The sequence below is a fragment of the Rhinolophus sinicus genome, linkage group LG05 (genome assembly GCF_036562045.2).
Source record: "Rhinolophus sinicus isolate RSC01 linkage group LG05, ASM3656204v1, whole genome shotgun sequence".
NCBI lineage: Eukaryota > Metazoa > Chordata > Mammalia > Chiroptera > Rhinolophidae > Rhinolophus > Rhinolophus sinicus.
Window position 1 is genome coordinate 84097742 of NC_133755.1, and position 69849 is coordinate 84167590.

Below are 69849 nucleotides of genomic sequence, written 5' to 3' on the forward strand. Positions count from 1 at the left end.
AGTGGGGCTGTGGAGGCCCAAACCCCTTTTTCCTAGTTTTTGAGTGGGCTCTGCCTGCCTCCTGCAAAGCACGCCCATGACCAGCTCTCAGGAAAATTGTCACATGGGACTACCTATCCAAGACTAGAAGCAGGGAACTCTTTGGAAGCTTATTTTAGGGGAAATAACATGGTGTCCCATAGTTAGGCCAGGCTGTGACAAACGGGAAAGGAGGGTGTGTGTCAGCACAAGCCCATGAGGATGAGGGAATGTTCAAAGGCAAGAGGGCAGCACTCTGAGGCGGCGAGGACCGGGGTGGGGAGCGGTTGGCTCCAGCATCATGCTGCATGGATTCTGGGGATCTGCGGACTGGCACAGCAACAAGGCCCACAGTAGGTACCCCGCACAGGTTGCCACTGCCCCCTCAGGCTTCATCACAGGGGTCCTGGAAGGCCTGGCACAGGCTTGCCCAGTTTTGTCCATCAGAATTCAGTATCCCAGGAGAGCAGGAAGGTGACTGCCTCACACGGTCCCACTTCTGTCACCCTCCTTTCACTGACAGCTCAGCTTCCCTCCTGCCCCAATCCAACCCGATCTCCTCTCAGATATGGACCTCGTCATGCCAGTTTCCAGGACTGAAAGGGAACATGTCAGGAGCTCAGAGGAAGGTGAGGCCTTAGCCCTCAAAGGCTGAGGGGACCATGGAACAAAGGGAGCATTTAATGTACACAATACATGCATCTGAAGAATATTGAACGGAAAACTTGCTTTAGAAGTTATGGGTAAAACTTTGTTATTTTTTTAGTAGGGACAAAACCTGGGCTCTGCTCCACTAAAAATTTAGATGGTCTCAAAAGTGACTTTCTAGCCATTTCTGGGCGTAGAAGACAGCCTGGGAAATGTAGTTGAGACCCTGACATTCAGAAATCCCAGGGTGTTACCTGGGAACAGCACTGGCCCTCAAGGATACTAGCCAAGCCCACCCACGACCTGCTCTGCCCTCCAGGCGGCCTCTCCAAATGTCTGGGAGGAGACGGCTGTCAGGGCCAACTCAGCACTGGCTTGAGATGCAAGTGCCTCCACATCTGGGGGACCATGAGAAGGAATCAATGTAAAACTAGGATTTGAGGGTGGAGCCACAGGAAGAAAAGTTATCCCACACAGCGGTCAGTGCTGTGGGAAACCACATTGGGCGGGAGAACGGCAACCTGCCACGAGGCAGGCATGCCTCTGAAAGGCCTTCCTTGTCTAAAATGATGGCAGCAAGATCTGGCCTGCTTACCTGCCATGTGCTCTCCTTCCCCGCCACTTTAGGTATCTGAAGCGAGAAGCCCTTAGTGGCCCAGCCAGTGTACAATTAACAGACTCCCATTCAGGCTCCCTCGTGTTCTTAGGGAACAAGGATCCACAAATTGCCCTCCAGTCAACTGTTAGCATGCCCCTGGGGAACACCAGTTCTGCAAAAGCTTCCAGAGGCCTTCCCTGCATGTAATCTGGCCCATACCTGTAAGGAAGCATGACCAAAGTCACCAGAACCCAACTCTACAGCAGAGACAGAGAAACACTCGGAGCAACCCAGCTGACCTACACTGGTATTCAAACCACATCAAATGGAAGCCCACGTCTCCAGGGCCAGCTCATTCCATTTGTACGTTTTGCCTGTTTACAGACCCTGGTATTGGGCAGAAGCAAACTGAGGGGAGCGCTTTTTCCAGAAAAGGCAGGCTCGGTGCTTCAACTGGCTCCATGTCTGCCCCTTCTGCTCTAACCGCATGAACAATACACCAAATGACGCCATAAATGACGCCGTAAACCTGCGAATGTCATCCGGTTAATGACGGGTTTGGGAGGAATATTTTCTGAAGCTGAGAGGCTTTTGAAGGGACGGTCTCCCTGGTAACAGGTCTATGGCCTAGCTGATACCCTGTGAACTGTAATCTCGGCCTGGCCTAATTCAGAAAATCACCCAACACCCCGCCCTGGGACTGAGCTACACCAGGCCCTGGCACCTCTTACCCACAGGCGGGGCTGCCCCCAGCCGTCGAGCGATGGCCCTCTCATACAAACACGAAGGACTGAGAGAGACTCTGCAGTAGTTTGTAAGCTCAGAAAAATAAGAGACTCCCCACAAAACTCCAAATCACCACCAATACATTTATTTGAGGGAGACAGGGTCAAATCTTCTCGGGCATTTTTAAACCGGGTAGGACTAGAGACACTGATCTGCCTAACCCTGGGTGTTCACAGCGGCACAGGGAACCAGGTCCTACACGCTGCGGCGTCGCCATTAAACCACTGAGCACGTGATGAGGGGAAGACATTCTGAGCAGTCACATGATTTCCCATTCAGAAGGTGCTGCCTTCGTATCAGAAAAGTAGTGTTGAGAAAAACAAAGGCAGAACCTAGCAACAGTTTCCCAGCACAGACGGGGACATGACGTGACGCGGCCTCGTGAAAGGGGATCACGCCCTATTTACAAGCAGGAGAGCGAGGCTCCCATGAGCTGCAGGATGAGAGCTGGGGCTGACTTGGGTGTGAGTGGAGGTGGGATCTGACACCATGAGCCTTTTCCCATCCAACCTGGGCCTCCACAAGCCATTCTCTGGCCCCCTGCACAAGGCAGATGCAGCAAACATGCGAAGTGAGGGGACTGTGCCCCAGGCCCGCCCACCTTCCCCAGGTCTGACAGGTGAGCCTCACCCCCACCCAACCCCCACTCTGGACACACATGGCAAACATGGGACACCGGAGCCCAGCTGTGCTGGGGCACGTCTAGGTGTTGCTGGGTTGGCGCTGTCTTACAAGTGCCCAAGATGACCAGGCCTCACCCACAGCGGCCAGGCTGAGAACACCGCGTGTTTTCCAGTGATCCCGGTTACTCCAGGGCGAAGCACGAGCCTGATGACACCCGGCGGAAAAGCAGGCTGGAGCCGCGGAAGAGCTGGCCCTGGGTTGGAAGGACCAGTCAGGTCAGCAAGAGGGGAGGCCATGCTGCCTATCCCGCCCCAGAGCCCGGCCGGCCTCGGGCGGCAGAGGACCCAGCAGCGCAGAGAAGCCGGGTCGGGGTGGCGGGCCGAGGCTCGCATGCCTGAAGGGCGAGGTCAGACTGCCTTGTGCTGAGTGGCTCACTTCACACCACAGGGCGTCCAATGCTGGGGGACTACTCGGAAGGCAACCCCCCAAGAGGAGGGCACTGCGGTCCAGGACTCCTCCAATGCCCACGGGACGTGATGCACTAGAACCGACCGGAGTCGCTGGGGAGAACCCCACACATCTCTCTATCTCCCCACATCCCTCCTACGTGTCCTATGAGCAACCTGAGGCCAGTCAGTGCACTGGCTCCTCCTCAGGCTTCTGTCCTGTTTTCCTTGAAGGCAAACCAAGGCCAAGAAAAGGCAAGGATCCGCCCTGGGCCAGATACCCGGATTCTTGGCCTCTGGGCCCAGGAGTTCCAGCTGGCAAGAGGGTGCCTGGGCACAGAAGACCGGTCCCTCGCCAGGCTCACCATGTGGCCCAGCTCACCCGCTGGCTGTCCTGGGGACTGGGACGTCCCACAGGAGGAGGGGTCGGCCTCCAGCACGCCAGCTGCCTGGCAGAAATCGGTCCCAACCCAATGACTGCATTTCCAGCCATGTTACTCCAGGTGTAAGTTCTTGGGCTTTGCCACCTCCCCATGGCTCCCTCACACGTGTTCTAAGAGTCTTTCAGAGTTGAAGAAAGAGACCCGTCTCATGGACATTTCGAAATCAACTCAGATCTAATTTATCTCAAATCCTTTCTAAAATGTTAATTTATATGCCTTAAATCAAGACATTCTCTTTATCCTCTCTAGCCACAGCACTGTATCCCATGACGACCCCTTATCTTCCCAAGCAATGAAGAATCCACAAAACCATTTCATCTGCTCTATATGGAGGGAGTAGGAAAACCCTCCTCCCTTGGGAGCTTGCTTACCTGCACACTCAGGTACTTCCAGCAGTGGATCCAGGATTTGAACACTGGAGAGTAAGGGGGGAGCCCGGCCTGTAGCCTGCACGGGAAGGAGTGCATGTTAGATCCAGAGAACATGGGAGACGATCAGCCAAGGAAAAGGATACCGCAAGAAGCGGTCACCACCCACATCCTGAACCTGTCATCCCAAAAGGGTGTGGTGAATCCCAGAGGAAACCAGGGTGCCTGGCAGGCTGAACCCACACACAGACTGCGGGGGGGTGGGGGGGGCAGAGCACTGGATGGGCTCAGCCGGGTCCCCGGAGCCTGGGCAGTGCCTGGTGGATGTGTGCACACTTACCCGCAGTTGTTCACAGCCATGAGATCACCGACCAGCAGAAAGGGGTAGGTCAGCATGCTCACTGCAATCTGAAAGCCAGGGAGACCTGAGTGTCAGGGACCCACCACCAGCCCTGACCTGGGCTCGGGGAGCAGGGACACACTGTGCCAACACCCTGTACTGAGGCCGGTAGGCCGGCCTCCGGCCACGACCAGAGCCGGCCTCCGAGGCCCCACCCAGGCCCACTGGGCAGTGGGAAGAGCAGCTGGCTTGACTTACCCCCATCACGAATTTGGTGTAGCTCCGGATGGCCAGGGCCTGGCTGAACTGCAGAGACAGAAATGAAGACGGGTTTGCCACAGGCACCTCAGGATGCAGACGTCAGATACGCAGGTGCTGGCTCTGTGCTGCCTGGTCTGTGATCCCCTCACCTGCCCTCCACACTGGCCTCACACACCCTCCACGCACACCACATGCCCTCTCAGGGCCTGCCAGCAGCTTCCATGGCCTTGTAGTCAGAACCAAGAGAAGAGCTGGGAGGCGCAAGTGGATAACCTCACTGAAGGGATTTCAGTGACCCAGCCAGGATGGGGAGAAGTGAAGACCACTGGCTGCGGCCTGTGTAACCCCATCGAGCTGGGAGCTCCAAGGGTTTGGCCTGAGCCTGCCTTAATCAGTGTCCAGGGCTTGGCACAGTCAGTGCTCAGTAAATGCTTACTGAATGAAAAGACAGACACCCACCCCAACTACCCAGGCACAGGATCCTAGTCCTGTAGCAAAAGGGGAGGGGAAACTCTGGGCTTACTGCTACCCTGTACCTCACCAAGCTCTCTCTCCCCCTTCAGACTCTAACTTCTGAAGTCTGCTTTGCCCAGGAAACAGCCCCTAAGTAGGAAGGGGGACTACCCATCCCTTAGTTTCCTGTGGCGTGGCCATCCCACCAGACGGGTGCCATGCAACCCTGAGTGGAGGTCTGCTCAGCCCTCTGAGTGGCAGCCTTTAAGCCACACACAGAAAAGCAGTTGGAAAACACTTTGAATGAAGCTGCTGACTGCTGCTGGTGCGACCTAAGTGCCGTAGCCCCTGGTCACACACCTGCCCACCTAGACTAGAGGAAACCCATCAGTTGTGGGACACCCCCCGCCCCAAGACACCCCAGCTGTCTCAGCCTTCCGGCAGCAGCTCTCCCATCCACGAGACCCCTGAGACAGGGCAGGGCCATGGCCACTGTAACTGCAGCTGGGAGCTGTCTCTACAGAGCCACTTGAATTTATTGACACTGGAAGGCCAGAGGACTCACCTACCCAAGTCAAATGGCCCAATAGCTTCCCTCTGAGCAGAGGCTCTCGGGGTACTCCTTGCCACAGACACATGCCCCCCCCACAGACACAGACACGTGTAGACGACGACCCCCAGGTGATTAGGCAGACAGGTCCCTAGCCCCTCACCTATCCTCATGGGGTGGGCAATTCCTGCTGTGAGAATATCTGGCTACCAGGAATTCCTTGCCCATCACTGCTCTCCAACTCTCATCTTGCTTCAGGTAGAACCAGTTAACTTATCGGGTCCCCAGACGTCCTTCAATAAGCGCCTTTTAGAAGGACCCATGCCTGACCCACTCTGCTGGGGTCTGTGTACCCCAGGCTGTGTAGGCCACCGCTGACAAAATAGTGGGGTGCTCCTGGACAGTACACGTCCTCCCTGATTTGAGAAACTTCAAGGGGGGCAGCAGCCCCAGCCTGGCACAGGCAAGGACCCAGTCCCAGCCCTGTCAATTCCTAGCTGAGTGCCTCTGGCGGGCCCTTCGATCTCTGGGTCTCGAGTTCTCTATCTGTAAAACAGGCTGATACGTATATCTGCCCTGCTCCCTGCACTGGGGTTCTGTCAGGATCGAATGTCATAATGTTCACAGAAGGGCTTTGAAAAGCAGAAAAACTCGGCAAAAGTTAAAGGGAGGTTGTTAGCTGGTCGGTCTATCTTCTGATGTCCTGCCCCCCAACTGGGTCACTAACTTAAACCATCCTCGGATAAGCAGGGGCCGATCTTATTTCTAAAGCTGCCCAGAGCCACTCATTCTATAAACTCCTCCAGGTTACCCATCTTGAATCTCATCTCTTGAGGCCATTGTTGCCAGAGGCAAAGCTTGGCCTGGGGACAATCAGATGCCCTCTCTAGCTCTCAGGGCCTGGTGCTCAGAATCCCAGATGCCTCCAGTCTGCCCCAGACCCTGGGCATCAGCAGTACACGGAAAGATGGACAAGTCCTTGTTCGAACCAACCTGGGAACCTGGATTCTGGTCGTTCCCCAGCCCCCCTGGGGTGTCACTCACGCTGTCATCCACCAGGTAGGCATTGATGAAATGGGCCAGCAGGTTACAGCCCCACAAGAAAACCACATCTCCCAGGAGGTGAGGGATTAAGCCGCTAAAAAACAAGGTGAGCAAAGATGAGCAGAGGAGGGAGGGGGGCATTTCCTGGGCGCTGCACACCCAGGAAGCAGGCAGGGATGTTCCAAGCTCCAAACATCAGCATGTCCACCACCACGGCAGGAAGGCAGCCTGCAGGGCCTGTGAGCCCACACCAGGAAGGCAGCTTCCTTTCTCCAGCGGGTGGATGGATGTTAGATGCCACACCTGCCGCCACAAATTAGTTTACGGTTTCACAAGTGGTTTTCAAACCCCAGAAGCTAGGCCTCAAGCTGTAAACGTTGTTAACTCTGGCATTTTCACTGTGCATTATGAAAGAGTGTCTACATGTTGGTAGGTTTCTCATGACCTCTTAATCAACTCTCAGAAAACACTTGGCTCAATGCATCTGTTGTCTTCAGCCCTGGAATGCTTCAATGCAGACATTCCATGCAAGGTTTTACAAGAGGGCTGTCTTTTAAAGTGATTACCTTTGCGATAAGCAGCTCTACAAATAGATAAGGAAGCTTCCCCTAGCGTACAGTGCTGAGGACAAGCCACGCTGAGATCAGTGAGTTCTTTGTGCTACTTGTGTTTTTTAAATGAGCTTATTGACTTGCTGCAATATGGAATGACTTAAAAAGATCTCCAGCAGAATGATTATCTCTTGGGGAGGGGGAGCAGAATTATGATTTTTGAATTTTTAAAAATCCTTTTTCAAAAAATTTGAGTTCAAGAGTATATGCAACCCGTCTATGTAACGAGGGATGTTAGTAAAATGAACCTTCATGAATGCAGTTTCTAATCCTGTTGCTTCCACCTCTGCTCAGATTGACTTTCCACACATACCCTAGATACCAATGTGACAACCAAAATGTCTCCAGATGCTACCAATGTCCGTAGGGGCAAAATCACCTCCTGGTGGGTGAGACACACACGCCTACATGTAGTCATTTCAGGGTTAAAACGAGGGCTCAGAAATGAAAACACCTAGCCAACTATGAAACCACACTGAGTTACTAGAGACTACAATGAGTTAATACTTAGTATATACTTTGTACATAACAGCATGTACGTCACTGCCGAGACCTTAAAAAGGCAAATGACACTTGTCAGGCCCAGCTTTGGGGTTCCATTTGCGGCTTTTTCTGTCTGGACACAGTCTTTCGGATATGAGTTTTCTTTGTAAGTAAAGTAAGGTGGATGTGAGACACCGAGGAGGGCGGAGGGTCTGTGGCCCTCGGGAGACCATGTGCCCCGCTGACGGCTGCCAGCAGGGCTAGGCTTTCTGACTTTTCAAGAGAAGGCAGAAATACGGATTGCTATGTGAAATTCCCTAAACGTTAAATGTGAAGAACTCACGTGTCAGAAATACTACGTCAAACAGAAACCATCAGCTGGAGTCAGCCTGTGAGCTGCCAGTGCTCGACCCTCATCCACGTCCCAGATTTCAGTCCCCTTCATTGTTTAGCAGTGAAACCCAGGACGAGAGAGTGCCCCGGCTCATGTCCAGCCCCGCGCCTACCCCCAGCCCTGGAGCAAACAGATGGAGCCCGAGGGGGTGGGGTCAGTCCAGTCAGCACTGGACGAACAGTACCATGTCTGTGGGAGCCGTGATCTGGCAAGGGCTGGTGGCTTTGTCCTGAGGAGCCGCACATGCTGTGGAAGTCAGCTACTCAGGCGGGCAGAGCTGGGGTTAGTCTGAGGCCAGCAGCTGCGGCCTGAGAGGTTGACAGTGAGCCTGTTAGTAGAGCCATGCCCTGTGGCTGGTTATGGGGGGTATAAACTCACGTACACGAAGAATCCCAGCAGCCCCTCCTCTTTGAAAATCTTCCCAATGGAGCTCAGCACACCGCTGTGAAGAAAGCGACACAGGGATAGAGGTCACCCAGTGACCTGGAGAAGCCTACCCCGCTCAGAGCCATCCAATCCCAGCTGGGATGGGCAAGGGAGATTCTGTTCCCAGGCAGAACCCAAGTGGAAAAGATTAGAGAGCTCCTGTTTGGGGGTGAGGGGGCGCTTACCCAGTTCGTGGAGACTGGGGAAACCCAGCCACGACTAGGGCAGAACCCTAGCAGTTCGCTACGGCTATTTTCTGTGGGTCTGGAATTTAGGAATGAACCATCCAGCCTGGGCTGCTGCAAAGGTGATGGGCCCTTCTCCTGCCTGGCCGTGGTGCTTATCTCTGGCTGAACAATCTTCGGACAGAAGCCTGAATGACCGACAGAGTGAGAGCAGGGGTGGTGAGTGGAGAGAACCACCTCCCCAAGGGCAGAGAAGGAACACGGCCCTGTAGCAGGAAGCCCTGGAATCAGACCGCCCAGACGCAGCCTGGGAAAAGGCACCTGGCCCTCCCCAGCAGGGAGCTTGGGGACGAGCCTGGTCACTGCAGCCTGTAAGAGACCAGAGGATGGGCTGTGGCATCTCAGGTGTGAAATGCAAGGGAGGTTCAAGAGCAAGCTCTGTGACCTGCAGCTAGCAGTGCCAAATGGCCTGTCGTGTGCGAGGCTCTGCAAAGCCTAGATGGCAGGGGTTGCCTACAAGAACAAGTTGGTGGGAGACAGAGCTCTGGCTTGTGCTGGTCCTGGGGCACCCAGCCCTGCCAGGCCTCTACCTTTCTTCTCAGAACAGTGGCTCAGCCATTCCTGGTCCCATCTATCAATCTCACATCTCAGTCTGGGGGAATGGGCCAATTTCCCTGAGGGAACCAAAATGAGGCACCATGACAGGCGCGCTTCCTGGGGCAACGGCCCTATAGGACAGCTGCAGAAAACAACCGAACCCAGGAAATGAGAGAGAGGATAGGTAACACAGGTGCCTCCTCCTGTCACACGCCTCCAGGACTGAGAGCCTCAGAGGAGCAGGGAGAGCATAAATGCCACAGAGCAGGGCTGTGTCAGCACACCTATGCCCACAGCCCTAAGGACACAGAGACGCTGGGTAAGTGTTTGGTGAACAACTGCAAGGATGAGCTCCAAGCCACAGCATAGCGACAGGAGGAAACGAGCTGTAAGCTGGGTTCTAGGAAAGCTGGAGAAATCGTTAGGGCATAACCTCGGGTCTAGGAGGGAATCCCGGCTCAGTCCTAAGTAGCAGAAGCAGCTCTGGTACAGAATCGGCTCCTAATCCACGCCGACTCCAAGCCCACTCACGCCCTCTGGCAGAGCTTCCAGGCTCATCCAGAGCAACCTAGACCAAGGGTGCACAAGAGAATATGCCCCTGGATACGGACTACGGGAGCCACTGCCACGTTCCTCAGAAGCCAGCACATGAGAATTAGGGCAGAGAAGCAGCACGACTGTGAGTGGGGACCGGGCCCCTCCTGCCAATCCCGAGGAGAATGACCCACCTGTACTTGGCCTCCCGTCCCACAAACTGGACCATGCAGCGCATTGAGATGACTGAGGGGAAAAGAAACACACACAAGTGACATGACACAAACACACCAAGCCCATGACATCCCAGCTGTGGGGTGCCCGCTGCAGTGGCCACTGCATAACATGGCCTGTGTCAGAGTGCGGGGGGACACACCCCCATGACCACAGCATCCCGTTTCTTCTGCCTGGGAGAGCCCCAGCTGCCTCTGGACAGGACTCCCAGCCAACCTCTCCTCAGCAGGGTTCCAACGGAACACCCCTCCCCACTGCCACCGCCCAGGAATTCTACCGCTGCCCAGCTACAGTCCATGAGGGGTCATCCCACGGCTGAGCTGCAATCTGCAGTGGGGCAGCTCACCATGCAGGGGGTGGGCCAGCATGCGGGACACGCACTGCATCATCATCTCATAGGAGGTCTGCAAGAGAGCAGAGGGGGGCTCAGTGCGGCCTGCCGCTGGGAGTGGCACTCCTGGGGAGCTAGGAGCTTTCATGAGGGAGAACCCAGGATCCCGCAGCCCCCACGTGGGGCCAGTCTACCTCGATGGCCCCACTTGTCAACCACCCCTAATTCCTTCCACCCAGGACTGCCAGGTCCCTGCCAGGTCCCTGGTGGCTCAAGGCTTTCTGGGATCCCCTGCAGTATTCGGAATGGGGATCCTTCCACATTCCACCCCCCATGCAAGCGTGAGGAGCCAACTCTGAGACTCAGTGACCTGCCTACCTCCGGAGTGAGACATCATCTGTCTCCCTCTAAGGGCCTCTCCCCCTGCAATTCTAACACCCACCTCTTTCACCACTTTCCTCAGAGAAGTCTTCATGTCATCCTTGTTGCAAACCTGCTCGACCTCATCTGGAGGGAAAACCTGAAATACAAAGGACAGCTATGCCTCTTAAATGTAACTCATGGGGCAGAGACAGCAGGAACCAGTTCCCACTATTTTCTCTGTCCATTAGCTGGGCCTGCCCCTGGAGACCCCCAGGGCTGGAGTTCGGGGAAAAAAGTCCCTGCCTGGTGTCACAGCTGTGGGAAAGTGGGGGGACTGCGGGGCAGAAGCCCTCCCACGAGAGTAGACACCGCACTGGACCACCAGGGTTTGGAGCCTGGCTATAATGCTGGGGTGGAGGCCCAACCAGTCGGGAAACAGAGAAGCTGGATGGTGCACATGGCTGCCTCTGGGGGGGCAGGGAGCTCAGGGGAACCTCGGGCAACTGCTCCTGGCTTCGCCCCGGGCTCACCTTCTTCATGCTGCCCCGGGTCACGGTGGAGAGGGCGTTGGACATGAGTCGGGGGCTTAGACCTCGGAACAGCCCTATCTTCCCATCCACTTGCACGATGTACTTGGCTGGAAGCAAGCAGAGGCGGCAGTGTCACACCCAGCCCAGACACCCACGCCTGGGTCCTATTCACACCCAGACCAGATGCAGCCTGTCCCTCAGTCATGGAAGGGAGCACCCAGCCAGGACCCCAGGAGTAATCAGGTCCCACCCCCAACAGCTTCTCTAGCCTCTCTTCCTTTGGGTAAAAACCTTCAAAACGTATTTTTCACAAACCGGTTCACATATTTTCTTTTTTCAGCTTTGAAAAATCGACTTGGCAAACTGAGCTAAAGTTTTCCAACTCAGCAACTTAAATGCTGCAACCCAGAAACCAATCCTGTCGCTTATAAAGAAATGTCTTTCTCAGGGGAAAGGAAACAGGCAGAGCGTACCCACAGGCAATGATGAAGTTTGCAACCTAAGGGAGGAAAAAAGGGAAAGGAAGGGCTCCCAGAAGAAAGGCTCAAGAACGTCCCGAGTATGCCATGGAGGGGCCGTCCCCACCTTGTCACTGTGCTTTGCCCAGGACCCCATCTGGCACTCGTGGGCATTTATTAGTCAAGGTGTGTGTGTAGGGGGAGGGCACAAGTGGAGAAGTAACTGAAACAGAGGCACCAATGAACTATTCTACAGAAAAACTTAGGCAGTCAAGGAAGCTAGACCCTACCTGTGAGTCAGTGTTTTTCATTAGGGTCTATAAAAGGATCACTTTTTTAAATGTCTTGTTGTTTTAATATCAGATTTTAAACTATGTTCAAAAAGGTGGTGTATTTTTGTAAAGCTGTGTACTTGGAAGCTAGCAGAATGTTCTCTCAGAGGTGCTCCCCTTTCAGGCCCACGACCTTAGCTCTCCAGCACCGCACAGTGGCAGGAAGCAGCACACTAGGCCTTTCTCTCCGAGACATGTCTGCCAGCCCAGCGATTTCATGTCACTGCTAGCAGGGGTTTTCACAGGGCCTCACAGTACCTGTCACCTGTATTCGTGGCTTCCTGAGATGGGGTAGGGCTGGGAAGAGAGCGGAGCGACGTGGCAAGGTGCCCTGCTTCACAGAGCGAACAGGTAGAAGGAATGTGGCGGGAGGGGAGCGCCAGCCAGCAGAGAGCTGGGCAGGAAAAAGCCTGAGTGATCTGGGCGAGACACTCACCTCTTTCTACCCGATTTGCCCACCAGTAAGAAGGAGTAAGGACCCCTACTTCTCCCCATCTCAGAGATGAACTATGAACAAGTGAGAGCAGAGAAAGGCATGCAGAAATGCCGACAGAGGCCTTTCCGGGTCCAAAGGGGCTCCCTTATTCCAGGGGTTCTCGACAGTCTCTGGAAAACTCTCCAGGAAGTTCTCTCCATTACACCAAAGGACACCACGGCAGCTGCGGCGGTTTTCACCAAGACACGGGCGGAGTAGATGCTGCCCAGAGTCCACGAGACACCCAGACAGCCAAGGCCCCTCCTGGCAGGAGAGCCAGGATGGAGTCGGAAATACCCAGTGGGCATCTGCTTACAGCGTTTATATAAACGGGGTGGAGGGAGCACCTCAGAACGCAGCTCATCTTTGCAAGGGGCAGTAACGTGAAAGTCAAGGGCCCTCTACCTGAGTCCTTTAGGGAATGGCCGTGCGACGTGAATAGAGCCAGTCTGGCTCCTAACCTGAGTCCCTCACATGGCTGGAAGCATGTGTAGCCGTAAACAGACCCAGTGTTCACTTTCTATACCGGTCTCACTGTACTTTGGTGGGGGAACCTTCCTAATTCCCCCTCCCCCACACTGACAATCTTTAAATAAAAACAAATATGAACACATTTCCCCACAAAATGACATGTTCTGCCTATACTTAACAACATAGTAGCAAAACTCAAAAAGACACATGGTATCAGATCCTGCCAACAGTGCATGAAGTAGAAAAATGGTGACAAGAGGCGAAGTCCGACTTTATTCAGCAGAAAGACTTTCAGAGAACCTTCTGGACTGACCAAACAGATACGAGCAGAGGTGAAAGAAGCATGAGGGGATCAGCCTGGCTGTGAATATGGAGACCAAGGGCACATTTAAAGAAGTCCCCATCACGCTCATCCTGGGAGGGTGGGGACTGGAAGAGGAAAGCGATGGTGGACCTGAAAGGCCTCGCGCAGCTGGCACCTACAGGCCAGGGAATGGGCAGCAGAGGCAGCCAGGCGGGCTTCGCTGGCATCAGCAGGCTGCATGGTGGTGGGCTTCCTAGTGGGGCCCTCCCGACAGGCAGAGCTGCTGGGGCGGAGGTGGGGGATGAAGGGTCAGGCCTGGAGACGCCACTGTGCAGACGTGTAATGCGGGACCAGGACAGAAAGCAGCCCGAGCTCACGTAGCTGGTCAGGGCACACTGGCGTGAAGCCGTGACTCATCACGCATGCAGCTCTATACCCACTGGTGGAGGTGCCAGAGGGAGTCAGCACCGTGCCGGGGAGCACAAGGGAAAGAGGACAAAGAAAGAAGGAAAAGAGCTGGAGAAGACGGAAAGCGAGAAAGATAGTAACAGAGCCAGACTGCTGGGAAGGCAGAAGGCACGTATACCAACCCCATTCCAGACAAACCTGGAGCAGCAGGGGTGACAGGGCCCAGTGTCCTGGACTGGCCCCTCCCTCGCACATCTGTCTGCCCCTCCTGCTGCCTGGGCTGATGGCAGCGGCTGTGGGAAGAGGAACTGCACCACAGCTGTATCGTTTACTTGCTCCCACCCTGACACCTGCTGCCTCTGGCCACACTCTTCGATCCCCTCCTCCATGCCAGCTCTGCTCTGGGTGCCATGCTGCCCAGTGTCCCCCAGGGCCAGCAAGGCCTGCTCCCCGTTTGATGCTTCTTTTCTGCCAGTGTGGTCTCGCCTGCCTTGGAAACACACTCACCGTAGGTGAAGAAGCTCGGCAGATAGAGGACCTTCCTGCCCAGGACATTGGTCCCAATGGTGGGGGGCATCGGCTCATGACCCACCTTCGGAATCAACAAATACAGAAGGAAGGTCAGATTCCACTGCGGATTCAGTCCTAGAGCTTCTCCTATTTCCCGGGCCTCTAACTTCTCCCACAGACTCTAATCTAATGCCGCTCCGGTTGCTCCATCGAAACATACCAGAAATTTCATCAGTGTCTATAACTATCAGCATCACGGAATCTCCCGATGAACAGCACGGTCAGTCCCAGATACCACCCTCCCACAAGCCAAGGCACCTCCGTCCCGACAGGCTCACCTTCAATCCCAGGTATCACCAGGGCAAAATCCATTTTTATATGCTTTGAACCCCCTGCTCATCTCAGAATAAATCTGTGAATTCTCATCTCTGGGTGAGAAACTTCAGTCCAGTCTCAGTCCCAATGTGGCAACACCGAAAACACAGCACACCCAAACCTCAGCCCCAAACTTCAGACAGCTCAGCTCCAAGTAACCTATGCCAAAGTTCACCCCACAACTCAAATTTCTTACCACACCCACTGAAGACGCCAACAGATCTGTTCCTCACTCCCAGGCAAACTGTGACTTTGAATCCCAGTTGGTCCTCAAACAACTAATTCCTCAACTGTGTTCTGATCTCGAGCACCCATATCCCTGTGACAGAATGTCCCCTCATTTCTGTGGGGCTGTCTCATTCTTGCTGTGGAAATGCTGGTTATATAAGGGACCTGTTAAACTCATGGATGGGTGAAGGACCAAACCACCTATACCCTTGTGAGGAGGTGGGGTCTCTCCTGATGGGTGAGGCCATTTGTTATGCTGCCTCATAAATGAGGAGACTCTCTCTGCTGCCGGGCAGGAGGCAAGGTGTCTAGGAGACTAGCGCCTAAGCGTGGTGTGAGAAGGCCCCTTCCTTGGCCGGATGCTGGGACAGCAGCCCTGTCCCTCAAAGCAGGCCAGCCGAGCTAATGAACCAGAGCAGCAACTCTTTGAATGTGGAAAGGAGCAAAAACGGCAGGGCTGGGCAGCTCTGCCTTAAAAACTGGACTACGTATGCTTCTAGTGCTTTTCTGGCTCAATTCCCTTTCTTGTTTGTCTTAGTCAGTCAAGTGTTTTTGAAAGTTCAGGCTGGGCCGGCCCGATGGCTCAGGTGGTTGGAGCACCGTGCTCCTAACACCGAGGTCACCGGCTTGGTTCGATTCCCACATGGGCCAGTGAGCTGCACCTACAGCTAAGATTGTGAACAACGGCTCTCCCTGGAGCTGGACTGGAGCTGGGCTGCTGTGAGCAGCCAGAGGTTGGCGTGAGCTGCCCATAAGCTGCCGTGGGCTGCCAAGTGTTGCCGCAGGCTACCGTGTGCCGCGGCCGGCAGCCACTGTGAGTGGCCGGCAGCTGGCGAGAGCTGCCATGAGCTGCTGTGACTGGTGACTGACTGCCTAGGGGGGGTGGGGGGTCAGGGCAAGGCTCATACTACCAGCATGGGCCAGGGAGCTGTGTCCTACACAAGTAGACTGAGGAACAACGGCTTGAAACGGAATGTGGGGGGGAGCCAGAAGGGGGCGGGAAAGAAAGCTCAGGCTGTCCTTTGTGGATGTGATTCTCTGAGCTACATGACAGATCACTGATTATAAATTAAGAACCCACCTCTGGATGGGGACCTTCTTTAAAGAAAAATTCTGGCCCAGAGGATGAAAAGGATGAGCCAGCTGACCCAAGCAGTTAGCCCTCCCCTTCTACACCTTTCCCCTTCTGGATTAAAAGCTCGAAGGTTCTAAGTTTTTATTTTTATTTTGTTCTCTTATACAGGCAACATTCCTTTTATACCCTCAACTCCAAGTCTGGGCTACTGCTCTTTTGCTTTTGCTGTGTTACCCAGTCTAGTCACTACAATTTGGGAGTCCCATCAATTCCAATTTCATCCTTAAATCTGCTGTGTCCTTTCACCCCATGTCCCCCTAGTTCTGCAATCTGTTGAGTCTACATTTTAAACTTCCACCGGGTTATCCAAGGCACAATGGTCAGACTTTACCCCTATTCCCCTCACCCTCAAGTTCTCATTAGGTATTTATGCCTAAGTCATACCCACCTAATTTCACCCCCAATTAACCCAGTCCTAACCACAGCCAAAGCTGTGGCTCTATATCAAATATTGGCAAAGCCAGTATATCACCCTCAAATCTCCCTGAACTGCATTTTTATTTACCTAATCTAGACACCCCCAGATCTACCACTCCAATCCTGCTACCCGTCCCGAACAGGGGTTGGCCTTTTTGCAAAATGTTACCCTGATTCCCAAGCTATACCATTAAGATTTCACGCTAAAATATGGTACACTCAGCACCCGCTGGGTTCAAATCGGATAGGCCACCTGTCACCCCAACTGAGTTCACCCATCCGTACCCCGCCATCCAGGTCTTCTCATCCTTTAGCCTCCCTTCATTCCCCAATTCCCATTCTCCCTCATTCCCAACTCTTTTTGTCCAATTCCCTCTTCAAATCACCCTTATTTCAAATTTCTTCTCAAATGTGTACATCAAATCTACTACGGTCCAAATGATGAAGCCACCCCCCACTTATTTCACATGGAGCCTCCCATTCCTGTCTGTACTCCAGCATCCCCCACTCCACAGACCTTCCTATCTGCCACCCTAAAATGCCAGCCCTCACCAATCTCACTCTATCAGCCGAAAAACTCAGCTCCCAGTATCCTTACTTCGCATGTCAGGTACCATTGGTTCTAAAGCCCCAATTTCTGTAATTTCTATTGTTGTAAATACAATCCTAATTCTGTAAGTAAAGCAGCCCTCACTCCCAAATTACAACCAAATGACAGTCTTGACCTTCCTCCCATCAGCCATTTCCAAATCTCAGTAACAATTAGAGTCTAGTCAGGCACCCTGATTTCCCTGACTAAATCTCCTTATTCCTTGTCATACCCCCAAACCTCCTACCCCATTCCTCAGACCTGAGATTTCAATTACTCCTATTGAAGTCTCTCTTATGACAATTGTATGTTACACTGTCAGTACAATTACAAAGACAGTATATCTGACACCTATCCACCTCAACTCAAAAATCAAACCTCAAATTTTGGTTGGGTCTCCATCTCAATTTTTACCCCCCACTACCCACACTCCTTAACAGGAAAATTCTAGGCTAAATCTTCAGTCATTAGTCCAGGCCTGAACCACTTCCATCTAAACAGTACCCATCTCCTTCACCAGCAACTAATCCTGCCAAATACACTCCCTCCACCTCACTTCCTTCCAATTCAATCTCTCCCTTTCTCAAGCAGCCTGCTTCATCCGTGAGGAATTGTTGGGCACCACCAAATACACCAAGTGCACCTGCATGAGAAGATTCCAGAGACATCTGTACCTTGGTCTGTTTCTGCCGGCTGCTACCTATCCCGTTTCCTAATGTCCCAACTACCCTTTCTGCTCAATTCCAATACTTCCAAACCCCTTCAGCCCATCCCCCAGATAGAAGGGCTGTGATCCCCATCTCCGACCCCAACCATGACGTCCATTTTCCAAATACGTCATCTCTTTCTCCCCAAAAGCTTCCTCCTCACTCCCATCTCCAGAAAATCGCCACCATTCCCTTCCCCCATTGCGTCGCCCTGTTCCCTCCCCCCCAAACGCGTCACCCCGTCCCCTCCTCCACCAAGTCTGCCATCGCCATCAGATCCAGAGCCCCATCTCCTGCAAACCCATAGCTTTCCCCTGCTAAATCCTCTGCCTTCGCCCTCTTCCACTACATGCCGTAACCATTAAATCCATTGTCCCCGTCCCCTCCTCCCAGAGTCTGATGCCCTTTCTCCTTTCCTAAATTTTTGGCTCTGGCTTCCCGTTCTTTGTCTAACAAACCGCTTTAAATCCATCCCGATCAAATCCCTATCAAATCCCGACCTCTACCCTAAGAATGTGCTCATCTTCTAAATACTTTGCCTTGGACCCCAGTCCTCCTCCCCACCCATTCGCTCAAACTTCCCGCCCCTCCCCCCAACTCTATTGCTTTACTCACCCCAAAATGATGCCCCTTCCTTCCTATTCGAAGTTCATCGCCTCCATTTCTTCATCCCCCAAACCCGTCTCTCTATACCATCGCCCTCCCCCTTGCACTCCCCAAATCCTTCCACCCTCTCCCAAATCTGTCGCTCCGACCTCTTCGCCCCCTTTTCTGCACCCCCAAACCTGTGTTCCCTGCATCCCCAAGCCCCTCATCGCTTTCCTCCTCTCCCACAACTTCGGCCCGCCAAACCCTCGGTTCCGCCTCTCTCCCCAAATCCGTCGCCACAGACTCCCCCGCCCCAATTCTAACCAGATCGAGGCCTGTCACCTTCACGCGAGCCCCCGCCTCCCTACGGCGCCCCCGACCCCCCACCTGGATGAGTAGCTTCACGTAGAGCAGCGGATGGCTGAGCGCTGTCACGCCCGCGCCCAGCGCCACGAAAAGAGCTTCGGTGGTCGGGGCGTTGTCCGCGGAGCCAAAGCCCCCCGACGCGCCGTCCATCCTGCGGGCCGAGGGCTGCGCCGCAGGCCGAGGGTGGCGCGGGTGTGCACGGTGAGCGGGAGGCGGATCGCGAGCCCGGGCCTCGACCCCCGCCGCCGCTCCGCCGCGAGCTCCGGCTCCCGCTCCGGCTCCCGCCATCCCCGCGGCACCGCCGCGAGCCCAAGGCGCCACTTCCGGGTCCGAGGCCCCCATGGCGCCGGGCAGCGAGGTCACTCCCCGTCACGTGACGCGCAGCGACCCGCCTCTCGCAGGCGTCAGGGGCCGGGCCGGGCCGCCCCACTCCGGGCCGCGGGGGAGCCCTGGGGGTGGCGCCGCAGATGGTACACACCGGATGTGGTCCCGGGCCGCGTGGAGACCTGGCGCCGCGCTGGGCTGGTGGCCGCGGGTCGGTGGTCGCGCACGGCCCCCGTCCAGCGCTAGGGGCGTGTGTAGGCCTCCGCAAGCCCGGGCGTCCCCCCCGGAGCCCCAGAGAGCGGCGGGGGCGGGGCTCAGCGGCTGTGGAAGCCAGACACCCCCAATATGGTGTGCGGCGCTTCTAAGCCCCCTCCCGGCTTCGGCAGTTTTCTCCGCAGTTCTGTGCCCGCCCCTTTGCGGCCCGGAGCCCAGGCTGGGCGGCCCGCGAGGCCGACCCCTCCGCTGTCTCCAGCCTTGTTTTCCCCTTTGCCTTCCCCACCAGATGGAATCCGGTCGCCCCTCAGTGATGTGGTCTCCCTCCTTTGCGCTTGAGGCCTCGCGAAACTACCTTAGAGCCAACGGTTAGAAAATGGGTTTTGCCCTAAAGTGCTTGGCGTATCTCTCTGACTAGATCGAGGGGGCTGTCATCAGCCTTTCAAAGTGAGCACACGCAGGCATTGTGCTTGCCAGACACCGGTAGTCTGATCTTTAGTTGATACAAATGATTAATACTAACTGGCCCTTACATCGCACTTTGTGCCAGACACGTTCTAAAGTGCGCATGTTAACTCCAGTATAATCCTCGCAACCAGCCAGGGAGGAAGATACAGCAGGTCCTCTAATAACGTTTTATTCAACTTCATTTCCTTTTGTTACAATGTTGAGATGCAAAGGAACTTATCCCCGTTTATATTGATTAGCTTATGGTAAAATCAGTCTTATTAGAGGATTCACATTTAGTCGCAGAACCTACCCCCTACCGCTGAGGACTTACTGTATTTATCGCAGCAGGTGTTCTGTTCCGGTTTGTAAAAGTGCCCATCCCCTCAACAACACTTAGAACGCACCCTGCTACTTGTGAAGGTGCTCAGTAAAAGTTCCCGTTTAAATGGAAAGGAATGGAGTAACCTAGACTCTGCAGGAACACAGCAATGGGGGACCTGGTCCCTTTGCCTGTACTAGTCATGTGTTCATTGTGAGAAAGTTCTTTAGGACAGACGTCTGCCATCTGGCTATTTAGTCCAGATTTCCTGCAGTCTGCCCTTCCCAGCTCCCTTCCTGCCTTGCTCCCTAAAAAGCTGCCTTCCCTCTTGCCACTCCTGACAAATAGTCTATACACCTTCCACATCCAAATCCTGCCAGTCCACCTCCCTCCCTGCCTTTCTCCCCCACACTGGCCTCCCTAACCCAGATTTTTTCTGGTCTGAATCACTGAAAAGCCTCCTGGCCCTTTCAAGTTACTGTTCTCTTTCAAAAACACCTTTCATTCAAACTTACCTCCCGCCCCAGGAGTACGTTAAAGGACTTCCTTTTGCCTGGATTCTGATTTAACTTTCTCAACAGGGAACTTAAAGTCAAGTTCATGCATAGCCTCATCTAACATTACAGCTGCCATACTAATTCTCCACCCAGAAGTGGATTTCTCGCTTGGGAGGTGGGATTACCTCACCTTCCTTCTGAAACTGCCTCACACAAACCTTTTCTTCCTCCTCTGGTCTTTTCCTCCCCATTTTTCTCCAGCTGTTTGTTTTTCCTTCTGACCTTGACTGCATGTCCACTGTTAGGCCTTTTACTCTGCCTTACATGGTCACCTAACTTTTTTGTGTATATTTGGTCCTTTCAGATAGTGGTTCCATGTAAGGCAACTATGTCTTACATTATTTTGTATCTTCCACAGCATCAAAAATATGGGGATATACCTGCAGTAAATGTTCAGTAAATTGTTTTTAAGTGATTGAATAATTTCCCTAAGCAAAGAAATTAAAGTAAAAATGGGTCAGCTAAAGCAGTTAGACTCCTAGGAAACCAAACAGAAACAAGTGTAAAACTGCTCTATGGCTGTATTTCCACAGCCCAGGACTCCTAGAGACACCAAGAGGAAGGAAAAAACAAAAAACCCTCACAATAAAAAAATTAAAAATCACTCAAAATCACATTCCATCATGAGAGTGAATGGACAAAATAGAAGGAGTCATACATAGTCCTGGGAACTTCACATAATAGAGCAATCTGAAAGAAACTTTAAGGGGGAAAATGTAGTTTTCAAATGAAGGCAAAGATAAAGAATAGAAAGTACTAGAAAAAAGAAAAGGACATTGTGAAAAAAGAACAGATATATTAAAAAAGGGATCAAACAGATCATCCAGAAATGAAAGTATGCTCACTGAAATGATGGAAGGAAAGAAAATCTTGCTCAGAATTCACTCAACAGAGCAATCTGGCAGTATGTATGTACTTAACACAGTTAGCTTTGAGTAGGGTTAGTGCCCCCCTGTGGTCCCATTCCCCTCTGCAATCACCATGGCAGTGTTTCCACACCGTGCTATAGCTGTCGGCTGTCAGTCTCTCCTGTTACAGTGTAAATTCCTTGAGCGCAGGGACTGTCCTATTTATGTGGCACATGGTAGGAACCCACTAAATATTTACTAGAAAATGAGTGAAAAAGCAAAAATACTTTTAACAATCGTACAGTTATTTGTGATAACACCACTTACAAAATGAAAACTTTAGGGAGACCCGGATGCCCAAAGTAAGATCCCCTGAACAGCAGGAAATTAACAAAATATAAGACTCTTGTCGACTTTGAGAATTGCCACCTGTATAAACCACCAGTCCCCAGAATCTTGTGGGAAACTAATGGTAAGATGAAAAGAGAATACAAAATAGTAAGTATCCACTATTGCAACTAATTGACATCGCACTATTCAGGTCAGGAGAGAAATTGAGGTGATGCCAAGGTCAGCATGAGCGGTCAGTCCTCACCTGGGGAGAGTCGAGGCACAGCAAGTGTCAGGAGAATTTACCCTGGTGTAAAAGCCTGGATATAGGCTCCCTGTTTACTAGTTCTGGCTGAGAACGTTCTGGCTGCTGTCTCTGTTCACCTGTTGGCCTGGGTGGGGATGGGGAGCCCTGGGTCCCTAGGGTCCCATACCCAGACATCAATCCCACCCAGAGACCAAGCTCCAAAAGGAGCCAAAGTTAGGTTCTGGCACCACTGCCCCTGCCATTCCCCAACCTCCCCGCAAACACATAGGCTTCTATTGAGCAGTTTTAAGAGCTAAATTCAACCAGCTATCCTGTATTCAGGGGCTCCTCTGCTAAGTGAAGTGAACCAGGCCTGTACAGGGGCCCAGGTCCTGCCAGACACAGTAGCTACTGGCTTTACAAATACTAACTCCATTGGTTATTACAATAAGAGGCCAGGGCTGTGATGATTATCTTCATTTCACAGGTGAGGAAACAGAGACCCAAAGAAGTGAAGTCACTTGCCCAAGGTTTACACAGCTAATAAGAGGCAGGGCCAGAATTCAAATCGAGACCTGCCTGAGTCTGACACCCCATACTCTAAAATGGAGGTCAAAGACAGAAAATGGGCAGGTCTCCAGAGTGACAAGCCTGGGGCTGCGGGTGGGTAGACCAGTCACTTCAAGGTTGTTGATGGCACAAAGGCTTTCTGGATACACGGTCTATGAAGAGGACAAGATTTCAGCAGCTGTGACACACACCCTGTTTGCCTACATGTGCTAATGCCCACTCGATGTGGACACCCACCATGCACTTGTGAGCCAGAGGGCAGCCTGATGCCAGCCTCAGTCTGGTTTTCCTCCTCCATTTCTTTACATGTGTGGAGACAGCCCCTCCTTAAAGACTCATCACTCTCCCCCTGAGATTACACTCTTTGCAGGCCACGTCCAGCCTTGGGAGCTCCACAGTTGCTGACTTCTCTAGAAACAGCCTACCTGGTGAAGGAAACATGCAACCTGGAGTCAAAGGTATCTGGCTGTGAATTCCGGCATTGCTGCCCCCATGGTGAGGCCCTGAGAGCCTCTCTGAGCCTTGGTTTCCCCAGCTGTGCAATAAGAACTTGGGATGAGGAATGTGACAGAGTGACAGAACCACCACTCAATAAATACCATAGTGCCAAAACATCCGGGGGAAAGCCTCATCTTTGAATTTGAGAATTTCCCCCATGGATAGCTTTGAATATTTTCCCAGTCTCCCATCACTCCCTTCTTTGTGGGTAGTTCTTCATTTGTACAGTCCAACCCATTTCTGCACAAAGGAGGTTGGTGATCTTGCTGGTGGGGGACCATGTCCACCCCGGAAGTAATAGGGCTCTCACTGGGTGAGTAGTAGGGCTCTAGCTGGTGACAGCCCCGGCAGTTCCTGCCCAAAAGGACTCTGAACTAAGGGAGCAGAGAACTGTGCTAAGATAGAGCCGCTCAATTCAGGAAACACCTCTTGTCTTAATTATGCTAAAAGAAGGTGCATTATAACTGTGATCCCTTCAGAAATTCTGGCGTGTCATGCAGGTCACCAGAAATGTACTGGCACGAGGAATCACTATGCCTGCTGAGAAAAACATGGAAGACAACTTTGGGACGAAAAGGCCCCAAGGCCTTGAGATGAAACTTACAAAAGCGAAGGAGGGAAATGGGGTGTGTCACAGTGAGTGTAGCACTCACGCCGTGTCAGAAAGGATCAAATGCCTAGTTTGTGTTCTGTTCTATCATTCTACTCTTGGAGAAAGGTGAGTCCTTCTAAGTCTCTAGTACCCAATGTCTGTTTGTCCTAAGAGGTGGGAAGATGTTTTCTTCTCCGGCAGCAATTAGTAAAAATCAAAAATTAGTGGGCGCTGTCCAGAGTTTGGGGTTCAAGATGCTCTCATTCATTGGGAGAGTATTCAGCACTGAAAGGGAATCAACTATTCCTGGGCAATGACACGGATGAGTCTCAGAAACTACTCTGCGTGAAATAATCCAGGTACAAAAGAGCACCTGCTGTATGATTCCATTTATCTACAGTTCTGCAAGAGGCAAAATAACCTATGGGGATAAAAATCAGCGTGGCGGGGGCTGGCCCAGTGGCTCAGGCGGTTGGAACTCCGTGCTCCTAACTCCGAAGGCTGCTGGTTCGATTCCCACATGGGCCAGTGGGCTCTCAACCACAAGGTTGCCAGTTCAAGTCCCTGAGTCCCCCAAGGGATGGTGGGCTCCGCCCCCTGCAACTAAGATTGAACACGGCACCTTGAACTGAGCTGCCTCCCGAATGGTTCAGTTGGTTGGAGCTCGTCCTCTCAACCACAAGGTTGTCAGTTTGATTCCTCGACTCCCGCAAGGGATGGTGGGCAGTGCCCCCTGCGGCTAAGATTGAGCACAACACCTTGAGCTGAGCTGCCACTGAGCTGCCACTGAGCTCCCGGATGGCTCAGTCGGTTGGCTCATTTGGTTGGAGCGGGACCTCTCAACCACAAGGTTGCCGGTTTTGATTCCCGCAAGGGATGGTGGGCTGTGCCCCCTGCAACTAGCAATGGCAACTGGACCTGGAGCTGAGCCGCGCCCTCCACAACTAAGACTGAAAGGACAACAACTTGACTTGGAAAAAAAGTCCTGGAAGTACACACTGTTCCCCAATGGAGTCCTGTTCCCCTTCCCCAATTAAAAAAAAAAAAAATAAGCGTGGGGGTTACCTATGATGAAGGAAGGAGTGGAAATGAGGCATGAGGAACTCTCTGGGGGGGAGGGGGGAGGAAAGGGAAGGGGATGGGGGAGGATGAAAGCATTTCTCATGTTGATTGGGGTGGTATTTACATCAGCTGATACATGAATAAAAGCTCACTAAAACTGTACTCTTAAAATCTGGGCACTTATTCCTTAATTAGGGAAAAATATTTCAGGACTAATATTTTTGTTGTTTGCTCTTAGTGGGTATCAATGTGTTTTTAAGGGAAGGTGCTGTCCAATGTCCACTGCACACGTTCATGTAATGTCTTACACAACTGGGAAGACGCGCCTACTCCCTTCTCCACTGCTTCAGGCCCCTAGCGGAGTCCAAATCCTTATAGGCAGTGGTGTGCTGGTAAGTGTTTAATAACTGGCTCTCTAGGGAAAAAAAAGTTCTCATTTGTAGCACTTGCTGATTCGTGTGGTGTAAATTCCCTCACCATGAATGATTTCAAGCTGCCAATGTGATGTCACTGAGCGTGGCGTTGGGAAGAGATGGTCACAGTTGATTTTCGCAAGCCAGTAGGAGCCGGCTCCAGCATACCGCTGGGACAAGCCTGTATTTCAAAGCCTCAGGGGAGTGTTGGCAGAGTTGAGGCAGCAGCAGTTAAGCAGCGCGTGGCTCTGGGGTGAGCAGCCGTTTCCTATTAGCTTGAGTATGAAGGACGGCAGGAAGGAACGGACTCTGCCCTAACGTGGTCGTGTGACATACTAACCCCATTGTAAGAGGGGCAGCCTTGCAAGATATGGCAGTGTCGCAACTGTGTCCTCATAACTGGGGTTGGCAACCTGCTGGCAGCATCAGGACTTTTCAGTGAAAATATGAGTTATTTCATTTAGAATTCCTGAATCCTAATTTCTCCTGGGGAGAACGGAGAAGAAAACCTGGCACCACAAGGCCTGCATACCCTCCTGACAAGCACAGGTCATAGCGGAGTAAAAACGGCCCCTGTGAGAAGGATACAAATTCTCACCCATCACCGCATCTCAACAACACACCTGCCTCTGCAACCGGTTGTGTTTCCTGCATGGTTCTAGTCGGCATTTGAGTTTGTAGATCCTGTCACTGTGTTTTTTGACTGTGACATTTCTGAGAATTAATTTGGTTTCTGGTAGAACAGTGTGTGTGCGTGTGTGTGTGTGTGTGTGTGTGTGTGTGTGTGTGTGTGTGTGTGTATACACCTGCTGGGTGAGCTGAAGAATATGCACAATTCCCCCAGTTGGAAGAACCAGACTTGGCATCTTCAGGTACCCAGGCTCACTCTGGATGCTCTTGGGAGACAATCGAACTTGGCCAGGACATTGCCTGGACCCCTCGTTCCCAATTCTGGCTGAAGAGTAAAATCAATGAAGGATTTAAAAAACCAAAAAAACAACCCCAGGCCTCAGCCCAGACAGTTGATTAAGAATCTCTGAGGCACACAGACCCTGCACCTGCTGCAGAGCCGCTATGGCCCCGCGTGGCCTGGCCCCAGGCGCCGTGCGGCCTGAGCACCTGCCTAGAGCAGAACTGAAGCTACGGGATGGCTTACCAGGACCCTGCAGCATTAGCCCTTCCAACAAATGGTGTCCTCCGGTGCTGGGCTGTGGTCACCTCCTTCTCCATGACTCCCCTGGACGTGGTGAAGGTCCGCTCGCAATCTCAGCCCCTTCGTGACCAGTGAGGCGGATGCCTCCCTCCAGACTCTGGAGCCTCTCCTACACCAAATTGCCCTCCTCTCCCCAACCCACAGGGAAGTGCCTCCTGTACCACAGTGGTATCCTGGAGCCCCTGTACCTGTGCCCAGATGGTGCCCTCTGTGCCACTTGGTTTCAGGATCCCACTCGCTTCACTGGCACCATGGATGCCTTTATGAAGATTGTGAGACACAAAGTCCCAGGACCCTGTGGAGTGGCCTCCCAGCCACCCTGGTGATGACTGTGACAGCCACTGCCATCTGCTTCAACTATGACCAACTCAAGGCCTTCCTCAGTGGTCAAACCCTGACCTCTGAGCTCTGCGTATCCATGGTGGCTGGCCCACTGGCCCCCCTTGGGCACCGTGACTGTGATCAGCCCCCTGGAGCTGGTGCTGATGAAGCTGCAGGCTCAGCATGTGTCATACTGGGAGCTGGGTGTCTGTGTCCACACAGCCGTGGCTCAGGGCAGCTGGCGCTCACTGTGGCTGGGCTGGGGCCGCACTGCCCTGCGGGATGTGTCCTTCGTAGCCCTGTATTAGTTCAACTCTGAGGTGGTAAAGAGCTGGCTGAGTGGCCTCAGGCCAAAGGACCGGACATGGGTGGGCGTCAGCTTTGTGGCTGGCAGCATCTCAGAGATGGTGGCAGCCATCTTGGCTCTACCCTTCGAAGACGTGGTGAAGGCTCAACCCCAGGTGACACTGGGAACAGTGGAGGCTGAGAGCCCCATCCCTGCATGTCGCTGACGCCACCTGGCTGCTGCTGCAGAAGATCCAGGTGGAGTTGGGCACCAAGCTTCCTCCCAAGGACCATGAAAGCTGCCCCCTCCTGTGCCATGAGGGTCACACCCATGAGTTCAATAAAAGCTTCTTCCAGAGGCCCAACCAGAACAGCCTTGGGCCCCTGAAAGGATGGAGGGGATGAAGGCCCAGTTTCTTCCCTGGATGGGGTGGGGCAGGAGGAGACTGAGCCAAGTGCCTTGTCCTCAGGGGAGGGGCCTCCGTTTTCTTTCCTCTCAACTCTAGGCCTGCCCAGGCCCTTCTCAAATAGCTTTCTTCTTTCTGGTCCTTATTCCCAAGCCCCAAGGATCATCATTTTTCCACCCCATCCCCCAACTTCAAGAGCAAATCTGTTAACTCACCCACCCACATTTCCATGTGTGTTTGTTGTATCCGGGCCTGCCTGCAAGAGCCACAAAACCCTGGACCTGGTGTAGTCTGAACCAACCCCTGTTAATCTGTTAATTCCTTGAGTCTAAAGATGATGAACCTCTCAAAAAAAAAAAAAAAAAAAAAAAGAATCTCTGAAGATGGAGAGTCTGGAAATAAAATGTTTTAGAGAAACTCTACAGATGATAATTCCAAGGTGCACCCTTTAATTAATTAGTGAATTAATTAATTTTAAAGGAAGGCACCCCTTACGTTACTTTTTCCTTGGACTCAGGGAGAAGTCACAGGTAGTAGCATCAGTTTAAGTTTTCTTCCTATCCCAGGATGTAGCTCCCATTCCGGCCTCTAATAAAGGGGCAGGGCAGTAAGGAGGTGTGGCTTGCTCCTCCCACCCTGCTGGGGACCAGGTAGAAACTGCTTCTTGTCCAGGAGACTAGGCCAGAGGCTGCAGCAGGGACCAGAGGCAGAATTAACTTTGGCTCACAGTGAGGCCAGGCCCTAGACGTTCTGCCTGGTGAGAGCTCAGGAGGGACAGAAAGTAAAAATTCCCCTTGACTCCTTCAACTGATATTTATTGAGCACCTACTATGTGCCAGGCACTGTTGTAGATGCTAGGGATATAGCAGTAAGCAAAACAGATAAAAACACCTGCCCTCATGGAGCTAACATTCTAGTGGGGGGAGACAGACAATAAACACAGTAAAGAAATCAGCATATCAGAAAGTGATAAGTGAGAAACTAAAGCAGAGAGGAGGACTGGGAATGGGTGGCAGTGTGACAATTTGGGGGACATCTGTGGGATGAGGAAAGGATTTGGTGAAAAAGTGACATTTAAGTAAAGATTTGAAGGAGGTGAGAGGGTGAGCCATGCAGATACCTGGCAGAAGAGAGTTCTAGATATAAATGGCAAGTGCAAAGGGCCTGAGGTGGGGATGTGTCTGGCAGGTTAGAGAGTAGAGAAGAAGCCAAGTGTCCAGAGCAGAGTGAGAGAGGGGAAGCCGGTGGAAATGAGGCCAGGGAGTGGGGCCTTGTAGGCCACCGGCTACGGACTTGGCTATGACACCAGGAGACATAAACTAGGTATCCCTAACATAAACCAGATGAAGGTAGTCTTCAAAAAGCATGGGGAAACTGAGGCTAGAGTAGCCATTCAGCCAGCAAATCTTTCTGATTTGCCCTTTTGGGGAGGGTGGTGGCTCACTCACTGGAGCACTGAGCTCCGAGGTGGATGGAAAACTGGGGATGAAAAGCGTGCTCTAGTCTGAGGGGCTGGGCCCTGGGGTAGGAGAAGGGACAGGGCTGGGGCTGACGGAACCTGGTCAGGGTGGACAAGGAAGTTGGGGACACGAGAAACCAAACTCAGAGATGGCAGAAGATGGAGGAAAGAGAACGCTACCCTCTCCTACAACCCCTTCCTACATGTTCAGAACGTCCTGCTCCCTACGCACGAAAGATTTATGGAAGCCCTACTATGTGGCAGGCATTGTGCTAACATCTGGGGACACAGAGACACATAAGCCAAGGTCCTGCCCTCTCAAAGCCTTGTAAAGACTAAGGCCTCAGGCAAGATTTATGAGTATCATTTGTCGCATTTCCCCGAATTCCGAGCACAGGGGCTCCGTGTTGAAAGAAAGATGGGGGAAACCTAGTGGGAAGGAAGGAATCCTGCAGCGCTTTGATGGGAGAACGGGATTTTAGTGGGCTTCTGTGTGGTTGGTTATGTAACAGCTCTCCTGGAAATATGTAAAAGAAGAACTTAGACAAAGTGCGTAATGGTGGAATCGCAGGCAGTGAATAACTCCCGCTATTGTGTGAGAAGATGGGAAGAGGTGGCTCAGGCTGGAAAGTGGGTCATGGGAGAAAGGTCACCAGTGGGCCGGGCAGCTGGCTGGCTGTGCAGAAACAATTGCTTCTCTTTCTCCACTTGGAAACCTGTCGATTCTCTCCAAGCCGCTCATGTTTCTCCTTGAGCTGCTGTGAAGGACCCAGCAGTCCTTGAGAAAGGCCCACCCCTGTTTGGAGATAAAAGGGGCCTGACCTGGGGGTGTGAGGCCCCACATGCTGCCCATGTGCTGGCACTCTAGGCGCCTTCTCAGGCACGGCCTGGCACCGTTCCTGGGCTCTGGTCTTGTCTCGCTGGTTCCCTTCTGGCGCCTTCCTGCCCAGACCCTGGAGCTGGCTCTGCTGGGCCTCTCTCCTCCCCCAGAAACACGATCTGTCTCTCTGCCCCTCTTCCAGCCTCCTGGGGACATGGCTCCTGCCTCCTGCCCTGCAGCTATTTCACACATGCTGCCCCTCCCTCTTCGTTCCCGGTTTCCCAGGACACCTCTTTCAGCCCCACCTGCTGTCTGCCTCTGGTGACCTTGAGTCCTTCCTGCATAGTGGGGTGGGTGCCAAGGCCTGGCACAAGCCTTGCCCAATCCCTGAGAATGCCAACTTTGAAACTAGATAGTGCGCAGGCCGCCAAAGAAGAAAGCTGCTTATGTTCTTCCCTGACGTCCTCCTGGCCACCCACGTCAGGACTGACACGTTAGCTGTCTTATCTTTCCACTGTCTTTGCACCCTTAGCAGACCCTCTGCCTGGGCAGCCGGCCCTCGGCGAGTGTGTGGAGGGGGTTGATTTTTGCCTCCTTGCGCCCCTCACAGAGCTGAATGGCTCTGAGTAATTACAGCCCCCAGACTGACAATACAATTTAGGAACACCCAGATCACAAAGGGGCTGGAGCGTACAGAAGCCAAAATGTGGGAAGTGTCCTGGAAAAGGTGCAGGGCAGGGAAGCAGGCAGCCTCCTGAGGCCTGGACCCACGTCCATTGATGGTGCAGGTGGCAGCCCCAAGCTGTCCCAGATGATAGCCTCAGCAAAGGGTGGGAGTGTGGCAGAGGGACAGAATGGGGAAATTCCGATTATCTGGGGGAGGGGACAGACCAGACTGGTCTGCAAGGGAGGCTAACTTTTTTCAGCTTCCTCCCTTCAAGCCAGGGACTGATGACCAAAGCACTAGTGTGGTCTCTGCTCACCATGTGACTACCCAGACAGCCCCTGCCAGCGCCTCCTGAAGACCGGCAGGGCAGGAGGCGCTGAGGGGGAAAGAGGGGTTGTGAGGTGGGCATGGGGAGGGGTGACAAGGGCTGCAGCAGTCCAGGAACAGGTTTCAGTTGGCTGCTTGCGTCTTCCCTGGAGCCACTTCCCTCCCTCCGTCACTGGCCTGTCTGTCACAGGCCATTAAGCTCTCGGCAGGTGCTGTGCTTGGCTGAGGCTGGGGGCCAGCAGCGGGGTGAAGTTGAAGGCATGGAGGAGGCTCGAACACGCTAAGCCAGCCTATCCCTTCTCAGTCCTTGACTGACTGGGCATAAGTGCTCCCCTGAGAAAGCTATACCCTCATGAACCCCTGAGATTCCCTGCGCACACACACATGCACACACACACACACCACATACACCATACATATCATACAAACACCACACACATACCACACTCATACACACACCGCACATACCACATACACACACCACATACCCACACCCACACACACCACATACACACCATGTACACACATACCCCACATACACACATACAAACCACACACATACACACACACACTTGCAGCATCCAGGTCCCAAATGTTGACACTTCTTCCCTGGCAGCCCCCAAATGTCCCCTGCTGCTCCAAGGTTCTCAGTGAGAGGCCTTTTGGGTGTCCCCATCTGCACACAAAGCTCCCATTGCATCCCAGGGCAAAGCTTTCTTGACAGCCAGCCAGCCCTGCTGTTAATGCTTGGGCATCTTTCTTTCCTTCCCGTCCTCTCTCCCTCCCTCCCTCTCTCACTCCCTCCTTCCCTCCCTCCGCCTCCCTCTTTCCCCCTGTCTGGGCTGCAGCGGACTGAGCAATTCCATCCTCTTAGGGCTTGAAAGCACAGGAGAGAAAGCATAAGGCTTATATCCATGCCAAGGACACCAAGAGCCTTGAAATGGAGACGTTGCCCCACTCAGAGGGAGATATGTTTACGCCCATCGGATCAGGGTCCTCTGCTTAAAATTCTGGACACACTCCTCTTACCTCACAAGCACCTCAACTCGGCAGACAAAGCCTGTCAGGACCAGGCTCCTGGGGCCCCCTCAGCCAATGCCCTGCCATTCCCCAGCCCCTGGACATCCCAACGTGCTGGACCCCAGTTCTTCTTCCTGGTCTTGCCCTGGCCTCTCAAGCCCACATCCTTTTGCCGATGCCGTTCCTTCTGCTTTGAATGCCTTTTCTTACCTTGTCCACCTGGCGAGTTCATTCATCCTTCATTCTTTAGGTTGCCTCTGCTGGGAGGCTTTCCTTAATAGCACTCTCTGTTCTCTGCAGACTTTGATGCTCCCTCTTTGAGTGTTCATAATTCCCTTGCTCAAAGCATTTCCCACATCGTATTTTAGCAGTTAACAGGCCCATCTTCCTCATTACATTGTGAGCTAAGGGGCAGGGGACTGTGTTTAATCCAAAACCTCTACCACAGAGTTGCCACATAATAGGTGCTCAAGAATACTTGTCAACCGAATACATGACTTAATGAGTGGGGCAGAAGAAATTAAAGTAAACAGAGAGGAACACCAGGTGTCTGAAGAGGGAAAGGAATTTCCAGCAGTGGATATCAAAGAAGGCTTCCTGGAGGAAGTGACCAGGCTGTTGACAGGATAGAGACATTCACAACAAAATAGCTAATTGGTCAAGGTAGGGGCAGCTATAGGAAAGATTTTCTGTCAGGAATAAAAATGTCTGTAGCCAACATTCACTGAGTACCTACTCTGTACCAGGATTTACTCTAAGCCCTTACACATATTATTATCCCAATTAATCTTGAAAACACTAATTACAGGTTGGCACTGTAATTATCCCCACTTCACAGATAAGGAAAGTGAAGTTCAGTTACTAGCCCAAGGCATATAGATCCAGTTTTTTAAAAATAATTTGAATTGTTTTCAATTACAGTTGACATGCAATATTATATTAATTTCAGGCATACAACATAGTGGTTAGGTGTTTATTTAACTTATGAAGTGACCCCTCCCCAATAAGTCTAGTACCCATCTGACACCATACATGGTTATTACAATATTACTGACTATATTCCCTATGCTGTACTTTACATCCCCGTGACTGTTTTTCGTAAATGTCAGATTTGATGAGAGAAGCATAACAACCAGGAGTGAGACAGAATACGGAATTTGACTTTTTACAATGGGGAAGCTACTTTAAAAATTGATACTTCTAAGACTAAAATTATCAGGGCAGGCAGTGGGGTAGGGAAAATGGATGTGAAGTGGGGGAAGCAAGAATGAACTGAACCAGTGAGAAAGACCTGGGACTCTAGAGGATGAACAGGCAGCCACCTCCAACCCATCAATGACACAGGTGACCTGCAGGAGAAGTTGACACACTTTGTCCTGCAGCGGAACACACACTTGGCCCAGGACCTAGACAAGCTAGAGAAGCAGGTGGGGAGGGAGCCCAGAGACCTGCATCGACAGGTGTGCGGTGCAACAATGCTGCACCTACCTCAGGAGCAAACACGGCTGCTGCGTCCCCTCCTGCCACCACGGCCAACTCACAGGAAAGGGGATTCTGGAACTGTCGTTCAGCTTAGCTCAGCTGACATAGTGCAGAGCCACCCCTCAGGTCACAACCCACACCTGGGGGTGGGGCTGGGAAGGTTGATCAGAGCCAGACGAGGAGGGTCTTGACAGCTCACCAAGGCATTTGGGAATCCTTCTGTGGGATACGGATCTGGTTTTAGGGACTGCACGTTGAGTTGGAAGCAAAGGTGGGGCATGCCTTGGCCACGCCCTGCAGGTGTTGGGCACACTCCCGGCTGGGGTCGGAAGGCAGGAACCCTGGGAGAGATTCTGAACTGGGCAGTGCAGGGTGTGTGTGAAGGAGGAGACCAGAAAGCCTGGGTTGAGCCTCAGCTGATGCTTGCAGGTAAGACACGAGTTAGGCGGAAAGGCTGGCAGAACTGTAAATAGCCAAGGTCAAGGATGTGGAGATGTGGCATCTTGACCCTTCTTCCTGGCAGATGCAGCTCTGATGGTGCCTGTGTCACGTTCAGAGCTGGGCTCTTAGGTAGCTTCGTACAGGTGCCTCTCCCCACTCTCTCGCCTTTGTGTGAGGGGCAGGTCCTGCTGTTTGGGCCCAGATTCTGCTCTGGAAGCTCAGGCACTCGCTGCTAGAGTATAAGATAAGCCTCTGGGCTTAAGGTGTGACATTTGTCCACTGCCTTCTGAGGCCCCCACTGTATGCGGGACACTGGGCTGGGCTGGGTACCAGCCAGGAAGCCTGTGTGTGCCCAGGCCCTGCCTTCAGGGAGCCAACGTACCATCTGCTGGAGACAGAGGAAGAAAATGGGCACTGTAGTTGAGGGAAGAGGAGCAGCGAGGAAGGAAGCCTCCCCAATCTGGGAGGACGTCAGGAAGAAGTGGCATTTAAGTATGAATCTGGTCAAGTCCCTAGATCTAACCACCACGAACAGGAAATCCAGAGGCCGGTGCTGCCGTCGTTCCAACTGCGGGACCTATAAGGCCAGCAACCCAGTGTCCTCTCTGCTATACTGTACAGGAAAACAAAAACAGCAAGGTGAACCTGTGGATAAAAAGAGAGTTAATAGACAGGACAGCTCATTGTAACATGTGCACCTTATTTGAAAATGATGATGAATTACTCTGCTCAGACTGCGATAACAAAACACCACAAACTGGGAAGCTTAAAAATAGCAGAATGTGTTTCTCACAGTTCTGGAGGCTTGAAGTCCCAGGTCAAGGTCTGTCAGGGTTCTGTTTCTGGGGAGGACTCTCTCCTGGCTTGTACAGGGCCTTTTCTTGGAGCCATGTGATTGGGGGGGGGGGGGATGTAGAGAGAGATCACTTCCTCTTCTTATAAGGCCACCAGGCCTATCAGATGAGGAACCCATTGTTATGACCTAATTTAACCTTAATTACCTTCCAAACTCCCCATGGCCAAATACAGTCACATTGGGGGTTAGGGCCTCAATATACGAATTTGCGAGAAACGCAATTCAGTCCATAGCAGATGACATTTATGAGGAACCAGCATTTTGAACGTTGACTGGGTATTTGATTATATTGAGGAACTATTGCTAAATATCTCTTGGGGTATGATAATGGCAATATTGTTTCATATATTTACATATACATGTACAGTTGACCCTTGAACAATATGGGGGTGCGTGGTGCTGACCTCCCACGCAGTTGAAAATTCGCATATTATTTAAGTCAGCCCTCCACACACTTTGATCCCAACCACCAAACGTACAGTTGAACCTTGAACAAAGCAGGTTTGGCCTGTGTGGGTCAATTGAACTGCTCAGGTCAATTGAAAACAATCCATGTATAAGTGGACCAACACAGTTCAAACCCACATTGGTCAAAGATCAACTGTACATACATAAAATTTATGTATATTGGGAGTGCCAAAAAAATGTATACAAGTGGACACTTTGCTCAGCATTACTCAAGCAGTGGATCACTGTAATCAGAAGTGTCTGGATGCTGATGGTAACCACTTGGAGCACCTCTTGTAATTGCAGAAGTCAAACGTGACTTGTATTCATCTTTTGTTATCGGTATATAGTGAGTATTACAATTTTAATACAGTTTTCCTTTCTTAAAATGTGTATACTTTTTTTGGCACCGTCTGTATATGTACGAGTTTGGACAATTCAGTTCGCAAACTCACCTCAGAAAAAGTGCTACATACCTCATTGCTGAATATCACTACCATCATCTTCAAAGGACTCCCCTTGGGAAGCTATGCACTGACACCAGTGCCTAGTCCACCCTTCTAAGCAATTTTGGAACTCTTTTCTGGAATGGCCATCAGGGATGTCGTCGTATTACCCTTGATGTCCTGAATGTCATCAAAATGTCTTCCTTTCAATATATCCTTTATCTTTGAGTAAAGAAGGAAGTCATTGGGGGCCAGATAGGTGAGTAGGGAGGGAGTTCCAATACAGTTATTTGTTTACTGGCTCAAAACTCCCTCCTGTGTGAACTGGTGCATTGAAAAGTTCACGCAGCCTTTACAGCACTTCCAAATAGTAAACTTGGTTATCTTTGTCCAGTTGGTACAAATTCATAATGAATAATCCCTCTGATATCAAAAAGGTTAGCAATATTGTTGCAACAAGTTCGCGAACTCAATTGTTAGACCTCATATGTCTGCATATATAGAATAATATTACCATGATATGTGTGTGTGTGTGTACCTTTTTCTTCCAGACACACGCGGAAATATTTATGGGTGAAATCATCTGATGTTTGGGATTTGCTTCAAATGACATGGAAAGGGGGAGTGAATGTGGCTGCAGATGGAGCAGGTCTGACCGCGAATTGATTGTTGTTGGGTCTGACTTATAGGTTCATGGGGTACATTATATTATTCTGTCTACTTTTTCTGTGTTCTGAATTCTCCATAATAAAAAGTAAAAACAGGAAGTGAGGAGGGTTAGGAGTCAAACAAACAAGTTAGGAGGGTTAGGATTGGGAGGAGGAGCCAGGCACCTGTTGGAAGAAATTGCTCAGCTGAAGCTCTGAGAGAGCAGGGCTGTTGGCGTGTGAGGCCCCCTGGTTCACAGGCGCTGGAGTGTGAAGCTGTGCCAGGCCCTTTGGGTACCAAGTCCCTGCACTGCAGGACAAAGACCAGTCTCAATGGAGGGCCCCGGCTTAGGCCAAGGGAGACCAGAACCTAGTGGGAAAACCCTGAAGGGTCTGTGAGGCTTGAATAAGGGAGAAGAGGCAGTGCCCACTTGTTCTGGAAGGGCTGGGAGCCCGGTGATAGAGGAGGCATCAGGCAGAGACTATCTAACGTGCCAGGAGCAGGGAGGCCTGAGGATGGAGCAGTGAGAACATGGTCATCCAGGCTCCCAACCAAATCTTTGCTAGAATTATAGGACATTTACCTCTGCTTTGGAAATATCACTTCTTTTGTGTTCTTACTGGGTGTCTTTGGGTAAGTTACTTAACCTCTCTGATCCTCAATTTTTTCTTCTGTAAAATCAGGCTAGTAATAAGACCCACCCAATAGGCAGTTGTGCAATTAAATAAGAAAATACTTGTAAAGCACTAAAAAGAGTTATTATGTATTAGCTATTATTATCATCAGAGTTTCAGGGAGGAAGTTGCTGTCCCCTGGGGCAACGAGGTGGAGACAGAAGCCATTAAAATGAGAGAACCCAAGTAGGGATGGGGGATAAGAATACATACTCCTCCCTGCCAGCCCTTAACAGTTTTGTGATTTTTTTTTTTTTTTTAAGATTTTATTGGGGAAGGGGAGCAGGACTTTATTGGGGAACAGTGTGTACTTCCAGGACTTTTTTTCCAAGTCAAGTTGTTGTCCTTTCAATCTTAGTTGTGGAGGGTGCCATTCAGCTTCAAGTTGTTGTCCTTTCAGTCTTAGTTGTGGAGGGCACAGCTCAGCTCCAGGTCCAGTTACCCTTGCTAGTTGCAGGGAGCACAGCCCACCATCCCTTGCGGGAGTTGAAACCCGCAACCTTGTGGTTGGGAGGACACGCTCCAACAACTGAGCCATCCAGGAGCTCAGCGGCATCTCAGCTCAAGGTGCCATGTTCAATCTTAGTTGCAGGGGGCGGAGCCCACCATCCCTTGTGGGACTCGAGGGATTGAACTGGCAACCTTGTGGTTGAGAGCCCTTGTGGTTGAGAGCCCACATGATGGCCCATGTGGGAATCGAACTGGCAGCCTTCGGAGTTAGGAGCATGGAGCTCTAACCGCCTGAGCCACCGGGCTGGCCCCTTGTGATTTATTTTTAATTTAAAAAAAAGAAAGAAAGCTCTTTCCTTACAGCAGTGAACAGGGTCATATGCAGAAAAGAAGTTATTGAGAAAGAACTGTGTAAAATCCACTGGACCTTGAGAGAAAGTGTAGTTAGCCAGAGACACTCAGGCCAAGAGGCCAGCCAAGGGCCCAACTCAAGAAGCTACCTCTTGCCCCCGTGGTGGTTCTGTAAGTGGGGGTCTGCAGGAGTGAAAGGTCAGTGCCTGTGAGGGAGGGGTGGGGCCTGAGCGGGCTCCTCCCTCTGCGGGGAGCACCGGCCTTTCCCCTTCAGGGCTGTGGCTCTGGGACCACTTCCTCTTTCTTCACTCTGAAGCCAGGAGCAGGCCTGCTGAGCCCTTGGGAGAGACAGGAGCAGATTCCCGATGCCTTACCCACCTGTGACCCCAGGTTGGTGTGGCTGAGTGTGCTGGCCGGAGGCCTCTCTCCCTGTTTCAGGGCCCCTGGAGACCAGCAAGATGGAGGGGGCGCGAAAGGAGAAGCTGGCATCTGTGTCCAATCTGGTGACTGTGTTTGAAAACAGCAGGTATGGGGTGGTGGGGGTGGGAAGGGTCACCTTGGCTAACTGGCAACCTCCCTCCAGCTCCTCTGTGCAGCCCTGCGCCCCGGGGCGTCACAGGCTCTCCTAGCCTCCAGGCTGAGGAACAGGATCAGGGCCACCTTGGGTCCCCACAAGTGAGCGGTTCTCTCTCTGGGCCCTGTCCTAGACACCTCCTCCTGTCTGGGCAGGGCCCAGGGCCCGGGGCCCAGAGCCCTCGGTCAGGGGGTCCTCAGAGCATGGGAGAATGCTGTCGGGGCACCTGGAGCTGAGCAGAGGTGAGAGGGTAGGGTGTGTGTGGATGTGTTGGGGAGAGTCCAGACATGTGTGTAATTATGCGTGAGAGTGGGTGGACCAAACACAGTGTTTGGGCTGCAGAACTCCACCCATTGCCCCACCAGAGGAAATAATAGCTAATACGTATCAAGCACTTACTCCTTATACATAGGATAACAATATAATTTGTCATTCCAACCATGACACAATTGACACTGAAAGTGAATGCCATTGAATTTTTTTTGGCGAGGGGGAGGGGACAATAGGAAAAGCGGAGACTGTATCAGGTAAATGAGGATGTAGGGTCAGTCTATCTATGGGCTTTGTTACTTATTTCATTAAATCATCTAAAAACCTAACGGGTGGGTAGGTTCTACTTTTATTCCTATCTTACAGATGAGAAAATAAAGAACAGAGAGGTGGGGAGGGGGCAAGAGGCAATGCAGGGGCTTCTGTCTGAAGGGAAAAGCCTGGGCCAGATGTGTGGAAGTCTTTGGTGGTTGTGGCAGGGGTGGTGTGTGTGTGTGTGTGTGTGTGTGACAATCTGCTCTACAGGCATGTTAGGGACAGTTGTAAGTAGAGTTCTCTGGAAACAGACTCTGAGATAGAGATTTACTTCAGGAGATTTGCTGGGTGGAGTTTTGGGAACAACACTATGGGGGTGAGGGATGCAGCATTGGGCAGAGAGAGAAGTTGAGCTGCCACACACTTGCAACAGAGGCCCCAGGCTGTCCCAGGGAGCTCAAGTTGTTCCAGTTGAGGCAAAAGCTAGGTCTTTGTATATGGACTAGTCGTTGGTGTGGACGTCACCTTGGGTGAAGTTAGCCAGTTCTCTTCCAGGGAGGGCAATTCCCAGAGAGGAATTCAGTTAATTACCTGTCAGCTGCCATACTACCAGGAGCTGGGAAGAGTGCCTCAGTCCTGAGTGGATGCGGGTGGCACAGCGCAGCATCACGCAGGAACTGTAGCAGACACGGAGCCTAAAGAATGAACCCTCTCTGGAAGATTTCTGCCTTTGGATGCTAAGCTCATGGAATTACCATGCCGCCAGCTCACTGACAATAGATATCCTGGGAGGAGCCTAGACTCTGTGCTGAGGGCATCAGAGCAGACAAAGCCTCCTGTGGGCTTCCCAGCAGAAGTGGCATAGATGTGGACCCACAAGGGCAGTTCAATGTCCTGAGCCAGGTAACCTTACCCTGCCTCTCCCAGGGTCCTTTGCCAAGCACGTTCTGTTCAGCACCGAGGACAGGTCTAGGAACCACCTTCCTGGTCCACCAACCACCTTCATGGCTGTGGAAAGAAGGCACGCCAGGCACGACCAAGGGAGACCCTCAAAATGTATGCTTTGCCCACGTCAAAACCCCTAGCAGGAGGGGTCGGCCCTCAGCCCAGAATGGAGTCAGAGGAGGCCCTGTCAGAGGGTGAAATTCACCCCTTATTGTGTGAGGGGCCCCATGCCAGCTAGCTTGGCTTGGGCTTTCTTATGAAGGCTTCCAGCACTTTAATCTGAAACCGAGGGGTGAAGAGGAAAGAGAAGCTGGCCTGGAGCATTTGGAGAAAAATGCAGAAGCTGAAACCACATGTAGAAGAGAAAGCCTGAGCCCAGCAACTTCCATGAGCTGCAGACCTGCGGGCTAAGGAACTAGGCATTGGGGTACCAGAGAGGGGTGGAAGAGCGCGTGAGGGGCTATCGGGGACTGGGTCCCAATCCCACCTCTGCCACGAACCAGCTGTGTGACTTGGGACCAGAGGGGAAGGGGACAATAGGAAAAGCTGAGGGGACAATAGGAAAACTGACTCTGGACCTGTTTCTCCTTGACTCAAATGGAGATGGACAGTTTAGGGCGAAGGCTCAGGAGCCAGACTGGCTGGTCTGAATCCCACCTCTGCTACCCCTAACTGAAAGTTACTTATCCTCCCTGTACCTCAGTTTCCTTAGCTGTAAAATGGGGATAATGAAAAACTTTCTCACAGAATGTTGGCTGGTTGTCCATTTCCCAGCCCGTTTCTCTCAAAAGGGTACCCACCTGTGTTGTCATCACAAGTCTTTCCACACCAAAGGGAATGGGATACAGGCCAAATCATTGGATACATTCAGTGAGGGTTGCCTCTGTTATCGAAAGAATTTCACTGGCCTGCAGATCCAGTAGGTAGAGTAACAAAGCTGTCCTACAAAGACCCATCTCTGGTGGCACAGGGAAACTGCTCCCAGACTGGCTTTCCCTGCCCAGAGGTGTGTAGGGCATAGCTCCCATTGAAAAAAGCCCCAGCTTTTATAGCTCTGCCCTCTCTTTACAGTGTTCTATGGCTCTCACCTTCCCTCAATGTATCAGTTACTAAGGTTTTAAGGCCTTTCCTGCTGCACAGACTAAAAATGGGTGAGGTCCACAGGTGAGGGTGATGGGGGGCACTTAAAAATCTCTGTGTGCAGAAGAAGGGCTCCTTGCTGCCTTCTAAACAGGGAAGTATGTAGTTCCCCAGAGAACAAAACGCAGTTCATGCTGACTCATTTTGAAGACTGGAGTTCCTTCCAAAAAAGTATTGGAAGGGAACTGGAAGTTTTACTTAGCAAACTCCTCCTGAGAGCCAGTTACTCAGGGGCCACTGCACACCTGTGATTTGCATGAATCACCCCAAAATCCCCACCAGGAAGGTGCTATTCTTCTTTCCACTCTACAGACAGGATACTCTCAGGTCTGCTTTCTTCTCAGGACACCGGGAGCAGCACCCAGAGCCCACGTGCTGGAAGCCACGCATCACAGCCCTGGGTGCAGGCCTCCCCCTCCCGCAGGACCATGGGAGAGACCCAGTGTGGAGGAGGCCGTGGGGTCCAGGCCCAGGACGGTCAGCAGGAGGTACCTGAGCTCCCTGAAGAGCAAGCTGTCCAGCGGGACCTGGAGGAAATCTTGCCAGCCTGGGACCCACCTGGGGCCAGGGATGCAGGTGCCTGAGGGCTGGGATAGAAGTGGGGAGCCGGGGGTCCCCTCCACTGACTTCCTCCCCATACATTCTCTTCCAGTCAGAGTCAGCACTTCCCCAGCTGGAACCTAAATTCTCCCCCGTGAAAGGCTTTTAATTGTCTAGTATGCACCCCACTGCCGGTATTATTTCATGTACCCCTCAGTGTAGGAGAATTTTAGGCAAGGAAATCAAAATTCAGACAGCTTAAGGAATTGGTCCAAGGCCACACAGCTTGGAACGATCTCTCTCTCGTGAACCAGGTACCCTTCCCAGGTGTGGACTCAGCTTACCCACTGAAGGAGGCAATAATCTCAACTAGAAATAGAGGCCAGTGCTAATTCCTTAGATTGTTCTTGGGCAGGTCACCTCCTTTCTCTGGGTTTCAGTTTCCTCGTCTGTGGAGTGCAAGGGATAGGCTGCATCACAGGGTGTACCTGGAGCCAAGTGGCAGGGTTCACGTCCCAGCTCTTTTGCTTACTAACTGTGTGACCTTGGGCAAGTCACTTTAACCTCTTTGTACCTCAGTTTCCTCACTTGCAAAATGGGGATGGTGGTCATAATAGTATGTTCTGGTTATTAACTGCTTTGTGACAAAACACCCTAAAATACAGTGTCCAGATACAATGTATTATTTCTCACAATTTTGTGTGTTGACCGGAATGCTATTGGATAGTTTTTCTACTGGTCTCATTTGGCATTTGTCCTAGTCAGCACAGACTGCCGTAAAGTACCATAGATGGGGTGACTGATACAACAGAAATGTATTTTCTTGCAGTTCTGGAGGTTGGAAGTCCAGGATCAAGGTGCTGGCAGGGTTGGTTCCTGGTGAGGCCTCTCTCCTGGTGTGTAGATGGCTGTCTTCTTGCTGTGTCCTCACGTGACCTTTTCTCTGCAGACGCTCTCCTGGTGTCCCTTCCTCTTCCTATAAAAGTACCAGTCCTAGTGGATTAGGGCCTCACCCTACGACTTCAAGTAACTTTAACTACTTCCTTGAAGGCCCTATCTCTAAATATAGTCACATTTGAGGTTAGAGTTTCAACATATGAATTTAGTGGGGGACACAATTTAGCCATAATAGGGTCTCTCGTGTGGCTGCAGTCAGTTGGTGGCTGGGGCTGGAATGGTCAAGCAGCTCAACTCTCAAGCCCGGTGCCTGGCCAGGGATAGCCAAGAGACTGGGTTCAGCTGGGAAGCCGGCACGGCTGGGTCACTGACTCTCTCTGTCTCTCTCCCCCTGTAGTCTCAGGGCTTCTCCGCTCTATGTGGCCTCTCCACAAGGTCTCTCCACCAGGACAACCAGACCTCCAGATATGGTGGTTCAAGGCTCTCAAGAGAGTACAGGCAGAAGCTTCTAGGCCTCTTGGGGCCTAGGCTCAAAACTGGCACAGCTTCACTTCTTCCCCATTTTCTCAGTTAAACCTCCCAGGTGCACTGTGGGAGGGCATGAATGTTGGGAGCTGCATTTCACTGGGACATCTTTGGAGACGATGCCAAAGGTCCACCTCAGAGGAGACTGAAGCTGTCCCTCTCCTTCTCCTTCTCCCCCCAAACCCCTACAGGAGCCTGAGGAGAAGAGGATCGTCCAGGAGCTGCTGGTGACAGAGCAGGCCTATGTGGCACGCCTCCATCTGCTAGACCAGGCCAGTAGCCAGGACCATTCACCTGAGCCCCAGCACCTGGATGTCCTCACCCCACCCCTGCTCTCCCTCCTGACCCATCTCACTGAGCTGAGAGTTAGAACCCCTCAATATGATTCTAGAAAACCTAAGTCCTTTAACTCCATTGGCTGAAGTTGGGGCAGAAATCAGTACTTAGCCCATGAACACTGTTCCCCCTTCTGCCCTTGGAGCCTCACATATAGCAGAGTACACACCAGCCAGTCCTTCCAGGCCTCACACTGCATCCCCATCTGTCATCCCAATGCCAATATCCTTACCATTATTACCCCTTCACAATTTCTTAAGGAGCCCCAAAGCTAGAGGGTTAAATCATTGAACATCAGCAGAGGACGCTTTAGCTCGGCAAAGTCCAAGACCTTGACAGACCCCGAATTGGCCCATGTCTGACGTTCATCAGCTGCCCACCTTTGGCCAAGTCCCTGAGTCTCTAGGCCTTGGTTTGCCCATCTGTAAAATGACCAGAATACAATCTTCCCTGCCTATCTCTTCTGGAGTTGTCGCGAGGATGGTGGGAGATTAGGGAGGTGAAAGCATTCAGTAAGCTGGGGAGGGCTGCCGAAGCCCCCGGGGCTGTTTGTCTCCCTCTGGGTGGCTGTGGGTGGCCCCCTCTCTGCCACACGCCCTGTGACCCCACGGCGGCTGCAGGTATTCTTCCAGGAGCTGTTGAAGGAGGCGCGAAGCAGCAAGGCCTTCCCCGAGGATGTGGTCAGGCTCATCTTCTCCAACATCTCCTCCATCTACCAGTTCCACGCACAGTTCTTCCTCCCAGAGCTGCAGCGGCGGCTGGATGACTGGTGAGATCCACCAGGAGCCTCTGAGTCCCCTGACCACAGCCCTGGCCAGGCTGGGGCACAGCCCCCAGGGCACCGGTTTCGACCTATTTGTCTCCTGCTCTTTGCTGTGTGGCCACACGACAGTCTCCCGCTCAGGGCTCATTGTCTGCACAGCAAGGGGCTTGGACAAACGAACCCTGGGAGGCGTGTGTGTGTGTGTGTGTGTGTGTGTGTGTGTGTAAGGAGACGGATCAGGTCCTCACGTGGCTGAATGACTTAGGAGCCAGTGGAAATAGAAATAGCCAGCACGAACAGGGCTTCCGATATGCCCGGCCTTGGGCTTTACACCCATTAACTCACTTAATCTTCACATCAGCCCGCTGTGTGATGATGGCATCGTGGTTATGTAAGAAACCCTCTTTGTTTTCAGAGATGACCACTAAAGTATTTAGTGATGAAATTACTTGCTTTCTGTATTTGGCCCAAGAAATGCCATGATGTCTGGGATGGCCTTTAAAAATCTTGGGCAAAGAACAATGTTAGTAATTGTTAAATCCAGGGATGGATATATAGGGGTTCATTATTATTATATTCTTTTTACTTTATGTTTGCCTCAAAGGTTTCACAATAAAAGTTTTTTTAGACAACCCTATGAGGTCACCTACCATCATTTTCATTTTTTCAGATGGGAAAATGAGGCACAGAGAGGCAAGGTGACGTGCCCGTGAACTAGAGTGAGAGGTGTACTTGGGAGTCGAACTCAGGCCAGCTCCACAGGGTGGCTCCTTCCTGCTTTGCTGTAACAGTCCCTGGGGTGAATGACCTTCAGGCCCTACCCCAGGATGATCCTGGCTAAGACTTACCTCTCTGAGCCTTCATTTCCTCATGCTAAGATGGGCCAAGAACTGTTCGCCCTGCAGGGTTGTGAGAAGGAAACGAGACGAGACCGAGACGAGACATGCAGCGTGTCTTGGGCACTGCTTGGCATGTGGCCCTTGTCATTGTTACAAGTACCAAGTCATTAGTGAACACCCGTCCTGGGCCTAGCTGGGCCTTTGGGAGAGCCCAATCTGTGGGAGAACAGCATCTGCCCTTAGGGGGCTCACAGTCTAAGAGGGGCAAACCACACACTTATGAGGGAGGATGACATGCCGCCCATTGCCTGCACCAAGAAATGAGGCAGAAACGCTGCTTTGGGGGTTCAGGGAGCCTAGAATCAAGAGAGGAGGTCCTCAGGCCGAGGATAACGCCTGAGTGCCCCTCCTGCAGGTCAGCCACCCCACGTATCGGTGACGTGATCCAGAAACTGGCCCCCTTCCTGAAGATGTATAGTGAGTATGTCAAGAACTTTGAGCGGGCTGCTGAGCTGCTGGCGACCTGGACTGAAAAGTCTCCCCAATTCCAGGAGGTTCTTACCCGCATTCAGGTGAGGCTGGGGTAGAGGCGGGGCAGAGCCTGCACTGCCACCCCCTGTGCAGTGCCTCAGTTTCCCCAGGGATTTGGGGTATCTCTTAGGTTCAGTGCTTCCACAAGTTTTGGTACCCATCCGCCCCGCCCACTCCCATGGCCCTGAGGGGAAGCCTGACCCACCCCTCCCCACTCCCCCACACTACTCCCCCATCCCTCCCACTCTCACCCCACACTATTCCCCCACCCCTCCCCACTCTCACCCCACATTATTCCCCCATCCCTCCCCACTCTCACCCCACACTATTCCCCCAACCCTCCCACTCTCACCCCACACTATTCCCCCAACCCTCCCCACTCTCACCCCACACTATTCCCCCATCCCTCCCCACTCTCACCCCACACTATCCCCCCCCCACTGTCCCTCCCCAAGAGCAGCGAGGCCTCGGGCAGCCTGACCCTGCAGCACCACATGCTGGAACCTGTGCAGAGAATCCCACGCTACGAGCTGCTGCTCAAGGAGTACGTCCAGAAGCTGCCAGCTGAGGCCCCAGACAGGGCCGATGCCCAGAGTGAGGACACCCCCGGGGATTCAGGGGCTGGGGAGGCCTGAGCCGCTCCTATATATTTAATGAGCACCTGCTAGCATGCTGTGATGACCATCAGCCATCAGCATCGATTTTTGGTATTTCGTAGACATTATAGCACTTTTTACAGACAAGGACACTAAGACCCAGAGAGTTTAAGTGACTTGCTCAAGGTCACACAGCCAGAAAGGAGCAGAGCTGGGATTTGAAGCCATGCCTGTAGGAGGCTGAAGCCCATGCTCTTTCCACTGCACCCTCTGGGTCTGGCTCACTTTGGGGAACAGTGAGAGACACAGAAGCCAATCGCCTAAGCCCTGTCTTTTCAGCGGCTTCCAGTCTCTCCACCCTGAGGGGGAAATGGCCCCCCATCATCCAGACACCTCACCTGCTGGGCTGCACTGGGAGGGCTCCTGCAGGGGGCGCTCACAGCAGGCCCCGAGGCTAGCTTGCTAGGCCTGAAGGACCTCCTACCTCAGCCACCAGCCCCAGACTTCCAGGGGATAACTCTGGCTCACCCTCGTTCTCCTTCAGAAGCCCTGGACATGATCTTCTCAGCCGCGCAGCACTCCAACGCAGCCATTACTGAGATGGTGAGCAGCCCCGCTCTCAGGGCTGGGAGCAGCTGGCATCCCAGGGCCTGTCACCTCCTGCCTGCGGCTCTCTGCCTCCCTCAACCCACCCAGGTCTCTCTATCTGCTCATCCCCTGATCCCGCCCCGTGGCACGGGCCCCACTGCTGCTCTCCCTCTCATACCCTGACCCTGTACACACAAGGCAAAACTTCCAGAAGGAGGTGGACCCTGCCCGGCCGTGGCTGAGGGTGCACCCCTGTCCCCAGGAGCGACTGCAGGAGCTGTGGGAGGTGTACCAGCGCCTGGGCCTGGAAGACGACATCGTGGACCCCTCCAACACCCTCCTCCGCGAGGGCCCCGTTCTCAAGATCTCCTTCCGCCGCAGCGACCCCATAGAGCGCTACCTTTTCTTGGTAGGAGGATGCTAAGTTCCCCCCACCTTACCCCCCCCCCCGCCACTCCCCGCACTGGGGAGGGAAGTCATGGGCCGCACTGCCCAGGTCCTGCCCGCCTGGTGTCCACCTGGTACTGCAGGAGGAACTGGGATGCTTCTCTGACCTTCTGTGCTCTGACATCTGGGTGGCTTTGGACAAGTGCTGCCTCCAGGCCTCAGGGATTTCCACCTGAGGGCTTTCGCACACATGCCCTAGGAAGCAACCGAGTGAGCATTAGAACCCAGTCGGTTTGCTTCCAGCCTGTGGTGTTATTTGTGCTCTAGGACTGCACAGCAGGAGGGAGTTAGGTTAGCTACTAGGAGGAACTGCCTGGGTTTGCACTCCAAAAGGCAGCGGTCTCCTGGAGATCTGGAAACTGGTCCTGCCTAGAGGTCTGGGGGAGGGCGTGACCCCTTTAGTAAGCCCCTGCCACCCTGAGCCCCCTTGAGAAAGGCCTCATAGGTTTCTGAGCCCTGCTGTGGTCCCTGGAAGCCCACAGGTAGGGCAAACATGCAGTGACCATCCTCGTTGGAGGCGGGGCTGGACAACCCCTTCCTCACAACCTGTGACAGACATCCTCGAGCTGGCCCAGAGTGTGGCGGGAGGGGAAGGAGACCAGTGGTGCCTGGCCCACCCTCGGGGAAGCCCCCCCATCCTTCCCTGACCCGCCACTACACACACGCTCACACATGCTCACGTTGTGTCCACTGCAGTTCAACAACATGCTGCTCTACTGCGTGCCCAGGGTCATCCAGGTGGGCGCTCACTTCCAGGTGAGGACCCGCATCGACGTGGCTGGGATGAAGGTGAGAAGCACCCCAAGCATTGTCGGGATTCACCCCGAGGGTAGGCCCAAGTATGGGGAGGACTAGGAGGGCCTCACCCTGGTTCTCAAACCAAGTACCCACCAAGTCCTGGGCCACCGCGGAGGTGGGAGAGTTTGCGGTTAGAGCTCTCCCATCTGGGCCCCCAGCCCTCCCGTAGCCCCTGCAGGCCTGGCCCCCCCTTTGGGTCGGGTGCCCGCCCAGCCTGGCCTCACTCTGCTTTCACCAGGGCTTGCAAAACTTTAATAAGTACATGAACCCCCTGAAGGTCTTGTTAAAATACAGGTTCTGATTCAGCAGGTCTGGGGAGGGGCCTGAGATTCTGCATTTCTGGACAGCTTCGGGCGGTGCTGACAGTGCAGGTCCACAGGCCACACTTTGAGTAGGAAGGGTCTACACTGTCAGCTCAGCTGCTGGCTTTATGTGTCCCCATCCAGAGGTGGCCACAAAAGAGCCGGGACAGCAGTCCGTAATAGTGCCCACTAATAGGCAGTCACCGTCGGTCGGGCTCTGCCTCATCCCATCAGATCTCCTTACCAGCCCTGTGATGTAGGGGCGGTTTTGGGTTTTTTAATCTTTTAAAAATAATAATTTTATTACTTTAAAAATATAGGTAATACACATTCCAAAACTCAAACAATATAAAAAATATATACAATGCAAAGTCTCCTCCCCAAGGTCCCGTTCCTGGAGGCAGCCTTGGCTTATCATGAGGCCTTCCAGAGGTAGTCTTCACACACACAAACTAATACTGTATTATTACTGCTCCCTTGCTTTTGTTTCACATCAACAGTGACACAGGTTTTCACATACTCTATCTTGTGCTTGGCTTTTTTAGCTAAATAGTAACTCTAGGGGTTGCTGTGTGTCAGCTCATGAGGAGCTCGGTCCTCCTTTTGCAGAGGACCGAGTGGCCCAATGTGTGCCTGCACCGTGGCTCATTCAGCCAGTCCTTTACTGAGGGACATTTAGATTGTTTTCAGTTGGCAGCCTCTGCAAATGAGACTGTTGAATTACTGTGTGCAGCTTGCCTGTGTTCAACTATCTGTAGTTGATCCCATTTTTAAAAATAAGGAAATAAACTCTGATACATCCAATGGAATATTATTCAGTGCTAAAAAGAAATGAACTATCAATCAGTGAAAAGACATGGAAGAACCATAAATGCATCTTATTAAGGGAAAGAAGCCCATCTGAAAAGGCTACATACTGTATGATTCCAACTATATGACATTCTGGAAAAGGTAAAACTATGGAGAGAGTAAAAAGATCAATGGTTGCGATAGGTTAGGAGAGAAGGAGGGATGAAGAGGCACAGCATAGAGGATTTTTAAGGCAGTGAAACGATTTTGTATGATATAATGATAGGTCATTATACGTTTTCCCAAACCCGCAGAATGTGCACCAGCAAGCCTGCCTCCTAATGTAAACCATGATGTGTCCATCCATGTAGGCTCTTCAGTTGTTAATGAATGTGCCATTCTGCTGCAGGATGTTGATAATGGGGAAGGCTGCGCATGTGTGGGGGCAGGGGGTATATGGGAACTCTCTGTACTTTCCTCTCAATTTGCTGTGAACTTGAAACATTTTTTAAAAAAATGAAATCTTTAAAAACTATAAGGAACCTAAAGCCTAGAAAGGTTAAGTAACTTGCTTGGGGTCGATCCAGGTTGAAGGTTCAGGTATAACAGAGCCCAGAGCCCCTGTGTCTGCTCCCCAGACTACGCTGTGTCCTATTAAGCCTTCAACCCTGAGGAATAAAGCTTATGGCAGAATTGCAGGCCTAGTAGAGGAAATGGCGGGGGAACGAACCTTCTTGACCACTCCTTTTTCATCCCTCCTGTCCCGGGTGTCCTGAGGGCTGGGGCTGGAAGAAGCATGTGCAGGCTTGTATTTCTGGGAGCCCTGGTGAGTGAGACTGAGAAAGGCAGGTTTATGAAGAGTTACAGACAGACAAATGGAGACAGACAGCCCTGTCTTAGGACTGGCAGAGACCCAGGTATAGAAAAGGAGAGGCAGACACTGACTGACAGGTAGAAAAGCCAAGAAATATAGAGACTAAAACAGAGTCATAAGAAAAAAAATAGAGATGGGGCTGAATGTCAGACACTTAGGGCTCATGGTCCCAGCGTGTGCCAGGTTCCTGGCGTCTGCCAGTCCCAGTGAGCTGTTCCCCGCAGGGCATGTTCTGTGCTCCAGTGGCGGCACAGCACCCTCTCCTGGATGGCACAGGCCTGGTAGGTGCAGACTATCTGGCCATGACTGTGTGGGAACCATTTTCTGAGTCTGACAATTGGAGGCAGGTATGGCCTGCGACCATCATGTTTCCCATTGGCCTATAACCTCCCTGGCCTCCTCCTTCCTGGGTGTCAGGGAGGCCTGGTTCTCAGCAGCTGAGTCTCCCTGAGGTCTGACTTGGTTCTAACGTTGTGCCATCCTGCACAGGGCCAGCCTAGGAAGAAGGAAGGGATGTGAGCACACACCGCCCCCTGCGGGTCTCCATGCACCACGGTTGTGCACTGCACGAGCTCACCTCAGCTAAGATGAGCCACACCTCACCCACAGCTGCTGTCACAGATGGTAGATTAACAGTTCTCATTGTCCGGCAGATGGCAGTCAAGCATCTTGTTCCAACAATATCTGACTATTAGGCCAATTTGCCAACAGATGTCAGTAAGGTGTTTTGAGGAAGTGGTGTCTTTTTCTAATTAGCACAAAGGCACTGTATGGGCTAGCAGGGACCTGAACCAGCCCAGACTTGGGGGTGGTTGAAACTGGGCACTCAGGAAACTGTTCTCTAGAAAACTTCATCCTCTCCGTCTGCAGAGGTAGACGGCCCTGGACCCTCATGTCAGCAGCTCCTCCCAGGTCTATTAAAAGCATCATGTTTCTTCCTACCTCTGGACTCCAAACCTTAGATTTATCTCTTCTTTTCCTTCTCCCTTCTCCCTCACCCAAGGAGTCTTGCCAGATTTTCTGATATTGTCCCCCAGGCAGAAACCTCTTCTCTCTTCCCAGGTACAGGCAGGCCCTAAGTAGGCCTGGACTACTTAGGGCATCACTTCCTAACTGGCCTTTGGGCAATTGGTTTGTGCCATTTCCCCCAGATCCAGCCCTTCAGACCTTACACACAACTGCTGGAGTGACTTCCCACACGCCTCTTTCCACCTGAGCTTCTCCCTCTATAAGCCCTCAGAGCCTCTCCATTGCCAAGACTATCGAGTCCAAGAGGGGGCAGACTGGTTCTGCGGTCCCGAAGGGTGGACCAGACCTAACATGAAGAAGGGTGTGCCCAGAGTCTAATGCTCTCTGGGATGTGGGGGGGCCTCTTTAAAGTGGTCACATGTAGCAGGGAGCCAGCAGAGGAGCTCAAGTGTCAGATGGATTCAATGACAACAAAGTTCCCCCACACTAGGGCTCTTGGGCTCTAAGTCTATGGTTTAGCTTTCCTTTGTGACTGCTTCTCCACACCACCTGGGAGAGGTCTGTGCGTGCAGGACTCTGGAGGGTGGGTGGAAATAGATGCTCTTCCATTTTACCTTTGAAGGCCAAAAACTTGAGTTTGAATCCTCATTCTGCCCTTTAGATGCTGTGTGACCTCAGGCAGCTCTCTTGCCCTCTCTTAGTCTCCATGTCCTCATCTCCTAAATGAGGGTGATAATATCCCCCTCCCAAGATTGCTGTGAAAATTTTCTTTAACTTTTTATTATGGATATTTTTAAACCAAGGAAATGGTACAGTGAACCCCCATGTATTCATCGCCTGGCTTCAACAGTTGTCACTGAAAGCCAGTCTTGTTTCCTCAGCATCTCTCCTCTTAATCCCCTTTTCCACTGGATTATTTAAGAGCAAATCCCGCATACACAATCATTCTACCTGTAAATACTTCAGTATGTCTATAAGAGATAAGAACTCTTTTTTTTTTTTTTTGGCCCTAAAACATGACAGCAGTACCATTATCACATCTGACAAATTAATAATGATTATTTAGTAACATTAAGATCCTTGGGTTTGCCTTGGCTGTCTCATACACGTCTTTTCACAGCTGATCTGCTTGAATCATTAGTAATACACTTCTTACACCCCTTTTAATCCATCATACCTCCCTGTCTCACTTTTTTCCCCATTTATTTATTGAAGAAGAAAAAGATAATTTCTTTGGTAGAGTCTCTCATAATCTGGATTTTGCTGACTGCAGCCCTGTGGCGTCATTTAACATGTCCCACAGTCCCCTATATTTCTTGTAAACTGGTAGGTAACCTGGAGAGGTACCTGACCAGATTCAGCTCTGCAGGAAAACGAGCTGGAAGACACTGCCCCTGGGGTGGCTGTTGGCATTAGGACTGATCGGTGGGTTCAACAGTTGTGTGGATTAAATGAGAACACGCATGGAGAGCCCTGAGCTCAACGGCTGTCACTTAGCGAGCTCTCTCTGACTGGTAGCTTTCATAATGGCCTCAGGACTCTGTGGTATTCTGGGACAAGAAGATGGTGAAAGACAAGATCTGCTTGATCTATGAATTGGGCGAGCAATTCTTTCATTCACCGTATGGGAAAAAGAGTCTTATTCGAGGCCCTAGGTCTGCTCTTGAAAAAATGGTGTCCCCAAATCCAATTTGTGACCCAATTTCCATTTTTGGAGAAACCTTTGTCAGGAACTGTCACCCCTACCTCACACTGGACCAATTTAGCTGCTGCTAAATTCCAGAAGCTGAAAGTCCGATTTGCTCAGAGCCAGGCCCAGTGCACGTGCACTTGCTTAGCTCCATAAGGTTAGGGAGACAGTGAACAAGCTCCCTATCCCTGTTCCTGGAATTTGAATTGTCCATTGAGCACAACCCACCTCCACCACCCACACTGCCTGGGGGCGGTGGGACAAGTCTGAACGGCAGTCCGGTGTCTGTCCTATTTCCGCGCAGGTGCGGGAGCTGACTGATGCCGAGTTCCCGCACTCCTTCCTGGTGTCTGGGAAGCAGCGCACCCTGGAGCTGCAAGCCCGGTAGGCGGCGGGCTGGGGGCGGGGAGGCAGGAAACTGGGAGGGTCTGCTTTCATCAACACCCGTGTTCACTTTCTGGGCAGGTCCCAGGAGGAAATGATTTCCTGGATGCAGGTATCAGAACGCTTCCTCCCTGGGCTGAGGGGGAGGGAGGGGTGCATGTGTGTGGGAGCGGGGTTGTGGGGGGAGGAGTGGGTGTGTGCCCAGCTCCTCCGTGCTTTTCCTCATGTGGGGGGAGGAGTGGGTGTGTGCCCAGCTCCTCCGTGCTTTTCCTCAGGAGTGGCTCTGTGGCAGTTTGGAATCAGACTTGAGTTCAAATTATGCTGCTTCTCACTGCATAGCTGGGTGGCCTGGGACAAATCACTTAAAATCCCTGACCCTCAGTTTTCACATCAGTAAACTGGGGGTAATCATTTCTCTTCCCTTAAGTCAGCCAATGTGTGCTTAAAATCCAGCGCCTGGCACCCAGTAGGCTCTCAGCAATGTTTGTCGAATGTGTGGATGGATGGACACATGAGTGAGCCCCCTGCCACCCCTCTAACCACCTCCTGTGCCCCTGCCTCAGGCCTGCCAGGCCGCCATTGACCAAATCGAGAAGCGGAATGAAACCTTTAAGGCTGCGGTCCAGGGCCCTGAAGGAGATGTCCAGAAGGAGGTAAGTGAAGACTGCAGAGCTGCCAGCCGCACACAGGGCTACTCACGCTCTGCGCTACCCAGGCCCTCTTGGAGGGCTGGGAGAGTCACCTGCCAGGAGTGATTTGAAGGGGGAACCCCTCCCCCCACATCGCCCTACTCAGAGACTCAGTGCCAAAGGTTCCCTATTAGTAAACAATTCCTGTGGGAGCCTCTGTACGCAACCACCCCTAAGACGGACTGCACGTCTATACAGCTCTGGCCGTCAGGGGCGGCGGCGCAGGTTTGGGTCTGAAAGTGCCTGAGATGAGTAAGAACAAAGAGAGGTAGAGGGAGGCGGGAGGGTGGGGGTCAGGGAGAGTTTCTGTGACTGGATTTTAAATCGAGCTCTGAGCTCTGACTTGCTGGGTGTCTCTGCTGAGTCACTTGACCTCTCTGGGCCTCAGTTTCCTCACCTGTAAAACAGGACTAATAGTAAGCCACCTACCACACAGTCTTCATTAGTTCAGTCAGCTCCACGTGAAGCCACTGGGAAGCACCACACACATAAGCCCCACCACAAACAGGGGGGCAGGGGCCCCAGGGCCTCAGGGAGGGGGCACAAGAGGGTCACGAAGTCCCCGCCCTGCTCCCCAACAGCTGCAGTCCGAGGAGCTGGGCCTCCGGGCCCCACAGTGGGTCCGGGACAAGATGGTGACCATGTGCATGCGCTGCCAGGAGCCCTTCAACGCCCTGACGCGCCGTCGCCACCACTGCCGGGCCTGTGGCTACGTGAGTACTCCTGCCAGCACCCCTGCCTCCACCTGTCCCCCTTTAGCCTCTGCCCTCTCTCCTCAGGCCCTGCTCGCCCCACTCTCCCCTCCCCGCCGACTCTGCCGGCTTCAGGGCAGCCCAGAAGCGCTGGGTGTGATCTCAGTGCCAGGCATGTAGCTACCGTGTGTGGACCTCGCAGCATCCACCTGTGAAGCAGGGTCTGCATTATCCTCATTCCACAGACAGGGAGACAAGGCACAGAGAGGTTAAACGGCTTGCTCAGGACACTCCACAAAGTGACCCTATTAATTCACCGCCATTTCCCGAGGCCCCCAGATCCAGCACCAGGAAATGGTCTCCAGCTCCAGAGTGGGGGCATTCGAGTCCCTCAGCCCCGCTCAGGTCTTGCACCCACCAACCACCGCATCAGCCCCATGCCTGCTATATCCATCCCTCGTTGTCCTCTCTTCATGACCGACCTCGGCTCACTGTCCCCTCCTCTTCTTGGCAAGTCCTCAGCACTCCAGCGTGCGATCAGCTCTATTGCTAAGTCTGCCCACCAGGTTCGGCCCTCAGCTTTCTCACCTGTACAATGGGGATTAGAATAGACAGACACCTCCAGGATACCGGTGAGGACTCAACAAAAGAAGGTGCACTCCTTTCCCTCTCTTCCTCCTCCTTGCCTTCCCCCTCAAGAGTTCAGGCAGGGCTCACAGAGGAGTGAGTCACCAGCTGATTGAGGAAAGGACCTGTCCATTCCACTTGTCCCTCTTATCAGCTCAAGCCCAGTGATCAGAGGCAGATCTGATTTTGCTTTTTAAGCACCTGCTGCACTTGAGCTGTTCTCTGCATCACAAGCCCCTCCATTTACTCTGCAAACAGAGAAGCCCTTTACAAACTTAGTCTTTAATGACTTCCTGGGGACAGGAGACCAGCTGGGCAGGTTGGGTCAGGGAGGTGTCCCCAAGATGTGTTAAACTGCAATCAGGACACAAAGCAAATTTCTAGGACTGGGGACACACCTCTGTTCAGATGTAAGTGACGAGTTACACCCCAGAGCCAAATAGAAAGGTTCTGGAGATTCGCTACTGTTCTTGGTGATTCCATCTGTAAATAAGAGGTGAGTCAATTCACACTTGTGGCTTTGTAAGTAGCTCCTTAAAAATTATTTTAAACAGTTAAGAAATACAAAAAGGCACAAAGAACAATATAACAATACCCACTTCCCTAGCTTGCAGGTACATGGAAGAAATAAAATATTCTGACAGATAAATGAAATGTATGATCCCTGATTGGATCCTGGATGGGAAAAACAAAACCAGCTACTGAGGTCATTATTGGGGCTGTTGAGGGAAATTTGATTATGAACCATATGTAGATAATATTGTGTCGATGTTAAATTTCCCGAGTGTGAACAGGACATTGTTAATGGGCAGGAGAGTGTCCTTGTTCTTGGTTGATATCAACTACATATTTAAGGGTGAGGTGTCATGATCACGATAATTTATACTCAACTGGTTCAGAAAAAAATTATATATATATAGAGAGAGAGAGAGAGAGAAAGCAAATGTTAACAACTGAGGAATTGGGTGGTGGTGGGGTTTCATTGTATTATTCTTTCAACCTATCTGCAGGTTTGAAATTTTTCAAAATAAAAAGTTGGAAGAAGAGAAAATAAATAGATTAATAATATAAAAAATATTTTTCATCTCAATGAGAAATAAAATACTCCCGAAGTAGTTCCTCCTATGTGAGGCTGTGTGCGATACCCTCGGCCCGGTTTTGGGGTTTCTCCTGCCTATGCATACCTTTGTACTCTGTGAGTCATTCTCTCAGTGGTTTGGTGGTTTGGTGCCCAGTTTCTGTCTCCCACCTGCCAGACGGGAATCCTGGTGAGGGTGGGGCAGGCCCAGGACTTGTCCTGCGGGGCCCTCCCAGGTTATTTGCTGTGCTGGGCACACAGAGGAGCTCCCTGATAAATATCCTTCCCCCCTCATCTCTACCTCTTGCTCCCCGTTTCCAAGCCCACATCCTGGACTCATTGTGACACCCCTGTCTTCCTGGAAGTCGCATCCTGCAGCAGCACCCCGTGTTTCTCTCCCAGTCTCATCATGCCTCTTTCACCCTGTCTCCCCAGCGTGGTCCACATCGGCCTTCTTGGGGTCCTCTCCATGGTGGGCTGGGGGTGGGCCCCACGCCACAGAGTACCCATGGCAGATCTTCCTGGCAAAAACAACCAGCCCATCATTTTGTATTGGAACACGCTAGACTCTAGGATTGCGTGGAATGCAAAATTGGCATGAATCTTAAAGCTAAACCACCAGAGGGCCAGTTGTTGCCAGTGAGCTGTGTGGCCTTCAGCAAGTCGCTGCCTTCTCTGGGCTGCCCTGCGCTTGCTGTCGGGTGAGGATGGAAGCCCTGGCGCTGTTCACCTGGGGGTGCTGCTAGGAGAGTCAGGTGAGATGGTAGAGAGGACAGAGAGCACTTGGAGAAGTGAATCACATGCAGGGGTGTGTGCAGGGCTAGGCCCTGGGGTTAGCAGCTGCCTTCCCAAAAGAGGAATCTGAAGGGGAGAGAAGTTGAGGCATCTGCAGTGGGGTCCAGACCTCAAACCCCCAGCTTAAGGAGCCCAGAGTCTCTGAGCTCTCCCCCTTCACCGCTGCCTCCAGGCGGCTGGGCCTCTGCCAGCATGGGGAAGACCCCTCTCTGCCTCCATTCCTCTCCTGAATCTCCTGTTTCTTCCTCCTGTCCCTGGTGGCTCTCACACCCCCACCTCACTGGCCCCGGTACGAACACGGTCCTCTCTGCCTCACCTCAGGCTCCAAACCCCTCCTGCCTGTCATCCCCCAGGTGGTGTGTGCCAGGTGCTCTGACTACCGGGCTGAGCTCAAATATGATGACAACAGGCCCAACCGAGTCTGCTTCAGCTGTTACACGTTCCTCACTGGAAACGTGCTCCCCGAGGACAAGGACGACAGGAGGCGGCACATCCTGGAGGTGAGGCCACCACCCTCCACTCAGCAAGTGGGTGCAGGGCGCCCACCACACCGCGTGCTGGCACTGTCCTAGGTGCTGAGGGAAAGCCAGCTGTGGTCACACTCTCCCTCCTCCTCCCTCTGCCCACAGACACACCCCCATCCTTTCCCCGCCAAACAGAGCTGGGCCTGTCACCAAACGGAAGCAACTTTTGGCGGCAAGTTGTTGTTCTGGCTCTTCCACCTCTCCCCTGTGTCCCCATCCAATAATCTCACAGCCCCTCTGGGACAGTTCCTCTTCATGTCCCCATGTCCTACCCAACAGTCCCAGGAGGTGAAGAGAGCTGGTGTTACTGAATCCACTTTACAGATGAGGAAACTGAGGATCTAGGTCAGGGTCCCACTGTTGGAAAGAGGCAGACTGGAGACTCCATTCTAACTGGAAGGGACTTCCGGGACCTATCCCATGGAGGAGACTCAGGCCCAGGGAAGTGACTTGCCCAAGGTCACACAGAAAGTTAGGAGCCAGCTCTCTGACCTTACCACAGACGTCCTTTCTGCTGCCCTTGGGGCCTCGCTGAGCCACTCTCCACCCCACAAGCACTCCCCAGGCGTCTCCCTCAATGCCAGTCAGCACCGATGGGGCACTAACTACGAATACAGCACCTGCTACGAGTACAGCATAACTCAGCCCCGCGCTGGGTACCACGGCCCACTGCCCCTCACTCATTAAAGGCCAGGTTGACATTCCACTCCCCTTGGGAGGTGGAAGAAGACCCCAGCCTATTCCAACTGACCACAGCTCGCAGGTTTCACGTTGGTTCCTTTCCAGGGACACCTGCCTGCTTTCCAATACTCTCCATTCTTCTGGTCCAGCCCCTGCTCATGCTCTCCCTGACCACTATGCAACACAGCCTGCCTCTGGAGAGAGGGGATGGTCAGCCCCCCTTATCAGGCCCCTCAGTTCTGCTCCCTGAGGGAACTTGTAGGTGATAAGTCCTCTCAGCACCCACCCCAAGTTCAGGCTAGCTGGGGTTTGACTGCAGCTCTGCCGCTGGCCAGCTGTGTGACCACAGGCCTGTGATGTGACCTCTCTGAGCCTCAGGCAAATAACCCTCCTTGCACTGTTGCTGCAGGCATTAGAAATAGTGGTTGTCAAGCCCCCAGACCAATGTCTGTCACATAGTGGTGCTCTGTTCCCTGACAGTCTCTCTCTCTGATTTTAGAAAGGGTCCACGGCGGGGTCTGAGCAGAGCCTAATGTGCAGCTTCCTGCAGCTCGTCGGGGACAAGTGGGGCAAGAGCGGCAGCCGGGGCTGGTGTGTGATCCCCCGGGATGACCCTCTCGTGCTCTATGTCTATGCTGCCCCTCAGGTAATGCCACCACCTGCTCCCCCAGGCCTCGGCCCTCTCACAGTGTGGGGCAGGGTACAGGGGGCGGGCAGGGTGAGTATTGTTGGCCCAATATGTTGGATGAGGAAACCGAGGCCCAGTGAAGACATGGTTCCCGCCAGTCACAGGATTAGTGGCTTTCAAAGCTGGACCCACCCACTAGGTCACAATTGCTTTGCCCTCAAGGGGCAGCCAATTCTCTTCTTCCTTGATGCCCTCCTGCCAGCCACCCTGTGTGGGGAGTGAGAGGTGGGTGTGTGGCTGTCACCTTCAAATGACCCAGACGGTGGGGCTGAATGAGAAGACAGCTGCCCACAGCTCTTTCCTCCCTCCCAGGATATTCGTGCTCACACCTCCATTCCCCTGCTGGGCTACCAGGTGACAGCAGGGCCCCAAGGGGACCCCCGGGTCTTCCAGCTGCAACAGTCAGGCCAGCTCTACACCTTCAAAGCCGAAACTGAGGAGCTGAGGGGCCGCTGGATGAAAGCTATGGAGCGGGCGGCCAGCGGCTGGAGCCCCAGGGGACCCAACGATGGGGATCTGTCTGACTGAGCCACAGCCAGCCCCCTCCCCCTCAGAGCCCGGCTCCTGCACGCTGTGACCTTCCACCCCATGCTGAGTTTTAAATCATTGATTGCTAGTCACCTGGGCCCAGACCATGTGTCCTGATTTGGGATTTAGAAAACATGGGTCCATTCCTTTGGGAAGAGGTGGAGAGGTGACCAAGCTGAGGGGCTTCCGAGGACATGGGACTTTCAGTGGTAAAACCAGGGAAGTCCCAGGTCGCCCAGGATTGTTGGTCACCAATGTGGTCTCAGCGTGGGCTGCATAGTAGTATCACCAGGGATCTTTTAAAAATACCCATGGAAAAGATGTGAAAATAAACTAAAACTTAAAAAAAGAAAACAACAATACCTGTAGCCATCATCAAAGATTTCTGATTTAACTGGTCTGGGATGGGGGAGGCACAGGTATGTTTCAGGAGTACCCACGGCCTCGTTACCCAGATGAAGAAGGAAGAAAGCAAACGACCACTGGTTGAACACCTAGCAAGTGCCAGGCATGGCAGTAATAATAATAAGAAGAAATAAGAAACGTTTTACATGGATTATCTCATTTCACCCTCAGGACTGATAATCCCCATTTTCCAGATAGGGATACTGAGCCCTAGCGTGGTTTAGTCATTAGCTCAAGGCCACACTGCTGGCGGATGCCAGAGTCAGGTTTTATTTTAAACCGGTGCACTAAGGTCAAAGCTCTTTCCATCAGGTAGCAGAGCAGTAGGGCAAGCAGAGAGGGCAGTCAACAGGGAGAGGAAAAGGAAGGAATGAGAGAAGAAAAGGCGGGAAAGCAGGAGGGAGGAGGTGGGAGGAGGAAGGGAGGGCAAGAGCACCTTTCTTTGGTTCCCTAGCTGGTGGGTGAGGCTGCTTTTTCATAAGGGACCACCAGGGGGTGGCAGTAGTCAGCAGGCCACATGCAGTGGCCCCAGCCTGGGCCCTGACACCCCAAGGGGCTTCCATCAGGTCCAGACACAGCTGGGCTCTGCCCTTGAGGAAGGCAAAATGGACAAGTCCTAGATCTTTGCCCCCTCCAGTCCCCACAGTTCGCCTGCCCCCAACCTGAGGCTACCTCCTTCCTATAGGGTGTTTTTAAAAGCCCAAGAAAACCTCATTGGCACAATCTCTGGGCACCAGGCTGCCCATGAGTTTATCCTTTCATTCAACAAATATCTGTTGAGCATCTTCTAGGAGCCAAATGCAGTTCCTGTACTGGGGATACAGCAGTCAACGAGACAAACAAAAATTTCTGCCTTCGTGGAGTTTATGTGCTAGTAGGGGAGATAATCGACGAAATAAGTATGCAAAACATAGCACACATCAGATGTGATAAGTGCTTAAATATGGTGACAAACCAAAGTCCTAAAACTAGGACTTTCCTGGTTTTAAAACTGAAAGTCCCAGGAAACCCTGGGTCGGTTTGCGGTAAACCAGGATAGTTAGTCACCCTCGTGAAAGAAGAAAAAGCAAGAAAGGGAATGAGGGAGAATGGTGTGTGTGTGCATTTAAAAGGAACATCAAGGAAGGCCTCGCTGAGAAGTCGATGTTTGAAAAACAACCTCAAGGAAAGAAAGAAGGGGGGGAGCTACGCAGGTATCTGGGGGAAGAGTATTCCAGGTGGAGGGGACAGCTGTCCCAAGGTCCTGAGGTGGGGGCCTGCCTGGTGCGTGCAAGGAGCAGTGAGGAGGTAAGTGTGGCTGGAGCAGAGTAGGCAGAAAGGAGATCGGAGAAGACGTCAGGTCATCACTAAACTAAGGGTAGGGGTTGGGGGAGGCAGAAGGGAGGCTGAGGGCTGAGTAAGGGGGTTGTTGGGGGGATCTGATTTGTTTTAACAAACTCTCCTGCCTCACCCTCACTGAAAGGGGTGAGGGTAGAAGCAGTTTAGAGGCTATTGCAACCATCCAGGTGAGAGAGGTGGTGGCTTCCATCAGGCTGAAGCAGTGAAGGTGGTGGGAAGGGACAAGATTCTGGATCTATTTTCAAGATAGAGTGGAAGAGATTCCATTACAGAGTGAATGTGATGGGCGAGAAGGAGGAGCCAGCGGTGACATCCAGGCCTCTTGACCTGATGACATGAGGGATGGAGCTGCCGCTGACCAAGAAGAGAAGGCCGTGGAAAGGCAGGTGGGGGAGCAGCAGCCTGTCAGGAGCTCTGACATGGACAAGTCACAGCTGAGAGCCTCTCACACCACATCCACTAGTTGGGTATCTGAGCTCAGGCACCAGGTCTGGGCTGGGCTGGAGATACGAGAGCCGTCATCCCAGAGACGGGGTTTAAAGCGTGTGAGACAGGTGAAGGAAGAGGTCCAAGGACTGCACCCTGTCCCACCTTTTAACGGTGCACGCACCGACTCTAACTACATTCTCACCCTTTCACCTACAGTTAAAATTCTGAGAAATTACCCCAAGGACAGACTGGCCAGTGTGACAAGATGTGTGCATATTGTTTCCAACAGTCCCCCAAGTTGGAAACTACACAAATAACCATGCAAAGGAGACCCATTAAATGAACTTATGCTCACAGAGAGGAAACTCCTAGGAACCACGCAGCAGAGAGCCGTGTGGCTGTTCGACAAGAAGACTTAGATCTTAGTGTGCGGACGTGGGAAGACACCCGTGAGGTGTTAAGTGAGTAGTAAGTACAGAAGGAGCTGACATCTAAACACTCACTGTGTGTCAAGCCCTGTCCTAAGGCTTTAGTGGAGATTATTTCATGTAATTCTTAATATTAGAAATAGATACTATATTTGGACCCTCATTTTACAGATGAGTAAACTGAGGCGCCGAAGGTTGAGTAATTTGCTTGTGGTCACATCAACTGGGGGAGAAGAAGAGGCAGCTTTGCGAACCACTAAGCTGTGGAAAGTTCCGGTCCTGCTTGGATGAGAACATTTTATATCTGTACTGCCTAAAAGGGTATACAACACACTTCGGGAGTGGTTGTTTTGCTTCCTTCTTTAGATGCTTCTGTGGTGTTTGAATTTTTTTTCAGTATCAGGTATTATTTCTAGAATCGTGAGAACAAAAGTGCCTTTCCTGTATTAGGGGGAAAATGAAGGAAGAACAGAGGAAGACTCACCTGCCCTGCCCGGGCAGCCTAACCTGCCACCATGTGAGGTCACTAGAGCATCAGTACCAGAGCCCAGAGGCTGTGTGCCCCAGGAGCCACTGGGACACACCCCACAGGAAGGGGTCACTTACTATTCCACGAACCAGTGTGGAGACACAGAGATGAGAAGTGACCAGGGGCAGAGCAGAGCTGGACCTGCAGTACCCAGGGTCCCACAGGAAAGCTATGGACACTGAGAGGGTGCTGTCCTCGGGGCTCTTCTCCTGGGAGCTCAAAAGGGGCCTGTGTGACCCAGGGGAGCTCCCCACATCCCTGGCAGTACCTCATCCTGGATGTGCTCACCCAGTGACACTGCATCCCAGGCTCAGGCTGCGTTAGGCAGTGAAGACTAAGGGCTTCAAAGTTTTATTACTCAAGGTACTTATATCTGAAAGTCTGGAGGCTCCCCCAGAAGTCTGGTGGCTCCCCCTGGAGGGGAGTTTGTGTGGGGGGAAGGCTGGCCGATGCCAAAGTGGGGGCATCTCTGGAGGGCCTGGCAGACCCCAAGTCAGCAGGAAGACCTTGCCTCTCCCTGCTTTCCCTCCTGGGGGAATTCTCTTCCCAGGGAAATTCTTTTCCCAGGAGCTGTTCCTGCTGCCAGCACCCTGGGGCTCTGGGAACAGCATTCATTCATTCATTCATTCATTCATTCATTCATTCATTCTTCCTATATCTATCATTGCTAGCATTGAGTATCTTACTATGCAGGAAGCACTTATGTCATTTCCTTCTGTAACATCAGTTCAAGGGTCCACATTTTACAGATGAGGAAAGTGAAACCAAGCAAAGCTAAATAACTTGTCCATGGCCCCCTAGCCTGTAGGTAGTGAACCCAGATTCAAACCAGGCCCATCTAGTGCAGCCGGCGCTGGGGGGGGGGGGGGTAGTATCTCCCAGTGGTTAGTGGCTCCAGGCCACCACGCAGCTCTGCCACTTGCTGGCTATGTTGTCTTGGGCAAGACTTCACTACTCTGAGCCGAGGTTTCCTCATCTGTCAAACGGGCACAACCGCGCTCCTACCTCCCTGGGGAGTGGAGGTCAACTAAATGAATACATGTCCAGCTCTCAGAACAGAGGCAGCCACGTGTGATTATTATAGGTGTTCAGAGTTATCAGCTCTTTCACATCACGCTGTCTGCCTCCGTGTGCTGCAATGCACATATTTATGGGGACTCTGGAGATACAAAGTTGAGTAGATCATAGTCCCTGCTTCTAGGGAGCTCAGTGTCTAGGTCATTAGAATTACCTGGGAAGCTTTTGAAAAAGTACCAATGCCCAAGCTGCACCCCAAGCCCATTCAATCAGAGCCCCTGAGTTAGGCGGGGGCCATGACATCAGCATTTGAAAGCTCACCGGTGATGCTGTTGGGTAACCCCCTCCGTAAGGGCAGGATAACTATTGAGCCTAGGAGCCCTGATTCTGGTCCCCAAAGGTTCCCAGGCAGGGGGTAGTCTATGTCGGGGCATGGAAAGTGGCCTTACTATGGCTCTGCGTGAGTTAGATTTAATGAAGGATCATTTACACACAGTAAAATTCACCCTTTATGGTATAGTACTGAGTTTGGGCAAAAGTACTGTGAGCCCTGGAAACACCACCACAATCAAGGCAGAATAGCTCCGTGCCCCAAAAGTTTCTCCCTGCTGCCCTTTTGCTGTCCCCTCCTCCCCTCACCCCCTGGCCCTTGGCAACCATTGATATGTTCTCCTTCCTATAGTTTTGTCTTTTCCAGAATGTCATATATATGGAATCATACAGTAAGTAGCCTTGCGAGTCTGTCTTCTTTTATTCGGCTACGGGGCTCATCCACGTTGTTGTATGGATCAGTAGTTTGTTCTTTTTCATTGCCGAGTAGTACTCCCTTGTATGGATGTACCAGTTTGTTTACCCATTTGCCAGCTGAGGGACATTTGGGTTATTTCCCATTTGGGGCAGTTATGAATGATGCTGCTATGAACTATAAACACCCATATTCAGGTTTTTGTGGAGCGTGCATTTTCATTTCTCTGGGTAAATACCGAGAACTAGATCACTGGGACGTATGGTAAACATATGATTAGCTTTCTCAGAATCTGTCTTCCAAGGTGGCTGTACCATTTTTCATCCCATCAGCAGTGATGAGCGTTCCCATTGCTCACATCCGTGCCAGCAATTGGCAGGGCCAGGAGTTGTTTGTTTTGTTTTGTCTGTTTTTAATTTTAGCCATTCTGGTGGGTGTGTAGTGTTTACAACCTTTTCAAAGTTTATGAATGCATCAAAACCATCACATTGTACATCTTTAACCTATACAATTTTTATTTATCAATTATACCTCAGTAAAGCTGGGGGGAGTTCATGAATGTAAAGAAATAATGACCTTTAATAGTAAATATTTTGCAAATAGCAAATAATCATGCAAGCACCTACTATGTGCCAGGCAGTATCCTAATCCTTCCAAAGTCCCAAGGGTAGCTGGTATGCTGGGAAGGGTACCCATGACCATCCGAAAGGCTCAAATCCCAGCTTTGCTGTGGGCCTGCTGTGGGATGTGGGGCACATCACTCAGCCTCTCTGAGCCTCCATTTATTTCTCGTAAATAGATTGAGCAATTCCCTCTTGCAGATCTTGTGGGGAAACCAAACAAGATAATGCAGGGAAAGTTCCTGGCCCACAGGAGGAATTCAGTAGCCTGGAGTTGTTACTAGCTATGCTCTTTCTATAGCTACATTCCTGGAATAATTTGTTCCAGCAGCAAGTCTAGTTACTTTTACCTTCAGGATATATCTCAACTGGAGACCCTCGTCACTTCTCTCACCACTCTGGTCCAAGCCACCAACCTCTCTCTCGGATGACTGCATGAGTGGCTCTCCTGGCTACTACACTTGCCCCCTCATGGTCGTTCTCCAAACAACCCACAAAGGAGTTCTTTTCCATCTGAGACCCTAATCCAGGGTCCTGGTCCTAACTCTTCAGGGGCATCTCAGAAGTCCATCTGATGCCTCCCTCCCACAATCCACCACGACTTTTGTGATCTAGCCCTCGGCTGCCTCTCAGAGCTCACGCCTTCCTTCCTGTGCCCCATCTGACCCCTCTCACGCAGCATACTCCACCTGAGAAACTTTGCACCTGCTGTTCCTTCAGCCTGGACACTCTTTCCCCCAGAAATCCGCCTGGCACCCTCCCTCACCTCACTCAGGTCTCTGCCTCAATGCTCCTCTTTGGAGAGGCTCCCTGACCACCTGCCTATCTGGCGCACCTTGCCACTCTGTTCCGACTCTGCTTTGCTTTACCACAATCTCACTGGCATCATGCTGCTTCACCTAGTTTGTATTTATTTGATTAGTATCTGTCTCCACCACTAGAAATGTCAATTCCTAGAGGGCAGAGACTTTGTTTCTGCTCTCTGCTATTTCCCAGAATGTGGCCCACAGTCCCTCCTCACTAAAGTACTGAGACCGACCCAATGAATTGTGCAGCTGAGATGCAGCAAGGTGGTCACCTTGTACGTCTCAATTATTGCTATGGCTACACTGGTGAAATCATAGAACTGTCATGCCTGCCCCTTCTCCAGCACTGACCTTCACCCCCAACAAGAGCTGGTTGTTCATTTTCACCAGCACACCCCTGTACACTGAGTCTGGTCTTCTGAGGAGTGAGGCCCCCTCAGCACCCCCGTCCACATCTTGAGCTTACAACCAGACCATGAGCCCCCATCAAAGGTGGCCCAAAGGCCTTTTCCCTCTCTTTTCTCCCCTGCCAGGCCTCACTCACGCTCTGTCCTGGGCCAGCTGCCAGCTGGCCGTAAGCCCATGCAAACAGTGAGCTTCTGCAGGTTGAAGGCCAAGGTGGGGGTGAGGCAACTTCCCACTGGTGCTCTGACCTGACCCTGGCCTCTGCCTAGTCACCCCCTTCCTGTACTCACTGGCTGGGCAGGAGCCGTGCACTGACATGCTGGAACCATGTCTGCTTCTGAATTTTTCTCCTCAGCCCCTTCTCGCCACGATTCTCTTATTTCTCATCTTGGCCGTTCTCCTCATGTCTCTCTTGATCTCTGGGAATAAAAACAAGAACTAACTTTTAATGAGCACTTAATAGGTGCTTTCCATGCATCGGCTCATTTCATCCTCACACCAGCTCCCGTGTACAGATGACAGATTCAGGACAGAGAGATTCAGTGACTTGCCCCGAATCACACAGCTAGAAATTGGGGAAGCCAGAGCTGACTCAAGATGCTCTGTGACTTCTCTGGGAAGCAGCAATAAACACGTCGGATTTAGAATTTGAAAACACGGGTTTGAGTCTGGGCTCTGTCATCTCCTTCTGACTTCTCTCTCTAGGCTTCAGCTTCCTTCCTTATTCTTAAAATGGGGTGACCAACACGTGCCCTGTCCATTCATATGATTGTTTCAGGTCAAATGATATGATGGGTATATGAGGGCTTTGAAAATGGTGAAATGCTCCGCAAATGAATGGATTGTTAGTAAATGGTTCTGTTTTCCAATTTTCATTTTCTCTCTTGGCTCTAAGAAGGGTTCTTTGTCTGCCTCAGTTGTACCGATGTGTGGTGCGCACAGCAGCCCCTCCCGCCTCCCGTTGCGGAGGCCTCAGAGTGACTTCTTTTCCTCCCTCCTTCACTGTGCTTTTCTTTCTCTGGGCTTTTATTTCTCAAGCTTTCATGGAGCTAATCGCCTCTCCCCTACTCTCCTCTACTCTCACTATCATCACATCCAGACTCATAGGGTGGGAGGGAAGGTTGCCCTAGCAGGCTTTCTTTGCTTTTTTTTTAAACCACAATTACTTTTTAAAAAAGTATTATTGGGGAATATTGGAAAACTGTGTTTTTCCAGAACCCATCAGTTGTTGTCCTTCAGTCTAGTTGTGGAGGGCGCAGCTCAGCTCCAAGTCCAGTTGCCATTTTCAATCTTTAGTTGCAGGGGGCGCAGCCCACCATCACTTGCGGGAATTCAACTGGCAATCTTGTTGTTAAGAACTCGCTCTCTAAACAACCGAGCCATTTGGCCACCCCTCTGGAAGCTCTGTGGCAGCTCGTTGTCTTCAATCTAGTTATGGAGGACACAGCTCACTGGCCCATGTGGGAATTGAACTGGCAACCCTGTTGTTCAGAGATCGCGCTCTAACCACCTGAGCCATCCTGCCACCCTGCTAGCAGGCTTCTAACACGCAGATCCGGACCAGCACTGGAATGAGTACACAAACACATCTTAGACATTATAATGGAGGCCAATTGGAAATTATGCCTCACTTTATAGAAACTGGCTTAAGTAAACTTTTCAGAAACACATCTACTTTTGTGGAGCAAGGCAATAAATCCTGGTCTGATTTTATTTTTCTTTTTAAAACATTATTTTTTAATATATTTAATTTTTTTCATTAAAAGACATTGCTTTCTGCCAGAACACATAGTTAAATTTAGTCTATGGTTTCATAAATATTTAGGCCCTAATTCAAACATGATGTAAGTCATTTTAAAATCTATTTGCCGAAAAATCATATTTTATGTTATATAATTAACTTAAAATAAATTAAGCATTTTATGTTACCTGTTAAATGGTGAAAAGATGAATGTTTTCCTTGATTTAGTATAAATATTAAATATAGCAATAAAATCTTTAATGTAAAAAAGACATCACTTTGTTAAAAGAGTAACTTATAACAAAGTGCACAGATCTTAAGTGTATGGAATGATGACTTTTCACATGTGTTCACCCACACAACCCACACTAGCAAGACCCAAAACGTTTCCAGCACCCTGGATGGCTCCCTTGTGCCCCCACCCAGCATAACTGCCCCCACAATATTGATGTGTTTTTGGTACAAAATCCAAAAGGTACAAAGGATAAACCGAAAAATCTCCCTCCCATACTGCTGTCAGATGTCCACTTTTTTCTCCTGAAAGTCAACATTACTGGTTTCTTACAGATATTTCCAAAGAAAGGAGATATGCGTGCGCACGCTCACACACACACACACACACACACACACACACACACAAAACCACACACACACAATGTTGTGGTTTTATAGTGTATATTTTCTCCCCTTTTTACACAAAAGGTACTTAACTATGCAATTGTTGTACACCTTGTTTTTTTCACTTAATACATCTTACAACACTAGAATCATTTTAATAATTAGCAAATTAACATTTTTACCAAAAAGCTGCCCCTTACAAAAAAATTGGTTTATAAAAATTCCAAATTTTTATTACCAAATAATTCAATACTCTGCTTTACAGCCCCTTGAGGGTCCTCAGGTAGCAAGTTCTTCTACTATATCAAAAAAACACTATTCAATTAGAAAAATGTAACGCATACAACTTTTTGACAGCCCACCCAATGAAGCATTCTGTGTTATTGTATTACCTTTTCCTTTTATAGCTCTTATCAATAACAACATCATGGGTTTATAGTTCCAATAACTCCAGAACAAAAGTCGACTAAAATTTGGAGTATAAATTGTAGAATTTCTCAAAGGCCTCAATTACTGGAGCTTATTAGATTGGGGTGAATCAAAGGGGAACAAAGCATTTTGTATTTTCAGGTGTATTAAGCAGTTTTCCTGAGAAATTGGTGGAGAGAATCTGCTGGTGCTGTGTGAACTCCCCTGCCAGAGGGCAGCTGAGAGGGCTGGGCAGGGCTGGGCTGTGAGTTCCAGGAAGCAGGGGAGGGAGGGGCCAGTTAGGATCGGGAAAGCTAGCAGTGTAATCCAAATCACAAAGTCCTCAGATGCATTGGCAAGGCCAAAGGCATAAACCAGGCCCCAAGCCAGAGACACAGTCAAGAGGCAGAGCTTCTGAGCTAGACTGGATGAGAATGGAATTAGGGACAAGTTGAGAGACAGCAGGTCATTGCCAAGAGTAAAAGCAAAGTTCGTTGGTCTCTGGGTACATGTGTGGGGCATGCTGTCCCAGAGTATGGACTTTGTACACTATCCTCATGGAGAATTGTTACAATAATGCTCCCCAACAGAATTACCTCATTCCTGCATCCATGCCCCTTTACAATGGACTCTGCTATCACAAGGTGGAATCTATGTCACCTTCCCTTGAGTGTGGGTTGGCCTTGGGACTTGCTTTGACCAATAGGATATGGCAGAAGTGATATTGTGCAACTTCTGAGTCTGGGCTCCCGCTTTCTCTCTTTTGGAATGTTTCTATCATCGTGTAAAGAAGCCCAGCATGAAAGACTACAGGGAGAGAAAAGCCTAAGCATTCCAACTGAGCTGAGATGTCAGCGGACTGTAGCTACATGAATAAGACTAGCAGAAGAACCATCCAGCCAACTCACAAATCTGCAAGAAATAATAGATCATTGTTTTAAGTCATTAAATTTAGGGATGGTTTGTTACATAGCGACAGATAACTGATACATCCCTCTACCCTATAAATTTACTGCCCAGTCTACAAAGGGTCTCTCGTGATAGGCAAACTCAGAATTGTTAGACACAGAATTACAAATATCTTATGTGTTAATAATTACATTATCTAGAACACTTTCACATGTACTATCTAATTTAATTGTCATGACAATCCAGTGAGGAAAAGGAAGAGGGAATGTGGCATATTTCCATTAAACAGATGAGAAAACTGAGGCACAGAAATATATGTGACTACCCCAAGATTGCTCAGCAAGTCAGTATGGAAGCTATTATGGACTGAATTGTGTCCCCCAACATTCACATGTTGAAGCCCTAACCTCTCATGTTAATGTATTTGGAGACAAGGCCTTTAAAGAGGTAATTAAGGTTAAATGAGGTCATAAGAGTGGGCCTTAATCCAAGAGGATATACACAGAGAAAAGGCCATATGAGGACACAGCAAGAAGGTGGCTGTCTACAAGCCAAAGAGAGAGGCCTCAGGAGAAACCAAACCTGCTGACACCTTGATCATGGACTTCCAGGCTGCAGAATTATGAGAAAATAAATTTGTGTTGTTTAAGCCACCGAGTTTGTGATGTTTTTGTTATGGCAGAAGTAGCAAACAAATATACGTGCTGATACTCAAATTTAGGTCTTCTAC

General features: G+C 51.5%; 2 protein-coding genes and 1 pseudogene across 5 annotated transcripts; 2 read left to right on the forward strand and 1 right to left on the reverse strand.

Annotated features, from left to right (window-relative positions):
• Positions 1-2113: 2113 nt before the first annotated feature.
• MTCH1 (mitochondrial carrier 1) lies at positions 2114-19552 on the reverse strand. 2 transcript variants are annotated; one of them, XM_019738747.2, is made up of 12 exons: positions 18652-19552; positions 14223-14307; positions 11268-11374; positions 10817-10894; positions 10390-10447; positions 10004-10055; positions 8450-8509; positions 6529-6673; positions 4530-4577; positions 4272-4339; positions 3935-4010; positions 2114-2927 (listed from the first exon to the last, which is right to left on the reverse strand). In XM_019738747.2, exons 1-12 carry the CDS (start codon positions 18970-18972, stop codon positions 2856-2858), a joined length of 1170 nt encoding a protein of 389 aa, XP_019594306.1. In that variant the 5' UTR covers positions 18973-19552; the 3' UTR covers positions 2114-2855. The 2 variants fall into 2 exon arrangements, with proteins under 2 accessions (XP_019594306.1, XP_019594307.1); XM_019738748.2 differs by having other exon boundaries at positions 6580-6673; positions 18652-19009.
• A 6648-nt stretch (positions 19553-26200) lies between these two features.
• LOC109450891 (mitochondrial glutathione transporter SLC25A39) lies at positions 26201-27277 on the forward strand (annotated as a pseudogene).
• Positions 27278-37571: 10294 nt separating this feature from the next.
• FGD2 (FYVE, RhoGEF and PH domain containing 2) lies at positions 37572-59089 on the forward strand. Of its 3 annotated transcripts, none has more exons than XM_019738746.2 (16): positions 37572-37757; positions 40896-41127; positions 42705-42785; positions 43470-43618; positions 44867-45023; positions 45438-45576; positions 46123-46181; positions 46429-46575; positions 47310-47402; positions 52340-52419; positions 52501-52531; positions 52983-53072; positions 53690-53821; positions 56654-56800; positions 58005-58151; positions 58506-59089. In XM_019738746.2, the coding sequence occupies exons 2-16, from the start codon at positions 41122-41124 to the stop codon at positions 58719-58721; spliced, it is 1674 nt and encodes a 557-aa protein (XP_019594305.1). In that variant the 5' UTR covers positions 37572-37757; positions 40896-41121; the 3' UTR covers positions 58722-59089. The 3 variants fall into 3 exon arrangements, with proteins under 3 accessions (XP_019594305.1, XP_019594303.2, XP_074188968.1); XM_019738744.2 differs by having other exon boundaries at positions 37675-37893; XM_074332867.1 differs by having other exon boundaries at positions 37682-37893; positions 58548-58860.
• Positions 59090-69849: the final 10760 nt, after the last annotated feature.

What these genes read in the sequence shown, in the direction of transcription:
- FGD2 (XM_019738744.2), top strand. Translation starts at nt 37,826, where the DNA reads ATGGAGGGGGCGCGAAAGGAGAAGCTGGCATCTGTGTCCAATCTGGTG. An exon ending in TCGACGTGGCTGGGATGAAG is followed by an intron (nt 47,403 to 52,339) that starts GTGAGAAGCACC and finishes ATTTCCGCGCAG; the next exon opens with GTGCGGGAGCTGACTGATGC. An exon ending in AAGGAGATGTCCAGAAGGAG is followed by an intron (nt 53,073 to 53,689) that starts GTAAGTGAAGAC and finishes GCTCCCCAACAG; the next exon opens with CTGCAGTCCGAGGAGCTGGG.
- MTCH1 (XM_019738747.2), bottom strand. Translation starts at nt 18,972, where the DNA reads ATGGGGGCCTCGGACCCGGAAGTGGCGCCTTGGGCTCGCGGCGGTGCC. An exon ending in CCCGGGGCAGCATGAAGAAG is followed by an intron (nt 10,895 to 11,267) that starts GTGAGCCCGGGG and finishes TTTGTATTTCAG; the next exon opens with GTTTTCCCTCCAGATGAGGT. An exon ending in GGGCTGCTGGGATTCTTCGT is followed by an intron (nt 6,674 to 8,449) that starts GTACGTGAGTTT and finishes CTTGTTTTTTAG; the next exon opens with CGGCTTAATCCCTCACCTCC.